The sequence below is a fragment of the Nelumbo nucifera genome, chromosome 2 (genome assembly GCF_055504915.1).
Source record: "Nelumbo nucifera cultivar China Antique chromosome 2, China Antique-T2T, whole genome shotgun sequence".
Classification (NCBI taxonomy): domain Eukaryota; kingdom Viridiplantae; phylum Streptophyta; class Magnoliopsida; order Proteales; family Nelumbonaceae; genus Nelumbo; species Nelumbo nucifera.
Genome location: NC_142650.1, coordinates 55,204,794 through 55,276,882, shown reverse-complemented (window position 1 = coordinate 55,276,882; position 72,089 = coordinate 55,204,794). Strand labels below are relative to the sequence as shown.

Below are 72,089 nucleotides of genomic sequence, written 5' to 3'. Positions count from 1 at the left end.
AACCAATAACTAACCATCCGTTGATTAATTGCATGATGTGCCATATCATTACCATCATCATTATCTTCTAAGACTTGTCTTACGGGGTCAGCTATATGAACCTTGTTTCACTATTATGCTTATTGTCATATCCATTATAAATTATGAGTATTTAAATCATTTTTTACTATTTGGATTCATGCTTTTTTTTGATCCATCCTAATCCTTTTAGCTTCTTCAACTTGCTACGTATCACATCTTACAAGTGTTGTCACTGGTCATATATGATGTGTCACATCCAAACAAAAAATGCTATTAAATGATTTCCTGATCTTTTTAATTAATAAAATATCCTGCAAAAAAGAAAAAAGAAAAACTCCTTATCTTGTGAATACTTACTTTTAAAGAAAATCTATGGCTAACATTTCATGGGATTAAAGAGGAATTTTTAAAAAAATAAATGCCTGTGAAGGGGTTGAAGTGGTCATTGTGGTGGTCCTAAAGCCTTTAATCAATACCATACACCAAACTGAAGTGACCTTGTTTGAGAAGTAAAGTTCAAAATTTTAATTGATCAAAACACCTTAAATCTCCAAGTAAGCTAAGAGAAGACTTCATAATGAGGCAATAAAGGTTTGGCATTGCAATGTATCAGTGCTTATGGTACAATATACATCGCGCCTGAACCCACCAATACACTATATATTAAGGGATTTGATTATGATGCCAGAAAGACATAATATTGGAAAAACTTACAACCAATCAATCAACATTATAAAAGTAGTAACCAATCAGATAGGCTTTCATCAAAATTCGTAGGAGGTTATAATTGATAAAAACCATTCCGATATCACATCTTTCCAGCATCATAGATTTTCCTCCATATTGCCTAAACCTAGCATGAGGAAGAAAAATGATGATTGTTGTATGGTACTTTAAACTAGAAGTTGGCCTAGTTTGGGATTCTAGGCAACCCATATCCCCACCAAAGTAATCTCACTTCACTTCCCATCCTTATTTCACAGACAAACTAGAAGTTAGCCTACTTCACTTCCCATCCTATCCATGTCCCCACCAAAGTAATCTACATTCCCTCACTGATCAACCCAGTACCTAGTAGGGATGGGGAAATTTGCAATCCCTAATTAACGGGACAAAGTAATTTACCTACAGGATTATATCCATAACATTTTTACCTTCATATTTAGAACTCATTTGGGAGGACTTCAGCTTTCATTGAGTTACTTTGAAGAAACTACTAAAATCAACTTCATGAAAGTGAATATCTTAGTTGAATGAATGCTTATTTGGGCTTCTCAAGTTTTTCATCAAACATAACTTCTAGTTTGTCTGTGGGGCCCACCTCACAAAGCCATAAAAGACACCATGTGAAAACCCTCCCAAACAAGCACTTATTATGAGGAGATAACTAGTTCAAGCTTTTTCTTACACCGTTGGTCCTAAGCCCCAAATAAAGAGGAGGGTTGCATTAAGTTGGTAGTTGAGACTAGAACTTTGCCAAGAACTCTCTGATCAGGTCTTGATTTTTCTTTCTATGTTTATGCTAAGGTGTTTTCTAGAAATAGCACACTGCATCTTAATTTTAGTTTAGTGTCAAATGGGCAAGGGTATGTTCCCTTATAATTTAATATTGGAAATGGCATTAAATAGAATAAAATGTGAACTAAGGTTCATGTCGCTGATCCCTTGTAATTGGGATAAGACTTGAAAGAAGAAGAAGAAGATGATGATGAGATAAAAGTTGAATTCTAGATATTAAAGGCCCAAAATAACATTTTACAATGAATTTGATTTCTATAAAATATTTTGGAAAGAGTAAAAATATAAATATGTACACTCAGATACATACAAAATACAAGGTTTTACACCCTAAATATTTGTATTTGCACTCCTTCCAAACTGAGCCTTGATGGTAATCAGTTAGTAAGTTAGTAGGAAAAAGCTTTAAGCATTCACTTCAAGAATTGAAGGTGATGAAGCAACTTATCACATATTAGTGTTGTCCTTGAAACTAAACTTTTGTTTTCTTTTTTAAGAACGTACTTTCTATATCCAATAAATTGTCAATAAGTTGGGAGAAAACAACATATTTTATGATAATCAAAATAGAAGCTAAACATGTCCAAAATCAGAGGTAAATATTTCAGTATGCAAAAACTACAACACATTTCTAATACGTTTCAATTTATACTATGTACAACATATGAAGACGGCAATGGGAATAAACATAATTGACTTTGTAATTTCTTTAGACTATGTTTGGATGTAGTGTAAAACCCGGTTTGATGTATTTTTATATTCCGGTCTAATTTTATGACTGTTTGGTGGAATGTAAAAATACATTGAAAATCGGTGTAAAACTCCATCGAAGTAAGTACCATGTAAAACTCCATCGGAATTTTTTATGCAGCTAACGGCTCTTCGTCTCCTCTGATCCTCTCTCTCTCACCGCACGTCAAACACTTCCGCGGTAATCTTTGGCTTGCATCCTCATTGCCGTTGAAATTCTGCTGGCCACTCCCTCCCTCTCTCTCGCTCTTTCTCTTCTTTTCTCACCATCTGCTCTCTTTTTCTCACAGATCGAAGTTGCAGATCTAGACGGCTGCTCGTTTCAGATCTAGACACAACCCAAAACAGATCGAAGTTGCAGGTGCTTAAGGCCAAGGGGGCACAGAAAAAGGCAATTCAAGCAGATGAGGAGGATTCATTTTTTGTGTTAGCTCATGGTGGTTAATACTAAGGGATCGAGTTCTCTGTCTTTTTTCTACTTTGCCAATTCTTGTATTTGAGTAGATAAAGAATCTCGAAGCTCTTCTGTTCTCTTTCTTCTTTTTTTTTTTAATTTGTTAAGCACATGTAGGAACTCGTTCTTCTCCACTTGGAGAAGATTTAAATGCTTATTTATTAATATGTGTTTCCCCTTATTTGAATTGAATTAGCTTACTACCCTGTAAAATATGTTTTCTTTTTCATATTCCTCAGATATATGAGATAATGCACTGTATGTGGTTATTGTTTTTGAATGTGAAGTATGGTTTGACCATATAAATGGATGGAAAATAAATGGCAAAAGTTTGAGATGTGGAAAGTGAGTTTTAGAAGGATACTGCATTAATGGACAACGCTCTCAGAAAGACAAAGTAGTACAAAACTAACTGGTTAGTATGATGGAAATATAGGATTCTCCACTACACTACGCATAACATCAGCTTTGGCATTACTCGGATTATCTCTATTTAACCTTGGTGGTACAACTTCATTAAGTTGCTTAATTCTTGGACACCCATCAAGTACATTGTACTATTTGATGCTTTATCATGTTTTTTCCTCCATGAAAATGATAGATGTTATAACATCATTTCTTCATTGATCCATAATCAGTTTGCAAATTGTAGCCAAGCAAGGTCACTAAGGGTTTGATATCCTGAGGTTTACACAAAGAGAATAAGGAGATAAGCCCAATTTTTATCCAAGGTGCATTAAGTTGCATTAGGTTCTGTTTTCTTCTTAACATCTTTGATTGCTCAGTACGATAGTATTTTGTTGCTATGGATCAAATAGTGTGTGTTTTTGTGTATGTGTGGTGGTGATGGGGGTACATAGCAAGTTTGATGCATATACAAAATCATGTGTACCTTTTCTGATTACTTTAATCCAATAAAAGCCCATTTTCGAGTTTTCTATTTGTAACTAGTAATACTTTAATCCAATAAAAGAAACATAGCAGGTGTTCACATGCCATGAATTTTGAAAAATTATAATCCCCTATTCTGGAAATTGGCTTCTATGCTTTCTACATACATTCCAGTGAAGAATAAGGCCTCAAAATAATCACATTCAAAAACTTGACCCAAGCACCCCTTTTCACTAGAGATGTCAATTAAGTTGGGTCTGCCTGATAGAACCCCAACTGGTTATATAATTAATGATATATAAGGATCTCATGTTTTGTTTTTTTTTGTAATTTTTGTTATATTTTATATCTAAAACGGTAAATTTAATAGACAGTATATATATATATATATATATTTCTTTTGTTTATCAACATATAAACAACTTTCTGTTTAATATCATTTTTCTTACAGTTATATTATCAAAAATGAAGTCCCAAGTTGTTATATAATAGATAATTATAGATATCAAGTATAATTATTAATTATCTCAATTAATAATTTGTTCAGTCCTAGGTCTTTTTGATAGAACTGATCAATAATCAGTTCAAGACTAGTCCAGCCTCTCTTGAACCACACCCAACCCATATAGGAACTACTTTTCACCCACTTTACCAAGTGTCACAAACAACCAATTGTTGTTTGACACCTTGTCTTTGAACCTATGTAGACATAAATTTTAGTGACTATTTCTGTGAAAATTCAGTGAATTTTTATGTGGAATTTTAGTGTATTTTTGTGGAACTTTAGTTCATTTTTCTATAGAATTTCAGTGATCATTTCTGTGAATTTTTATGTAGAATTTCAAAGGGTTTTTGTGGAACTTTAGTTCATTTTTCTGTAGAATTGGGCTTAGGGGTGACGGTGGTAGTATTCTGTGAAATTCAGATCTATGGACTGGGCAGCAACCTCAGAGGCAGGTACGTGAACCATCTCTAAAATGCACAATCCACAATCAAACTGTAACGGTCCAGAAATGTTATAGGCATATGTTAAGATGTTAAATGGCACAATCCATAATCAAACTGTCATTTTTTTTTTTACATCGGTGTAAGTTTGTAAGTTTCCAAATGGTAGAAAAAGTACATCGAATGTTTTACATCTTGGTGCCAAACGCGAAAAGCGTAAATTAGACATGCAAAAACAAATCGGTTTGTATTTTTCAAACCAGTGGTTCAATTTTGTATTAACCCCCTTTCCAAACGTAGCCTTAAGAGCAAAGGTTTTTATTTACCCATAAACAGAACGTACTAAAATCTGAGATAAATGTTGTGTTGGTACCATTACCACTTCTACTAACAACATTTAGGTTTGTCAATACAAATGTTATAAGAATATGTTATTTTTCTTAATTGCTTACTAAAATTTAAGATAAATGTTGTGTTGCTACCATTGCCACTTTTACTTACAACATTTAAGTTTGTCAATACAAATGTTATGAGAATATATTATTTTTCTTAGCACAAATGCTTTGAAATATCAATTCATTGGATACCATAGCTGTTTTTTCGGGAAACATCAGATTTGGTATTTTTACCATAAATGTCAACACCTAATTCATTGAGTGCAAGTGGTTACTTATCTGATGTAATATGACAAGATAATTTATCAAAAACTTGTATTAACAACACAAAAAGTTGCAAGTAGAAGTGACAATAATAGGAAACACAACCAAAATGTATATATTTCCTTAATGTGCTTAACTGAGGTTTTTTCTTTCACCATATAGGACCAAAAAATCTTGGGAGAATGACGGTTCAGCCCACGGTCAGAATTTGTACGTTCAAAGTACATTTTGGATGGGTGCCAGTTCAGAATTGATGCCAATTCATGGGCGGGTATAAATGTATAGAGTGTGAGTTTTTGACCTTTTGAATGTTTATAGTTTTGCGGTGGAGATCAAGGAACGGGATATGCTCCTCACACTTGGGTGCCTCACATGCACATCCACCATGCATTGGAAACATCTCCCGTGAAAAATAACATACAAGTACCAGAGATGTTCCCAATACATGGTAGGATGTGCATCTGAGGCACGTATGTATGTGAGGAGCAGATCCAGTCTCGAAAATCATAAATCTACAATGGATTTATCCGTACTTCTCTAAAAAATCTTCTCAATTGACAGTCTCAATTATATATTTTTAACCCCCTACGGTCAAAGCATTGTTTTTAACTCCTTTTACATGGAAACAAATGCAACTTTCACTAATTAGCTTTGAAAAATATGAGTAATGACTAATAAATTTTTGTCTCCGTGTAAATTAAAAGTTGTGAATCACTAATACTGTTACAATAAATCTATATGAACTAACGTGTCATATGGGGAGACGATCTACATTTGCTACGATAGTATCGTAGCCCAAATTAAAGCTTTTGATTTATTGCCATGGCCCCACCTTGAATTAAAATGAAGTGAATTATTGGTGGGGCCACTTCAGTATAGAAAAAATGAACTCATAGGGAGATCCCTACTCACAATCCACGCTATCAAACATGGGCAGACAAAGTATTCTCTCTCCTTCTTTTTTTAATCTTAATAGTATGGTTCGGGTTAGAGTTTACCTCAAGTGGGGACAATGAGAGTGTATATGAGGTCCATTGACCACACATCATAGAGAGAATTCAGCCCGAGGAGGTCATTTCCATGTCTCCATTTTTGGGCAGATGCCAAATCACCATCTCAACTTTTGGGTCATTATCTTCTAAAAATATTATACATAACAAATACATGTTTATATGCAATATTAACAATTGACAATCAAATTAATATACAACATTATCTCAAAAACAGATTGCGAGCACCAACATCTATCTCTATTATTATGTTACAATAAAAATATAACCAACAGAGACAAGCATCCATTAGAGAAGAAGGAAATAGAACATAAGTTGTCACTGAAAAAAATCAAATTTCAAATAATTTATCTAATTGACAACCCGCCAAACAACAAATCACCGAAACCAATCCTTTGAAAGCTAAAGCACAAAAACCCAATCTGTTCTTCACAACATTGGTCCTCATACGAACATCTCTCATGAATAAAAACATACGAGTGTCCCGATGTGCGGCTGCAAAAGCTGTTAGGTGGGTGTGAGGATTGATTTAGAGTGAGGAGAAAATTTGAACTCTAAGGCAAAAGATTGTGTTTGATACCATTGCTATTCTTTCTACTTAAAAATGTTTTAGGTTTATCAATGTAAGGGATTTGTCATATCTTATTACGTTACTTGGGTAAACTTTTAAGATATTCCTAGGGTGAGGAATAATATGCCCCATGAAATAGTTAAGGGGGCACTAACTCTAAATAGGGAGGTTAATTTATTTTACGAGAAGTACGGACAGGCCTAATGTAGATTTTTTATTTTCACTACAGAGCTATAAACATACAAAATGGCAACAACTCACACTCTATGTACTAGCATCAATTTTGAGCTGACACCTACCCCAACAATACTCTATGCCTATAAATTCTGACCCTGGGTGGAACCGTCTTTCTCCCTTTATTTTTTTTGATTTCCCTCTGTCATTTTTGTATAAAATTTATTTGATCTTTTGGTTGAATGGTAATTTTTGATTTTATAAAAAAATAAATAAATTTCAATCTGGTCCCAACACACAGTCCTAATAATGTCCTAACAAGGGAATTCTGCTTCAATCTGTGTAACACCCATTCCAATAGCCTTTATAGATTTGTATTGGGAATATCTTCATACTTATGTGCTTTATTTCATGGGGAGATATTCTCAATGAAAGGTTGCAAGAGGCTGTTGGAACAATGTGACTATGGGTTTTCACTGACATTCCAACATGATCTTTACCTACACATCAAAAACACGATGGGTGCTAGTCTCTTGGTGAGATGTGAAGACATAGATCAAGTTGGAACCAAGTTGGGACAGTTTTTGTTGTGAGCATATACCATCTAAAATAACAGTTATTTGCCAATTTGTATTGATTTTTTTTTTTTGTAGTAATAAACTAACAACTAGCAGAGGGGTCCCTACTTCGCAGGGGTTGTGATGAAGGGGAATTTGGCCCGACCTCGCAGTTACCCGACACGTGGCAGAAACAAGCAACTCGGGACAGTAGAGCGCCCGAAGCAAGCACCGAGAGCAAAGTCCAAGCTCGCTACTGAGCCCGAACTCCAGACCGCTGTATTGAGTCCGAGCTCCCTGTTAAGAGCGAGCTCCCTGTTAAGGGTCCGAGATCCCTAAGTAAGAACCCGAGCTCCCTAAGTCCGAGCTCCCTACTAGGAGCCCGAGCTCCCTGTTAAGAGCGAGCTCCCTGTTAAGGGTCCGAGCTCCCTAAGTAAGAACCCGAGCTCCCTAAGTCCGAGCTCCCTACTAGGAGCCCGAGCTCCCTGTTGAGAGCGAGCTCCCTGTTAAGGGTCCGAGCTCCCTAAGTAAGAACCCGAGCTCCCTAAGTCCGAGCTCCCTACTAGGAGCCCGAGCTCCCTACTGAGAACCCGAGCTCCCTGCAAGGAGCACGAACTATACTGGGCCCCAAGCCTCACAAAGTTGACCCGAGCTGGCCCATGGCAGCTCGGAACACTCCAAACCGAACTCAAGACACCTCGCTCGCCACTCCAACACTTCGCTTCCGAAACACCAGGCTGACCAAACGTACCCGACACCAAGGACGTCCGTATCCAAGGGCGACGCACCTGACTGATTTGGGATCTGACGCCTGACAGCCGCATTTCAAACGGCTTCCTGCTACCGCCACCTGCAACCGTCGTCACTAGCCGCAGAGACGGCTCCGACAAAAGGAACAGTGGCGGTTCTGTCCGGCCAGAGGAACCGCAGGAGTTCAGAAGTAATCATGCCCGACCTGACGGAAGCCTGGAAGTGAGTGCGCGAGGTGGTTATAAAAGGCTTCTACTCCCCAGGAACGAGATATGCTAACTTTCGCGCTATCTGGTTTATCTTGCCTTTGAAGGATTCTAACTTGAGCTTCGGAGCCCTTACGCCGGGTTCTCCCCGGAGCTTCTCTTCTCCTTCCGTTTCAGGTCCCTGTTACTCAGTTCAGAGGCAAGATCATTGACAGCTAAGACCGGCCAGATTGTGCATCATCAATTGGCACCGTGGGAACGCTTCAAAAGGCCTCCCTCCAAAACTTTCATACCATTTTCTTCTTCTCTGAAAAACTCAATACTCATGGCCTCATCCAGCAACGCCGGACGCGGCACAGAGACAAACACCACCAGGGAACAGCCCCAAGTTCCCGTGGTGTGTGTTGGGCAGTTCACCATCCCCCTCTCGGTGGATGGAATCCCCAATCTGACTACGCCACAAGCAGTGGCGCCTGTAAGCCTACCTGCCGCAAACATCCCCTTCCCTCTTCCCATCGAGACTACCTTCACTGAACCAACCGCCGTCCCCCTGGCAGCCAGCCAAAATCGGTTGGATGACCTAATGTAGTGCATGCGGGCAATGCAAGCCCAGATGCAACAGTTCCAGCAACACCAGCTTCACCAGCACCAAGTGTTGCACAACCTCTCCCAATACCACTATCAACAGCAGTTCCCCCAACTGACACCGAACCAACCACTACTGCAACCACTACTTCCACCTCGCCACCCTGCCCCGAAGCCAATCAAGGCCTCTCCGCAGGATGGAAGCCTCCACCAGGGAAAGGCCTCTAGGCCCCAGAATCCCCCAAACAGCCAGGCCTCGTCCCCAGGCCGGAGAGAGAGAAAAGTCATCCCCGCTTCGCGGCTTGCAGGCAGATCGGGAACCTCGCCCGCGAGATCGACACCTTGGGGCTCCAAACCGGAGTCCCCACTGGTGGAAAACCGATTCGGCGCACTGGCAACAGCGGACTACCAGCACTCCGGGCCCATCGAGCTCGGCAACACGGAGGCCAGCAGCGCCAGCACAAGGCCCACTCAGCAGCGAAGGCACCGTCGAAGTCGACGAACCGCCACCCGCGTCCTATCCGAGCTCAGAGGCAAAGGCGAGACGAGCTCGGACGAGGTAGGAGTCACCCCGATTCTCTCAGTTCCTTCCCCCTTCGCATCAGAACTCCTAGTAGTCCCCTTGCCCAGAGATTTCAAGCTCCCGCCCCTAGACAAGTATGACGGGTCCTTCGACCCCAACGACCACGTGGACGCTTTCCAGTCCCAAATGCACCTCGCCAGAGCCAGCGAATCATGCATGTGCGTGGCTTTCACCACCACCCTCAAGGGGGTAGCCTGCACTTGGTACAGGAACCTGGCCCCCGGATCAATAAAGTGTTGGGCTCAGTTCGTGTAGGTCTTCACTGCACACTTTGTCACCAGCAAACGGTGCCCCAGAGCAGAGGAAAGCATCTTCGGGGTAGTCCAGAGGGAAGGAGAACCCATACGGGGCTACATCAAGTGATTCAATGAGGCATGCTTACAGATACCGCGGTGCAGCTCGCCGCAGCAAAAAGAGGGGTGACGCACAAGGAGTTCAAATGGCACATGGTAGCCAACCAGCCCGCGACCGTGGCCGAGTTCCTCAAGCTCGCGGACAAGTTCATGAGAACGGAGGAGGAAATCAACCAAAGAACCGAGGGCAGAGACAAGAAAAGAAAGAGGGACGGTGAGCCCTCTAGCTCGGCCGACCGAAAAAACCTGGCCCGGGACCCAAAACCGAACCAGTCGTTCCGAGCTCCCTTGCCAGTTCGGACGGATTACACGCCCCTGAACACGAGGCGGACCGAGATCCTAATGACGATCAAGGACGCCCCATACGTGAAATGGCCACCTCACCTAAAGGGAAATCCGAACGAAAGAAACAAGAATTTGTATTGTAGTTTCCATAGGGACCACGGTCACAGTACCGAGCAGTGCAATAACCTCGGAGACGAGATAGAGGGGCTCATCCGTCGCGGATACTTAAGAAACTTTGTACAACACAACAATAATAGCAATAAAGCGGATCGGCCAGGCGAGCACGAAAAGGACGCCCCAGAAACTAGCAGCAGGCCTGCCGAACCGATGCACCGACAACCTCCGGCAGAAAGGCCAATTCGGGGAACCATCCATGTAATCGTGGGAGGTTCGGTGGTAGCGGGGTGCACATCAGCGGCAGCCCGGACTTCAGTTCGCGAAGCGGTCCTCGAGGAGCGGAACCCTCCGAAAAGGCCAAAGACCGAGGAGCCGATCCTCTTCACAGAAGACGACGCGCGAGGAGTTCGCTACCCTCACGACGACGCACTTGTCATTAAACTCAGGATCAGCGACTTCGAGGTTAGGCGCGTGCTCGTAGATTCAGGCAGCTCGGCGGACATCCTCTTCAAATCGGCGTTTGATCGGCTACAGCTGCCAAGGAGCGAACTAAAACCTGCAAGCACTCCCCTGGTGGGCTTCAGCGGGGAGGAAGTCAGGCCCCTTGGAAAAATAACGGTGCCCGTGGAAGTCGGCACGTGGCCTTGTGCGGTCAGACTCAACCACGACTTCCCGGTGGTCGTGACCCCCTCCCCATACAATGCCATAATAGGGCGGCCAATCACGCATATCCTGCGGGCGGTGGTCTCCACCTACTATTTGGCCATGAAGTTCCCTACGGACTTCGGTGTGGGGGTAGTGCGGGGCGACCAGCTCGAGTCCCGCAAGTGCTACGTTGCTGCCCTAAAGGGCAAGTCCAAGCCGGCCGGCGACCTCGATCTGGAGCGGCCTACGGAGCAAGGCGAAGAACGAGCCTCGCCAACAGAAGAAACAGTCGCGATCCCGACCTCACCTACGGACCCAGCTCGCGCACTCCAGATTGGTGCTTCTGTCAAAGAACCCCTACGGATCGAACTGGTAAGTTTTTTACTCCAAAATTTAGATATTTTTGCATGGTCTGCGGCCGATATGCCCGGTATTGACCCGTCTTATAACTCACAAACTTAACACTGACCCTTTAGTCAAACCCGTTAGACAGAAGAAACGGAACTTAGCCCCGGAGCGCTGGAAAGCGGTCGACGAGGAAGTCGAAAAGCTCCTCGCGGCAGACTTCATAAGGGAAGTCCATTACCCAAGCTGGGTGGCCAACCCTGTGCTGGTGAAAAAGGCGAACGGCAAGTGGCGCATGTGCGTCGACTACACCGACCTGAACCGAGCTTGCCCGAAAGACTGCTTCCCCCTCCCTAGGATCGACCGCCTAGTGGACGCGACCTCGGGACATGAATTGCTAAGCTTCCTGGATGCTTACTCAGGCTACAACCAAATCTGGATGGACCAATCTGACGAGGAAAAAACCAGCTTCATAACCGAGTTCGATCTATACTGTTACAAGGTCATGCCCTTCGGGTTAAAAAATGCCGGGGCGACCTTCCAAAGACTTGTAAATAGGTTGTTTCGGCCCCTGATCGGCACGAAGATAGAGTGCTATGTAGACGACATGGTCGTCAAAACACAACTTTCACAAGAATTAATACAAGACTTAGATTCTGTCTTCCAAATCCTGCGTCAGTATAACATGAAATTGAACCCCAACAAATGTGTCTTTGGCGTCACCTCGGGCAAGTTCCTGGGCTACGTTGTCAATCGACGCGGCATCGAGGCCAACCCAGACAAAATAAAAGCCATCCTAGATATGAGACCACCTCGGAAAATAAAAGAAGTCCAAAGGCTAAACGGCCGCATAGCCGCTCTAAGCCGCTTCATGTCCAAGTCGGCAGATCGCTGCCTACCCTTCTTCAAAGCAATCAAAGGCAAAGGGTTCGAATGGACCCAAGACTATCAGCTCACGTTTGACGAGCTAAAAGGCTACCTAGCCAGTGTGCCAACCTTAGCTCGGCCCGAGGAAGGCGAAGTCTTAGAACTGTACCTCTCGGCTAGTGACGAGGTGGTCAGTTCGGTACTAGTAAAGGAAGCAGACCGGGTCCAACGACCCATATATTATGTCAGTAAAATCTTGCAGGGAGCAGAGACAAGGTACCCGCAGATAGAAAAGCTAGCGTATGCCCTGGTGGTAGCAGCACGGAAACTCCGCCCGTACTTCCAGGCTCACACCGTCATCGTCCTGACCGACAAACCTCTGAGACAAGTTTTACTCAAACCCGAGGTTTCCGGCCGGCTGACGAAGTGGGCCATCGAACTCAGCGAGTACAATCTCCAGTACAAGCCAAGAACTGCCATCAAGGCCCAAGCCTTGGCAGATTTTATCGCAGAATGCACGTTTAGCCTCGAAGCCCCTGAGCCGGTCGAGCCCGAGATTCCCAGTTCGGGCGAACTCAGAGCTCCCAAGCCAAACGAGTCCGAACCCCGTGAAGTAGCAGCCAGTGTGGCATCCCTCCTGGTTAGACCAAGCGCAAACTGGGATGAGGAGCCCTGGATCCTTCACGTAGATGGCTCCTCGAACCAACAAGGCAGTAGGGCTGGAATAGTGCTACGCGGCCTGAGCGGAACAAAACTGGAATACGCACTACGCTTTGAGTTCGCGGCATCCAACAACGAGGCAGAGTACGAGGCACTGATTGCCGGGCTAAACCTAGCGCACGAGGTCGGAGCAAAGCACATGATTATCTGCAGTGATTCCCAGCTCGTGGTCAACCAAGTTACAGGCGAGTACGAAGCACACGAGTTCACTATGATTGCGTACTTGGCAAAAGTAAAGGAAGCTCTGCTCAACTTCCAGTCACACTTCATCAAGCAAATCCCGAGGTCAGAGAACGCTGAGGCCGACGCCCTGTCCCGACTGGCTAGCACGAGCCACAACGCTAGGAGAACCGTGTACGTAGAGGACTTACCTCGGCCCAGCATTCTCGGTGGGGCAGAAGAGGTCGCTCCCGTCACCGAAGCAGAGCCGAGCTGGATCGACCCACTCGCGAGCTTCCTGTTAGACGGAACCCTCCCCGCGGACCGCAACGCAGCCAAGAGGGTGCAGCGCCAGGCAGCCAAATACGTCATGATAGACGAACGGTTGTACCGACGATCCTACACGCTCCCCTATCTGTGATGCTTGCGCCCAGCCGAAGCCGAGTTGGTACTCCGCGACATCCATGAAGGCTTGTGCGGCGGACACCTGGGGGGCAGAGCCCTCGCCCAAAAGGCACTTCGACAAGGATACTACTGGCCAACGATAAAGACAGAGGCAATCGAGCTCGTCAGAAAATGCGACAAGTGTTAGAAGCACGCCAGCATCCACCATCAGCCCGCCACCGACCTCAAATACCTCACCAGCCCATGGCCCTTCGCTCAATGAGGGATCGACCTCCTGGGGCCATTCCCACCAGCGACAGGCGGGAGAAAATTCCTAGTGGTGGTAGTAGATTATTTCACAAAGTGGATAGAAGCTGAACCCCTGGCAATAGTTACAGCCCGAAACATACAAAACTTCTTTTGGAAGAACATTGTATGTCGCTTCGGGCTACCTCGGGTACTGATCTCCGACAACGGCAAACAGTTCGAAGATATCAAGTTCCAAGAATGGTGCCGAAGTATGGGAATTAGTCAGAACTTCACATCAGTCGCACACCCACAGGCAAATGGCCAAACAGAAGTAATGAATAGAGCCATCCTCTACGGATTGAAAGCGCGATTGGACCGAGCCAAAGGTTTGTGGGCAGACGAACTACCAAGTGTTCTATGGGCACACTGAACCACGGAAAAAACCGCCACAGGTGAGACCCCCTTTAACCTCACATACGGCACCGGGGCAGTAATCCCAGCGGAAATCGAAGTACCTACGTTGCGACTAGAAGCGTACGATGAACAAACAAACGAGGGCGAGTTACGCACCAACCTCGACCTACTGGACGAAGTGAGAGACATTGCGCACATCCGAACTACGGCCTATCAACAAAAGGTAGCTCGGTATTATAACGCGCGAGTAAAAAAGAGGAACTTCGGCGTCGGCGACCTGGTTCTCCGTAAGGTCATGGTGCCTGAACCCGGCGTAGGGAAACTTGGACCGAACTGGGAAGGTCCCTACAGAGTAAAGAAAGCACTCAGTGGGGGAGCATACGAGCTCGGAACCCTATAAGGAAAACAAGTACCCCGAGCATGGAACGTTGTCAACACCCGAAGGACCTGCCTCCCCCTCGGAGTCCGGTTCGGCATCCGTAGCATTAGCCATTTCTTGTGTAATGCGCGAAGTGGATATGGTGCTAGTGTCGAGCTCAGGGTACGTATTCCGGATCATCCACCGACTTAGCTTGAAACCCCTCCTGTAGGAGTCTACCATCAGATCATCGAAATCCGGCGAAGCAATGTAATCGCTGACAGCCTTCTTCTTCGCGTCTTCGATGCCTTGAGAGAAGATCTGAGTCCTCTCCCTAATATCCTCCTAAAGATACTCGACCTGGTGCTCCAGGTCCAGCTTTATTTCCGCCATACGCTTCACCACCACTCCCATGGCCTCGGCATCCCTCTGAGACCTTGCCTGCCTGGACCGCGCAAGGCGAGCAGCAGCCTCAGCAGTACGAGCATTCTCCTCGGCAGTCCGAGCAGCCTCCTCGGCAGCTCGCGCCTGCCTCGAGCATCTCTCCACCTGGTTCGCCAAGGCGTGAATGGAAGAGTTCACCTATCAAAGGAAAACGGGATCAAAGAAACGAATAAAAGAATAAAAGCCAAACTCTAAAGAAGGGAGCACTTACAACCATGGCATGAGTAACAGCATGGCAGGCCACTTGGTGCAGAGGGAGCTCGGTCCACGCCGCAACTTCCTCGGGAAACATCGCCTCCTTACTCCGTTGAAGAGCATGAACAGGCGACAGCACGCTCCTGAAGTCCCCCGGGGCCTCCGAACCCGACGGCCCAGCTCGCATATGGGCAGACTCGGAATAGGCGGGAGCCCCCGTGTGTGAGGTTTCGGCATAAGGAGCCCCCGCCGGCTCCTGCATAGGAGGAACAATCTCGGGCTCCTCTGCCAAATAATCCGGCACCTCAGGCTCCGCACCCTGGGATGGCTCGGCGCGAGCTCGCTTAGCCACCCGCTTTCTCCTCTTCATGCCCCGGAACAAGTGCCCACCTCGGGTCCCTCGAGAGTCCATCGTACCTGCGAAAAGGAGTTCGGCATCAGTAAGACACGTAAAAGAAGAGCAAGACAGGATCACTAGGGAAAGAACCTACCCGAACTCAGGCCCGCAGCAATAAGCTTGGCCTCCGTCAGATACCATTGACAATCCAGCCCAAGCCGCGCCCATTGCCGGAGGCCCTTCGCCGTCTCCTTATCAAGTGTGATGCCGGAATCGGGAGCGGCCATCCCCCAGCCGGTCTGAAACGGCCACCCCAGCGCACTTCGCACCCCGAAATAGTCCCGCTTCCACGCCAGGACCTTATTGGGGAGTTCGTGTAAGAGCTTGAAGCCCGGGTGAGGAGACAGGTAGTATGCCCGCCTACGCCCAGGAAGGGGACCCGCTTGTTTTTTCAGCATTAAAATAGAGGAGAAAATCTCCAGATCCAAAGGAAAGTTCTCATCACAAAATAAGGAGATCGTCCCCACTAAGTTCCTAATAGAGTTCGGGTGAAGCTGGCCGACCGTCACACCGAAGTGGTTTAGGACCTCGACAAGAAGAGGGTGAAAGGGCAGTCGCAGCCCCGCGGCGAGCTGTTCCCGGAAAATCACGATCTCATCAGGACCGTGTTCCCAAGGGAAGCTGCCCGTAGGGATGAAGTAACCGTGCTCCCCAGGCAAGCCGTAGTAGTCTACGAGGGTTTGAAGTTCCTCAGGCGTCATAGTCGAAGGGCCGAACTGATCTACAACCCGGCCGCGACGGGAGGTGGATGCCGACCTACCCGAAGCACCTCGGGCCGTAGGCCCGACCCCTTCCTCAGGACCTACATCAGGCTCACTTGAACTACCAGGGGACGCAAACTAGTTCGTAGAACCTACATCGGACCCGCTTGAACAGTCTGAACCCTCCAAACTAGACATCGGGAAACGGAACAGGATTCCAAAAAGCGCTCACCCGGGAAGAAGACTGGAGCAGACCACGAAAGCTCGAACAAGCAAGGAACCTGGGACGCGAGCTGAATCTTAGGCGCGAGCTCAAGATGTACAACAGTAGCAAGGACGCCCCCCCCCCCCCGCGCGCACGCTATTTATATCCACAGCGGCCGGAAAGCGACTGCCCAGATCGAAGCCAATCCAACGGCCCACAGCCGCGCTAAACCGCACATCTTCCAAGACCAATCAGCGCACGTCTTTCCGAAACTGACGGAGCATCGCGCACGTCCTGTCAGAGGACGGGTGTCAGCACGCCCCTTCTCGAAACTGACGGGGTGTCAGCGCACGTCTCCTCGCAATAAAAGCGTCTGCAGCGCAACTCCCGAACAACTGCCGTCACGACCCCCAAACGCGCGCCCTTTTTTGAAAATCAAACTAGAGCAAGGGCGCTCAACACGGACCAAAACCCTCCTGCTACCTTGCAAACTCCCCGCGCCAAGACGGGACCCTTGTCGCAGGGAGTGGGGGCAATTGATGAAGGGGAATTTGGCCCGACCTCGCAGTTACCCGACACATGGCAGAAACAAGCAACTCAGGACAGTAGAGCGCCCGAAGCAAGCACCGAGAGCAAAGTCCAAGCTCGCTACTGAGCCCGAACTCCAGACCGCTGTACTGAGTCCAAGCTCCCTGTTAAGAGCGAGCTCCCTGTTAAGGGTCCGAGCTCCCTAAGTAAGAACCCAAGCTCCCTAAGTCCGAGCTCCCTACTAGGAGCCCGAGCTCCCTGTTAAGAGCGAACGGACCAAAACCCTCCTGCTACCTTGCAAACTCCCCGCGCCAAGACGGGACCCTTGTCGCAGGGAGTGGGGGCAATTGATGAAGGGGAATTTGGCCCGACCTCGCAGTTACCCGACACGTGGCAAAAACAAGCAACTCAGGACAGTAGAGCGCCCGAAGCAAGCACCGAGAGCAAAGTCCAAGCTCGCTACTGAGCCCGAACTCCAGACCGCTGTACTAAGTCCAAGCTCCCTGTTAAGGGTCCGAGCTCCCTAAGTAAGAACCCCAGCTCCCTGTTAAGAGTGAGCTCCCTGTTAAGAGCGAGCTCCCTACTAGGAGCCCGAGCTCCCTGTTAAGAGCGAGCTCCCTGTTAAGGGTCCGAGCTCCCTAAGTCCGAGCTCCCTACTAGGAGCCCGAGCTCCCTAAGTAAGAACCCGAGCTCCCTAAGTCCGAGCTCCCTACTAGGAGCCCGAGCTCCCTACTGAGAACCCGAGCTCCTTGCAAGGAGCACGAACTATACTGGGCCCCAAGCCTCACAAAGCTGACCCGAGCTGGCCCATGGCAGCTCGGATTACTCCAAACCGAACTCAAGACACCTCGCTCGCCACTCCAACACTTAGCTTCCGAAACACCAGGCTGACCAAACGTACCCGACACCAAGGACGTCCGTATCCAAGGGCGACGCACCTGATTGATTTGGGATCTGACGCCTGACAATCGCATTTCAAACGGCTTCCTGCTACCGCCACCTGCAACCGTCGTCACTAGCCGCAGAGACGGCTCCGACAAAAGGAACAGTGGCGATTCTGTCCGGCCAGAGGAAATGACATCCGAACTGGCAGGAGTTCAGAAATAATCATGCCCGACCTGACGGAAGCCTGGAAGTGAGTGCGCGAGGTGGTTATAAAAGGCTTCTACCCCCCAGGAACGAGATATGCTAACTTTCGCGCTATCTGGTTTATCTTGCCTTTGAAGGATTCTAACTTGAGCTTCGGAGCCCTTACGCCGGGTTCTCCCCGGAGCTTCTCTTCTCCTTCCGTTTCAGGTCCCTGTTACTCAGTTCAGAGGCAAGATCATTGACAGCTAAGACCGGCCAGATTGTGCATCATCAGGTTGGAATGGAATTGCAACATTGCTATTTGCTACATTAAAAAATACAATGGTTTCTTAATAAGAAACTTGCAATTGTAAGTACTCAAGTCTTGAAACTCATATAAAGACTTAAAAAGAGATCATCATGTGTTTGTTTTTTAAATATTGCTTCAGCAAAGCATCTCATATAAAAGAATACAATCATACATTGATAATTCTGAGTTCTACTTCATAGTTGTCCTTTGTTTCACATCGAAAACTCCTATTTAACCATGACAGTAGGACCGTTCGGCCCGAGAACCATCAAAGAAACCGGTTCCATTTTACTCCAAACCCGGTCCATGGCCAAAAATCATTGAATCAATCAACAACCCGTTGACCCGATCGGTCAAACCATCGACCCGTTGACCCATTCAACGGTTTTTTCCATTTTTATTTTTTAATTTTTGTTGTCAAAATGGGCCATTCGTCGAACTGGACAGTCAAACTGTCGACTCAGAAACTGGTGACCAGAATGGTTATGTTTCTGGGTCGTTTTTTCTAGATGTCAATAATTAGACAAAATAACTTTGTAGTCATAGTCATGGGAAGGGTGGACATTGCAAGGGATTCCAAAACCTTGAAAGATAAATCCAAAGTGACCATAAACACAGAAAAAAAAATAGTGATAAATCCACCAAACTAGAACCAAGGAAAAAATCAGAAAATTGAGTCCAAAGTTCCACTTTGAGACGGAGCTAAACATACATGCAAACAAAGAGACAAAGCATATCGTCTTGTAAGAAAATCAAAAACATTGCACAAGAAAACCCAAAGAAAAAACAAAAGGGAAGAAATAAAATAGTGGTAAACCCTATACCGTACACGCTTGAAGAAAGCCAACAGTAGAAGAAACCTTTGAGTAGTGAAAAACCAAAAGCATAAAAAACCATGGTTTTCGAACCGTCGTTGACCCAAATGGACGAACATTTCGGCCCAGGAACCGTCTAGGCAATCAGTTCCGTTTTACCCCAATCCCAATCTCTGGCCAAAAACCTTTGAATCAATCAATGACCCATTGATCTGGGCAGTTGAATTGTCAACCCGTTGACTTGTCCAATGGTTTTCTACCATTTTTTTATTTTTTTAATTGGGAACTTTCCAAGCAACTGGTTCCGTTTTATCCCAATCCCGGTCCCTGGCCAAAAACCATTGAAGTGGTCAATGACCCATTGACCCAGGCAGTCGACCCATCAACCTGTTCAATGGTTTTTTGCTGTTTTTTTTTTTTAATTTTATTGTTAGAGTTGGTTGTCCGTTCAAACTGGACGGTTGAACCGTTGACCCAAAAACCAATGGCCAGAACGATTCCATCTTCGAGTTGTATGAGTAACTCACTCAAATGATATAGCACGTATGATACTGCTTAATGGACCTCACACACTCAATTTTTTGCCTGTAATTTTTGTTGAAGAAGAAGACCAAACACACCAAAAAAAAACAAAAGCAGAAAATGAAAAAAAGGAACATACCGAACACACTCGAATAAAACCAACAGTAGAAGAAACTTTTGAATAGTGAAAATCCAAAAGCATAAAAAAACGATGGTTTTCGAACTGTCGTTGATTCGGATAGATGAACATTTCAGCCCAAGAACCATCCAGGCAACCAGTTCCATTTTACCCCAACCCTGGTCCCTGGCAAAAAATTGTTGAATCGATCAACGACCCATTGACCTTGGCGTTCGAACAGTCAACCCGTTGACCCATTCAATGGTTTTGACCATTTTTTTTAATTGGGAACTGTCCAGGCAATCGGTTCTATTTTATACCAATCCCGATCCCTGGCCAAAAACCGTTGAATCAATCAATGACCCATTGAACCGGGTGGTCGACCGATTAACCCGTTCAATGGTTTTGGCCATTTTTTTATTATTTTTTTAATTTTTGTTGTCAGAACGGGCAGTCTGTTCAAACCAGATGGTCGAACCGTCAACCCAAAAACCGGTGGCCAGAACAGTTTCATTTTTGAGTCGTATGAGTCACATGCTCGAATGACATAACACGTATGGTACTACTTAATGGACCTCACACACTCAAATTTTTTCCTGTAATTTTTGTTGTCATAATGAGTCATCCATTCAAATCGGATGGTCAAACCACCATTTTTTTATTTTTTTAATTGGGAACCATCCATGCAACCGGTTCCGTTTTACCCCAATCCCGGTCCCTGGCCAAAAGCCGTTGAATTTGTTAATGACCCATTGACCCTAGTGGTTGAATTGTTGACCCATCCAATGGTTTTTGGTCACTTTTTATTTTTATTTTTTATTTTTACTGTCAAAGCAAGTCGTCCGTTCAAACTGGATGGTCGAATAGTCAACCCAAAAACCGATGGCCAGAACAATTCCGTTTTTGGGTCGTATGCGTCATGCACTCGAATGACATAACACGTATGATATTGCTTAATGGACCTCATACACTCAATTTTTTCCCTATAATTTTTGTTGTTAGAACGGGCTGTCCGTTCTAACTGGACGGTCGAACCGTCGACTTGAAAACCAATGGCCAGAACGATTCCGTAGTTTTTTCTTATAGTTTTTGTTGTTAGAATGGGCCATTCGTTCGAACCATCAACCCAAAACCGATGGCATGTATATATAACCGGTTCCATTTTACCCAAAACCCAGAATCTGGTAAAAAACCATTGAAAAAGTCAACAAATCGTTAACCCAGGCAGTTAAACCGTCGACCCGTTTAACGGTTTTTTCGCATTTTTTTATTTTTTTTAATTATTTTTTAATTTTGCTGTCAGAACGGGCCGTCCATTCGAACCGGACAGTCGGACCATTGACCCAAACGGTGGCCAGAACGGTTCCATTTCTAGGTCATTTTTTAAAGCATTGATATATATATATATATATATATTAAAGGGCTGCCATTTGGTGAAGGGAGACCACCCCTATCCCTTTAATAGATATACTAGCGGAGGGTCCCTGCTTCGTAGGGCAGGATTGGAATTTTAATATTGTTATTTGCTACATCAAAAAAGATAATGGTATCTTAATAAGAAACTAGCAGTTATAAGTACTCAAGTCTTGAAACTCATATAAAGACTTAAAAGAGATTATTATGTGCCTTTTTTTTTTAAATATTGCTTCAACAAAGTATGTCATATAAAAGAGTGCGATCATATAGTGATAGTTTTGAGTTCTACTTCATAGTTGTCCTTTGTTTCATATCGAGAACTCCTAATTGACCTGGACGGTAGGGCCGCTCGGCCCAGGAACCATCTAGGCAACCTGTTCAACGGCTTTTGGCAATTTTTTATTTTTAATTATTTTTTATTTTAATTATTTTTGTTGTTAGAATGAGCCATCCGTTTGAATTGGACGGTCGAACCGTCGACCTAGAAACCGATGGCCAGAACGGTTCTATTTTTGGGTCGTTTTTTCTAGATGTCAATAATTAGACGAAATAACTTTGTAGTCATAGTCATGAGAAAGGTGGACATTGCAAGGAATTCCAAAAGCTTGAAAGATAAATCCAAAGTGAGCTTAAACACAAAAAAAAATGGTTGTAGATCCACCAAATTGGAAAAACCAAGGAAAAAAAATCAGAAAATTGAGTCTAAAGTTTCACTTTGAGATAGAGCTAAACATACATGCAATCAAAGAAAGAGACAAAGTAGACCATGTTATAAGAAAATAAATAAAAAACATTGCACAAGAAAACCCAAAGAAAAAACAAAAGGGAAAAAATAAAATGGTGGTAAACCCTAAACCGTTTTGGAGAATCTTGAAGAAGAAGACCAAATGCAAAAAAATAAATAAATAAATAAGCAAAAAATGAAAAAAAAGGAACATACCACACATGCTCGAATAAAGCCCCCAGTAGAAGAAACCATTGAATAGTGAAAATCCAAAAGCATCAAAAACATGGTTATCGAACCACCGTTGACCCGGATGGATGAACATTTCAGACTGGGAACCGTCTAGGTAATCAGTTTCATTTTACCCCAATCCTGGTCCCTAGCCAAAAACCGTTGAATCGGTCAATGACCCATTGACCCGAGTGGTCGAACTGTCAAGCCATTTGACTTGTTCAATGGTTTTTTGCCAATTTTTTATTTTTAATTGGGAATCATCCAGGTAGTCGGTTATGTTTTATCCCAATCCCGGTCCTTGGCCGAAAACCGTTGAATTGGTCAATGACCCATTGATCCGGGTGGTCAAACCATTGACCCGTTCAATGGTTTTTGGACATTTTTATTTTTTATTTTTTATTTTTGTTGTCAAAACAGGCCGTCCATTCAAACTGGATGTTCGAAGCATCGACCCGAAAACCGGTGGCCAAAATGGTTCCGTTTTCGGGTCATATGGGTCACACGCTCGAATTACATAACACGTATGATATTGCTTAATGGACCTCACACACTCATTTTTTTGCTTGTAATTTTTGTTGCCATAATGGGTCGTTCATTCGAATTAGACGACCGAACCGCCATTTTTTTATTTTTTTAATTGGGAACAGTTTAGGCAATCGATTCCATTTTACCCCAATCTCGGCCCCTAGAAAAAATCGTTGAATCGGTCAACGACCCATTGACCCGAGCGATCGAATCGTTAACCCATTGACTCGTTCAATGGTTTTGGCCATTTTTTTATTCTTTTAATTTTTGTTGTCAGAACGGGCCGTCCGTTCTAACCGGACAGTCAAACCGCCGACCCGAAAACCAATGGTTAGAACGGTTCCATTTTTGGGTCGTATGAGTCACGTGCTCAAATGATATAACACGTATGATACTGCTTAATGAACCTCACACACTCAATTTTTTGCCTGTAATTTTTATTGCCAAAACGGGCCACCCATTTGAACTGGACAGTCGAACCATCGACCCGAAAATCAGTGACAAGAATGGTTCCATAATTTTTTGCCTGTAATTTTTGTTGTCAGAACGGGCCGTCCATTCGAACCGGACGATCAAACCATCGACCCAAAAAACGGTGGAAAATAAGATATATAAAATTTCTTATGTTTGTTTCTTGTAATGTGAGAATTTTGAAGAATCTTTAGTAATTATAATGGATTTCAATTACTACCATTATAATTGTTAGTAATTTTGCCTGTAATTTTTATTGTCAAAACGGGTCGTCCATTTGAACTGGATGGTTGAACCGTCAACCCGAAAAACCAATGACCAGAGTGGTTCCATAATTTTTTACTTATAATTTTTGTTATCAAAACGGGCTATCTGTTCAAAACAGACAATCGAACCATCGACCCAAAAACCAATAACAGATAAAATATATAAAATTTCTTATATTTGTTTCTTGTAATTTGAGAATTTTAAAGAATTTTTGGTAATTATAATGAATTTGAATTACAGCCATTATAATGATTAATAATTATAATAGTTAGTAATTATAATGGTTAGTAATTATAATCGATAAATTTAATTAGTAATTAAATTAATACCATATAATCGTTAATAATTATAATTATAAATTTAATAAATAATTAAATTAATGCCATGTGGCGAAAGGGGAGACAACCCCTTATTAATATATATATATATATATATATATATATATATATATATATATATATAAAAGATATAAGATTTGTATTGATTAATCCAAACGACCAAAACATTCAGAGCGAGTTTGAATCTGGTCCCAGAGTCCTGATCCCAAGTCCCAACATCCATTCCGTCCCTGCATTAGAAACATTTTATGGCGAAATATTATTGGTGTACAACTAGACCTGTTCACAGGTCTGGCCCTGTTGGGCTTTTATCAATAGAAAATATCTAGGCCCGAGTCCGACCTTTAGGCCTAAATCTTGAGCCCAAGCCCCGTCCGAAGCCTGATCTTTATATTATTTTTTTGTGTAAATTAATAAATTAGTAAATTAATTCATATTTCCTAAATAGTAAATTAATATTCGATAATAACTTTATAAATAAAAATATATATTATATAAAGAAATTTTCAAAAATTCACATCACTTTTTATAAATTCTATTAAAGTCACCATAACTTTTTAAAACATCCAAAACTCACCATGTCAGTGATTTTATTTTTTAAAACTCACCATGTGTTAGAACATTGTTAAAATTCATTGACCCAAGTTGTCCATGTCAACCTAAATGCAAATTTCATGACAAAATTGCCCCTGAATGTTGAGCTTTAGACCTTTTGAATAGTTATGGTGAGTTTTGCAATCAATCGAACAACCCTTGTGAAATTACAAAAATAGAGACGAGGAAAGAACATAAGAGAGACGAAATTGCAGAGAAGCTACAGCTGGGTTTTATACATCTCTCGCGACCCTACTCTCTCTCTCTCTCTCTCTTAGGACGATGTCGAAGTGATGAAAAGTGGGTTTGGTTTTTCTAAACCGCTAATGGGATTCTCCAGTTTATTATTTTCTTGTTACTGGTTTTCTTTCTTCTTGGAAAATCAGATCTTGCAACGGAGCGACGGAACTAAATCAGTGATATAAGGGTATCCCTTCCATCTGGGGTAAGCATTGTCCTCTCCATTGTTCCTGAAAGCAACAGCCAACAGAGTAGACAATAATGAGGAAGATAATGTTCACGGCAGCCACCTTCTTCCAGTCCTTCTTGAGGTTGTCAAGTACTCCAGCCTTGCAAGAATCGCAGTTGAAACAGAGCGAGCCTGTGGGGCTGTCCCAGTTATTGCAATCAGAAAGCTCGCTGGTTGTATTGGTTTTCGTCCAGACTGTTGGGCTCACGTATAGGAAATTACATGCTGTTGGAGGCTTACAGCAGCCTGACTGAATTGAAGACAAATGCCGGGCGTAAAATTCTTCCACCGATTCGGCAGCAAAGTCATTGAGACTCTTGCAGACATGGCTATCCATCAAACAACTCTTGATCTTCCTCCAGTTGTTGTTGTTAACCCTCTTCTGCAACCAGTTGGAATAATCCCCCAACTTATAATCCTTATACCCTTTACCTGACAACACCTCTCCACCGATTCGCCGCTTTCTCCGTCCTAACAAAGCGGTGCCGACGACAAGCGGAGGTAGCAGCTCCAACAACAGTAACAGTGGTGGAAAGAAGTTGTCTGGAGGAGCTATTGGAATCGCAATCGGGTCGGTGGTGGCTTTCCTCTTGATTCTTCTGATTTTGTTCCTTCTCTACGGAAGTCAATATCAAATCTTCACATTCTCAGACGATGGGAGAAGCAACGCGGCTATGGATGCAGCCAAATACTTTCTGACTGTTAAAGGTTTTGGGTTGAAGAATGATAGAGTAATTTTGGGATGTGGTAAAATGGGTCAACATAATAAAGGGTAAAATAGTAAATTAGCGATTTGAAAAGTTATGGCGAGTTTAAGAGAATTCATAAAAATGGTTTTAGACAATTTCCCTATTATATATTTATTATATATAAATAATGTATATTTCTATTATATGTAATAGTATCAGCGGGCCCGGGCTGGCCTTACTTGAAAAAGTCCAAGCCCAATATGAAAAATAGTCAAGTCTAGTATCTAAAGCCTGAGCTTAACTTTATAGGTCTAAAATTTTGTCCAAGCCCAAAAAATATTAGGCCGGGCCAAGTTGGTCTGTCGGGCTACCCGACCCATGAACAAATTTATGTACAACTGTAATAGTTGTGTAAATCAGTAAAAATGTAATGGCTGTTGGCCCCTGTGTTGGGAACCAGATCCGAACTCGAGTAGAGCATATATGTAGATGTATGTCATTCATACGCTATGGTTGTATTGACACTGTTTTCAAAACCAAATCAGATTGGATGGTCAAGCCAGAAAAACCGGGTTCCATTTCACCAAAAACCAGTTTTGGTCAAAAACCATTGATTTGGTTAGCAAACTGTTGACCTGAACCATCAACTGTCAAACTAGACAATGATTTTTTGTTGTTTTTTGTTTTTTGTTTTTAATTTTATTGTCAGAACAGGCCATCCATTCAAACCAGACAATCTGACTGTTCAACCCAGGAACTGATCCCCATAACAATTCCCTATCCGTCCGATTTTAAAAACCTTATGTATTGATGTTATACGCCTAGGCTGAGATCAGATCGGCGCCCCACATGCACATCTCATCATGCATTCGAAATATCTCGTGGGGCGCACCAATCTGATCTCGTCTAGGCTACCTACTTTCTATTATAAATTCACCAAAAAAATCTTGAAAAATGATTTTTTGCCACGTGAAAGAAGATTTTACATCTCACCGTGAAACTGGGACATGTGTGGATATGTGGTGTGAGATATGTTAGTAGAAGGATGAACGTGTTTTATTGGCAGGTGATCCGGACTCGGACTCATTACACTCATAGATGGAAGTTGGGGGCCACTTGGGTTGCCACGTGTCCTTCTTCGATTCCGATTTCCGAAAGCAAGCTTACCTCTTTCCAATACGAGTCTAAAAAGCAAGTATAAAGGGATGCTAATATAGAATTTCACCACATTTTCCATGTGCTTAACGCCTTCAAGGATTTTGAGCCGTCCATCCACGATTGGACGTCTCAGGATGCATTTTTTCGTGCTTATCGTCGACGCGTCGCAGTAGTAGTTGGTTCCCTCTAACGCCACCGTTTCAGAAAAATCTCGCGTATTCGTCGCCATCTCTTCCTCCTTGTTCGCTCTCTGTTTTAATTCCAGTGAAATCTCGACCTAACTGTTCCGAATCACCACTTGGTTTCTCGATTGAGCTGCTCTGTTCGGTAATTCACAGGCGTTTATTGTCTTCGGCGTTCAATTTTCTTTTCTATTTTTCATCGTAGTGAAGCATAAATTATGATTTTCGCATTTAAATGGCAATCGTGAATCGACTGTCGCAGTAACTGTTTAATTGCTGTTATAAAGTCGATAATTTCCCGCCATTTATGCCATTTTTATCTGAAATCGAAGAACTAAGGGGATTTCGAATCAGTTTCGTGTTGGATTCGTCTGTTGTACTGATTTCTTGTTTGTTCTTGGTTTTAGAAGGATTTTCCAAGTAATTCGGATGTTGCGGTTCGAAGTGATGCGGAAATTAGTTTAAAGGTGTAGAATTTAGCCCGTTAGGTTGGATTTCGTTTCTGATATTAGGGTTTTTTCTTTTTCTCCTTTTCTCCTGCTTAACTTTTACATTTTTGCGTCATGCTAATTTGTTGTTGTGCACATGTTCACTCGTATTTGGTGGATAAGGGCTTTGGAGATGGTTACTGAGAGTCCATTAAAGATGTTCTCGAATCTAGACGGGAGGCCAACGTTAGGAGAAGATCTTAGAGGATCCAGTGTTAATCTAGAAGATACTTTCGGGAAGGAGCTCGAGTTCCTGCTGCGAGAGCAGCGCAATAGAGATGTTATTGATCGGGAGAGGGACCTAAATATATACAGGAGCGGTAGCGCACCTCCGACGGTTGAGGGATCCCTGACTGCTATCGGCGGTCTTTTTAGGGATTCTGGTGCTGACTTTTCGGGGATTAATAGGAACTCCAATACCAACGGAATTCTGTCAGATGAAGAGCTTCGCTCACATCCCGCGTATCTGTCTTACTACTATTCCCATGATAATATCAATCCTAGACTTCCTCCTCCTCTGTTGTCGAAGGAGGATTGGCGTGTCGCGCAGAAGTTTCAGACTGGTACGTCGCCATTTGGAGGAATTGGGGATCGGAGGAAGAAGGATATAATTGATGAAGGAGAAAGCAAATCATTGTTCTCTTTGCAGCCTGGTCTTCCAGCACAGAAGGGTGAAGGCGATTTCGTTGAGCCAAAGAAAGTCACACCAAGGAACCTCACTAGACAACCTTCTGCAGAATGGCTTGAGAGAAACAATGATGGCCTCATTGGATTGGCAGGCGTGGGGTTGAGCGCGAGGAGGAAGAGTATTGCTGACTTCCTGCAGGTGCTTGGTTTATCCTGTAATAAATTTTTGTTGCTTTCATTATACTTGTGTCTCTGTATTCCGTGTGCTGGGGAATTGTCCTTTTATACTTTACGAAGATTTTTTCTGTCACCCTTTATATCATGAAATTTTTGAATTTTTTTTGCATATGCTGCTTTTTCTCTTGTAACAAGAAATTAACTGTCGTCATATCCTGAGTGCATGAAGGGCTGACAATCAGTTTCTTAATGTACTTTTCTAATACCTGATGGAGTTGCTGGCAGTTCATTTTTAACATCACTCACTATTAGTGATGTCATGTACAGAAATGTCATGGGCACTGCACAGTACCTTGTTGTGCAGATTGTGGTATTTTTTTTAGTTATTAATAATGCAATACTTTAACCTTTCTCTCTCTCAAAGCAAAATAAAAACTATTAGTGGTATGAAGTGTAATATATATATATATATATATATATATATAGTGCAGCTTTGATTATGAAATGTTGTGTACTTTTTATGCTTTTGAGTTATGCTTTCTACTTATTGCTTAAGATATTTTTGTTTAGGCCATATATTGTATTATTTTGTCAGTCATGTTACCCCTTTTTGTGCTTTAGCCTGATACATGAAAGCAAATGGTTAGAATAACTCAACTTATCATAATAATCTTAATAGAGATTAGTGGCTTTTCAAACCACTATATTATCTTTCATCTTATTTTGTAGTTTTATGTCATACTATTTCCTTAATTTATGAACAAACCAGGAAGCAGTTGCAACGTATAATAGGATGGGACTCAACATATAGGAGAGTAGAACTGGCATGCAACTCAATAAAAGATTTCATTTGTAATAAACATCTTCAATCTTCATACCAACATGGTCAAGAAAAAATTGGGGTTGTTTGTGTTGCCTCTCTGTTTTGGAGGGTTTGGGGATTGTACTTTCTTTTCTCTCTTCATATTATTAATAATTCTTTTATGCAAATTAAAATACACTGATGTTCAAAGTTCCAAAAATTTTGGTTTTCACTTGCAGTCGGTTCCATTTTTTATGTGCATTCCTTTTTTCTGGCAGTGGTATGCATGAGGCAGGTAGTTTTTTTACCAGTTTCTGGAATACCCCGTAGAAAACTTTCTGCACTATTTGTGATTCATTTTCTAGTTAAATGTTTAATGCCTTTAAACAGACAGATATCTCCCTTCCTATGGTTATGTATGCTTTTACTCTGCTGAGAAATTATAGCTTGTGCCAGAGGCACACTGAATGCTATTTTCCAAAGTAACTCTACCAGCAACTTTCAATGTCCGGTATTCCTGAAGCACAGGCATCCTGGAAACTCTATTTGCTGCTGAGATGCATGGCAGTTTTAAATCTTTATTAACTATACATTTTGCTAATGAAATGGTTGGACCACTTACTTTTACTCCATAATCCCTTTCACTTGGTGACTTGGTGTCGCTGGTATTTGTTTTGTCACTTTATGCATTTAGTAACTAGCCTTTTTTTTCTAGCTTTTGTCATCCACTAGCTGAGATGGATCTCTTTTTGCTAGCATGTTTATACACTGAACACATTGTTCGAATGACTGTGCAAGCCATTTGATTAAATTGTCATTGCCAAGTGCCAAGTTCCAAGTTCTGACAGCAGTTCATGTAATGCACATTGAATGTGGTCATGCAAAATACTTGGTTTTCTAAGTCAGTTCAGTTCAAACAGTATGATGTGTGGGATCTGCAATGCTTCCCAAAATTAACTTTTGCTTATGTTCTCTTGTTCCATATTTTATGGCTTTGTTTGTACTGATGTTAAGTCAATTTCATTACAGGAAGGACTAGGTAAACCTACCTCTGTATCTGGTAATATTTCTCGACCAGTTAGCTGTAATGCTATTGATGATGCTGTGGAACCGAGGGGAATTTCTGATCCCCAACTGGCACAGCTATGTAATGGAGTGGATTCTGTAGATAGCTTACATTCTGGAGCAACTTCCCCTGGCCTGGCTAGAGTTCAAAGTTTTGGTTCATCTCTTTCTCAATCTTTTGCTTCAGCTCTGGGTTCTTCTCTGCCCAGGAGTACAACCCCTGAATCTAAGTTGGTTATGAGGTCACCTGGCCCTCGTCTTCCCCCTGTGGGTGGTAAGAAAAATGCTGTTAGTTCAAATGCCTCCAATAGCCTTTCTTCTGGAACAGGTGATCACACTGATATTGCAGCTACTTTTTCTGGCTTAAGCCTATCAAAAAGTAGACTTCTAGATGAAGATAGTAATGTACAGTCACAGCTCCAACAAGAATTTGATAATAAGACTAGCTTCCAGTATGATATGCCAAATGGTCATAAACAAAGCCTGCAGCAACAACTCATTGACAAATCTGAGACTGAAATACTAACCCTACCTAACATGTACAAAGATCTAGCAAAAACCGACCATAATATTTCCAAGGTAAGTTTTGATGGGCATGCAAACTTGCCAAAAAGAACATCCTCTTCTGCCAATCTCTTCACAAAAGTGCCTTCTTCAGCATCTGCAAGCCTAGAGGGATCTAGTGTTCATTATCAGAATAAGGATTTACCAAATGTCGATTTTGGCGGGTATATCCAACGTGGCTATTCTGTCAATCAGAGGTTGAATTTAGTAATGAACAATCACCTTGATACAGGTAATTTGCTTCTTTCTTGCTAAGATTTCTTTAGTTTACTTGTATCAGAAAACCTCAATTGGACAAATTTTTTTGACATGTCTTTTGCCTCTAGGTATACCATTAGCAGGCAATATAGAGGGACCAAGTCTAAGTAGAAGAGGAAATCAACTAGGGTCTGGCATTCAGTTGCCAGTCATGGACCCTCTCTACTTGCAGTACTTGCAAAGAACTTCTGATTATGCAGAACAGGGTGCAAGTGGCTTGACTGATGCTTCTTTAGGAAGGAATTACCTAGGTACTTCAGAGGCAGACTTATTTGGGTTTCAGAAAGCGTACCTTGAGGTATTGCTTGCCCAACAGAAACAACAGTATGGCCTGGCATTTTTAGGTAAACCCAGTGGTCTAAATCATGGATACTATGGGAATCCTGCATTTGGCCTTGGCTTGCCATATCCTGGAAACCCCCTGGCAAATCCTGGACTTCCTTCTATTGGGCCTGGAAGTCCTATCCGACAGAGTGAGCGAATCTCACGTTTCCCTTCCATGATAAGAAGTTCAGCAGGAGGATCTGCAGGATCTTGGCACTCAGATAATAGTGGAAACATGGATGAAAGTTTTGCATCATCACTACTGGAAGAGTTTAAGAACAACAAGACCAGGTCTTTTGAACTTTCAGAAATTGTTGCTCATGTTGTCGAATTCAGGTATAATCATATGCCTTTGGTCGGTATCTTATTTTTCTCCTGCAGCTGCAGGCATAACACTGAGTCTCTCCCTCTCTCTCTCTCTCTCAATGCAGTGCTGATCAGTATGGTAGTCGCTTTATTCAACAGAAATTAGAAACTGCTTCAGTGGAAGAAAAGAACAAGATATTTCCAGAGATCATTCCCCAAGCTCATACCTTGATGACAGATGTCTTTGGAAACTATGTCATACAGAAAGTATGCACTTCACCGTCTATGAAACTATGTATATTTGCGTCAAAGTATTCCAGACCTGTCTCTTACATTGTTTTGCTTGAAATGGCAGTTTTTTGAACATGGTACAGAGAGTCAAAGAAAAGAGTTAGCTAGCCAGCTTACTGGTCATGTTTTGCCTCTTAGTCTCCAAATGTATGGCTGCAGAGTGATTCAGAAGGTGCCTCTTTAAGCTTTGGTTGTTTATATGCTTTTACATCTCACCTAAAGTTTCTGCCTTGCTGCATCTGCTTCACATCTGTGGTTTTCATTGTCTTCATATTAAATCATTATCTTGCAGTTAGGAAACTCTATGCTACAGTTTCTATATGGAGTTACATATATTGCCATTTTTTTCATCGGAATGCTTCCTTACAGGTAATTGTCTATGAATTTGAAAATTGGTTTTGATCACCAAAATCAAACTTTTGCTTCTCATGATAGAGAACTAACGCATACCATCTATGCGTCAATGGGTAGAATGAAGTTGTAGACCACGAATGTCTGTGTCTAACAAAATTTTGAACAGTGAATGGTTCACTGTGGGGTGTGGAGACTTCAAATGCTGTGTCTGCTATCTAAGTGACTAAGAGGAATGAACTATATAATATGGATTAGGTAAACAAAAAGGACGTTTCCATTATTGGTTTAACATCTCAAACTGCAATTTCTGAGAATGATGGAAAAATGAATTAGAATAGATAATGATAGAGTCCCTTTCACTTATAAGGTGTGGAGCTACTTGTAACTTATTTGGTGTTGCTTGGTTCACCACTTCTGAAGTGGTACAGTTGTTCACCTTCCAACTCACTAAGCACACAAAAAGAGGGAATATTCTTTGGTACCGCATAAGGGCTGCAATTCTGTCCAAGTACAATTGGACAATGGTCTGAAATGTAGATGATGCACCTGGGCTTTGTTTAGTCACTTCATAAGTATGGGCCAGCCAGGAGTACACACATTATGTAATATAAATAGAATTCTAAGGGAGCAGCAGCATACTTTTGTTCCCCTTTCTTTTTTTGTCGTTCTTCAATTCTCTCTTCTCTCTTCTCTCTTCTTTTCTTCCCTTCTCCAGACATCCTTCAAATCTGTTTTTGGGTTACACTTTTTTCCCATAGTGTAATGGGCCTATTGGTTTATATCTTTATTTGTTTAGTTCACTTTTATAAGTATGGGCCAGCCAGGAGTATGATGGTCATTGTACACACTTATTATGTTGACATAAATAGAAGTCTAAGGGAGCGGCAGCATGGTTTTGTTCCCCTTTCTTTTTATCATTCTTCCATTCTCTCTTCTCTCCTGTTTTTTTCCCTCCTCCAGACATCCTTCAAATCTGTTTTGAGTTGCACTTTTTCCCCTATTTGGTTGACTATCTGTCATGCCATTACAGTTATTAGACACATACCTCTTTTCTATGATTTAAAGTATTATTGTGGAATTGACTTTGATATATATACCTTATGCAAGTTCTATATTGCTTTTGTCTTTTCAGTTTGCATAGATGTACTTGTCATGTTCAGGTTTTATTTCTCTTTTTGGTATCGATACCCCATGGTTGAAACTTATGCTTTTAATTTTTTATACAGGCTCTAGAGGTGGTTGATGTGGATCAGCAGACTCAAATGGTGCAAGAGCTTGATGGTTCAGTCATGAAATGTGTTCGTGATCAGAATGGTAATCATGTTATCCAGAAGTGTATTGAGTGTGTTTCTCAAGATCGGATTCAGTTTATTATCTCTGCCTTCTATGGGCAAGTTGTGGCACTTTCCACCCACCCATATGGTTGTCGTGTCATTCAGGTATTATGTCTACTTCATTTCCCATTCTTTCATATTCCTTTATGCTATCCTCTGAAGAAGTTCCTTTTCTTCTAACAGAGGGTGCTTGAGCATTGCGATGATGCCAATACCCAACAGATCATCATGGAAGAAATCTTGCAATCTGTTTCTACTTTGGCGCAAGATCAATATGGGAATTATGTTGTTCAGGTTGGTAGTTTCCCTTGTGATATTTCTTAGAAACCTGTTAGAAAGAGGTGAAAAGTAGAGAAAGTGATAGAAAACTCTGTTCAGTCAGAAAAGAAAGTAACAAGGTTAGAAGGAAGAAGAAGAAAAGGTAAAGAAGGGTTTTCAGTAGGGAGGAATTGAATCCCCCTCCCTGACTATCAACCCATGTTTTATTTAGCATCTAATATATAACAAATTTACAAGTATACCCCTGAAAAGTAATTCATAATAGAGAGACTAAAACATGAATGTAAAAGACAATATTGCCCCTGCTAATTAGACTTTGACATCTCTTAAAAAACCTTTTTTTAATGGTTTTAACTTTTAATGTCAGTTGATGAAACTATCAATCAAATGGCATTTCTTTTCGAGTTATGATAAGGTCTGGTTGCCTGGGATTTTTTTTTTTTCGTTTATGGAGTATCTATTATTTTTCTATGTTAATTAGTGATGGAGGCTTTTTTGGTTTCATTTGATGCTGTTGTTACATGTTTCCAGATTGTACATCTCTTCATTGTTGGCATGTCTGCTTATTTTCTTTTTTTTTTTTTTTAAATTATCTATAAGAAAGTGGGTTGAATTTGGGGGATGGAATATATTTTGGGCTAGAAAATATTGTTATAAAGGGTTTTTTTATCTGTTAATGTACTCTTAGTATGCTAGGAAGATGATGTATTAGTAAAGTAAAAAGGCCTATATACCTAGTTAAAGATGTATTGGCAGAAGAGTTTATGTTCCCTCCACTAAAGTGGATGTTGCTCCATATTGTTTCTTCTGACCTTCTATAATATAAGTAGCTGAGGCATTCTTCACATTCTGCTCTGTTATACTGTTGTTCGTTTATTATATCCTTCTATGAAATACGTTGCTTTGTTTTTCTTTGGTGCATATAAAATGATATCCGTTCTACTTTGAGATATTTATAATCTTATTGTCTTGTTTACTTTTAATTTAAGATCTTATTCTAGAACTTCCTTATTGATTCTAAAACTGGTATCCTTTTCTTTCTGAGGATTCTCCCCACCACTTATTTTTGTTCTCTTGATGTGGTATGTCTTTTTTTGCTTTTCTCAGCATGTGCTGCAACATGGGAAACCACATGAACGATCTGCTATAATTAGCAAGCTTGCTGGACAGATAGTAAAGATGAGTCAACAGAAGTTTGCTTCCAATGTTGTTGAAAAGTGTTTAACCTTTGGTGGTCCTGAAGAACGTCAGCTTCTCGTAAATGAGATGCTTGGTTCCACAGATGAGAATGAACCTTTGCAGGTTTGTGTGGCAAATTTCCCTTTTAAATTCCAAAATGATTTTCCTCTTTTAATTTGGTTGAAGATCAATTGTCTCAATAGTTGCTACCCTTTATAGGTCATTACTAAAAGTTGGTCCTGGGCTATCTGGGGATCCAACTTTCGTCATTATTTACACCAAGTCTCCATTCTCAGACATGAACCCACATTCTTATGCTTGTCAGTCCTAGATTTTATTATTGCACCAAGCAATGGCCCCTTATTGGTAACACGTTTGAGAATAAAGTACTAAACTTTTGAGGATCAAGTAATTTATGCTTTTTTAATTTTTGTGAAGCACTGTTGATTCTTCCTTGGTTTTGTTGCATGCACAAGTACATACTTATATACATATAAATATTACAGTTATACAATGCTCTGATTTAACTTTTATGTCCAGCACTAAAACCAAGGCAAATATTGGCATTATATAAAACATGCTGCCACTGTATTCATTGTATATATTCTTTTCTGGGTTTTCTTAATTTTGGGGAGTATACTTTCTTACTCAAGTCTCAGCTCAAAATCTTCTGGGGCTTGATCTATTATTGTTGCTTACCATTCTTTTCATGGTATACGAGATCCAATCACTAAAACTTATGCTTCATTTTGTTTTTTGTACCTTTGATCCTCTTCATCACAATTTTTTGATTGGTAACTGTCCACTTTGCGAGACCTCACAAGCATGACATCATGATCCACTTGGAGTCTGCTAATTGCTTTCAATCAGATAGCGGTTGATCTGGAATTTATCCACTTTTTTTTTTTTTTTTTTTTGGGGGGGGGGGGGGAGGGGGGCGGCGGAGAAGGTAAAGTATTTTATTATAAGAAACTAAGCTCTGATTACATGTTAGGTCAGATATGAGTTCCTATATCTCCTGCCTTCTCTCATCTCATATATGTAGAAAACAGTTTTACCTGTCTTGTTTGTGCATTTGTTTGTCACAATTTTTTTTTGAAAAGGCAGAATTATGAGGGTAAGGTGCTAGGATCTTTTGAATTGTGATGTGTAAACCTCATGAGATCTCATTCTTTTAAGAGAAAAATATTAACTAAAATGAAAAAAAAAAAGTGTGGAACAATGCATAAAAAAATCACATTTTTAAATATGAATGGTATATAAATGGATTAATCATCATATAAACAAGGAGATACACTAATACAAATCCCTCTACACTGTATGCTAATAATGCAAACATGACCAAGAAAACTGAAAAGTGGTCTTTAACTTTGTTTTCGATGGGAATTTTATTGCAATTAATGTATGGAACATGTGTTCTGGACACACTATATCTGAAGATGAGACATATACCATGTACTTTTGGACATGAGCCTCAAGGTTGAGCCTTAACCCTTAGGGTGGACAAGTTTCCCATCTGATGCACTAACTTCTGCCTCCTCTCATCTCATATAATATACAAGTCTGACACCTTTTTCTATCACGTGCAATGCTCTGATTCATGCATCCTCGTCTCATGCAATGAGCGATGTCTGCTATCTGCATGTCTGTTGAAAGGAGCAGGATTGTTTCCGTTTTCTTTTTAAAGGACAAAAAAGGCCGGATTACATTTTATGTGCCAGTACTTGTCCCATCGGACTTTTCAGTTAATGATGAGAAAAGTGGGTTTGAATATGATGTGGGAAAGACCTGATACCGGAAAAAACTTGTAGTCTTTCCAGTATATAGATTTTTTCTAGCAAAATATATGCATTTGTCTGTTAGTTCTGGGTAATGGAGAATTGATAACCAATCAGGTGGTTTTTCATCAAAATTCACAGGGGTTTTGATTGGTCAAAGTCTTTCCAGTATATAGATTTTTTCTAGCAAAATATATGCATGTCTGTTAGTTCTGGGTAATGGAGAATTGATAATGCAATTTGGCAGGCCATGATGAAAGATCCATTTGCAAACTACGTTGTGCAGAAGGTCCTTGAGACCTGTGATGATCAAAGCCGTGAGTTGATTCTCTCGCGCATTAAGGTCCATTTGAATGCCCTAAAGCGATACACATATGGTAAACATATTGTTGCCCGTGTTGAGAAGCTCATTACAGCAGGAGGTAAGAACTGATTCGTAGCACCATCCATAAATTGTTACAAATTGCTGAGATTGATTCAATGTGTCACTATCATGTTTGCAGAAAGACGCATGGGAATCTCAACCTCGTATTCTTCTTGATTCCCAAGTGGGGAATGGTGAGAGAACACCTTTACCTTTTGTACAGCTAACAAGGCTGATGATCACAGCGGGGGTTCATCAGCCAGAGGATTTATCTTCTTCGGAGAATAGAGAAGTAGCCACATTTAAATCGCTAGACTACAAATGAGTTAATAATAGTTGTAAATAAAAAAACTAGGGCTGCTGAAATAAGATTTTTTGCTTCTTGTCCCCCTTTTCTTCCCTTGCATGTATATCCGGCAGTGTATTTGACAGTTGACGAAGAAAGGGTGTTTAGGTATTTTTTAGGAAATGCAGGTGGTACATAAGGGCGACAATGCTCTGCCTTCTGAAGAAATGAGTGTACAAGGTTCAGTCTGTAAAGAAAACAGTGTATTGGTGAATCGAACTGTAAAGAAGGGGAACAGAGTGGATGCAGTCGGTTATCAGGTTGTTTGAGACTGCGACTCTGAAGTTTTTCTTTTATAAATATAAATAAATGTCTTAAATGTTTCTTTATTAAGCATTATTATTTGGGGTTGATGCTGTTGTCATAATGCTATATATGTCTTTAAGATTATTTTATTTATGCTGCATAATGGTTTAAGTGGGTCTCGGTTCACATGTGGGACCCTAAACAAAGAATATGTCGAGATCACTAACAGTCTCCTATTACCTATGGCTTATATAAAAGGAGAGTATTTCGTCGTTTAACTCAAACCTTTCCCCCCCATCTACGGCGTTGGGAAATCAACCTGGGAAGAGGTGAACTTATCAAGGTTTCTATTGGAACAAGGGCAAATGTCCCATAGATGAGCGGACTCTGATTGTCAAGAAAAGATATTGGACCTTCACAATATTTTGAGATGTAATCTCATTTCTATTTCTGCCCTGAATATCTCATGTGATGTCCTTTGTGAATTTAATTCTCTCCAAAAAATTAGATAAGACTCATAAGAGCAAGGGTAAAATGAACAAGGCGAAATATAGTGCATAGCTTTATCGTATGGTCCTAGAAGTTAAACGGATAATTCAATTTACTAAAATGAGTTGGTCGAACTTATCGTTGCACCATCTGAATACCGAACATAAATTATAGTTGACTTGGTGGCAGTCAATAGATTACATGTTTTAAGAGTTACTAGAAAGGCCTGTAGCAAGGCTGCAACTTGAGTCGGGTTAGCCTGAACCTAATCCGAAGAAGTCGGATTGGGTTGAATTGGGTTGATGCTCAGGTTAGGGTTAGAGTTTTAACTTTATGAATCCGACTTTATTTTGGGTTGGGTTAAGGTTGACCCTCTGGATTACTCGACCCAATCCGAATCTGATTCTATAATATATATCATATATAAATATATACTATATATATGATCATACATTGATTTGTTTAGATGCATGATAGTTGTATAGCCACCACCACATACTATCATTTATTTCATTTAAGATAATCACTTATCCTAATTGGAAATACTAAAGCTTTGATAACATATTTTATGTTTTCTCAATATTTTATTCTTTATCTCCTTTCAGCTGTTTGCCACCCATAAAAGATCTATCAAAAGTTATAATTAACTATAGTCATTTCAAATACTTTTTTCTGAATTTTGTACTTAAAAACCAATAAAAACATCAACAAATACTAATAAAGCATAGGATTAATATATGTAATGAAAGTTGAGTTAAGATCTAAGATTAAGAAATTCTACAAGATTTTAAGGGATGGGAGAAGGTTAGGTTGGACCCAACCTGAAGTTGACTTTGGATTGGATTGGGTTGAAAGGAATTTAGTTAGGGTTGCCCAAGCCCAGCCCAAAAAAGGATCAAGCCTGGTTTTTGGTCTAAACCCGACAAAGAACAGGCTGGGCCAGGCCAGCCCATCGTGTTACCTGACCCCGGCCCATGAACAAGTCTATGCTTAAGGTAGAGGAGCGTGGAGGTCCTAGTGTAACCACGCTTCCTCTCAAGTCTCAACTCTTAAGACTCAACGTTCTTTATAATACCACCGCAGGAGCAAAGCAAACTCTAATTAGAAAGAAAGAGAGGCATGATAAAATAGACACAGAAATAATGTCCAGGGCTACTTGAACTATATTTACAAGGGGAATATTTAGGAAGAAAAGAACAACCATAAGTGAAAAAAAACAAAAACAAAATAACAAGAAAACAAAACCGAGCGGCCTCGATATCCCAACTAGAAGCTTATAAATTCCTCAAGAGTCAAGAGGCAAAGCATTGGGCTACCTCTGTGGTGCACCAGAGAGGATGGGCCCGGTGAGCACAGATCCGTGCTTCCCCAAGGCTGATATGCTGTGTGAGCGTCTTCTCATTTTGGCATTGCCAGCTGCTGACACACTCTGGTTCTTCTCCATAAGCAAACAGTAGGAACATGGCGACTCTGGCAAAGCCTCATCACTGGTTTTCATGAAGATACCCAAATTCTCTCTGTACTCGTCTGTCAGATTTTCGTCTTTGGAGTCCTCATCATCATCAGACGAGTACCCATTCTCTATCCCATCCTGCATGGCAAGATCCTCATATTCCTCATCAGATTTTGTCGACTCTTCATCAACCGACCCTTCCATCTTCAAATACAGTTAGTAGTTAATGAATAATAGTCAGACTTGAAATTCATTGGGCATCTGAGAGCAATTTCAAACTTGTTCCAAACCTCAACTTAGGAAACGGAAATTATGTTATCTAAGAGTCTTGACAATAATAAACTTAGAAGAATAAAGGTTTTATAGTTGTATAAGCCCAAGGCTGCCGATCTAATAGGGCATTTGCAACAAGCATGTCATTTATTTTGGTACATTGTGTGAAAAGCAGATACAAAAATATATGCTCTCATATGATTTTAGTTTGTCAACTGGAAAATGCAAGGTTGAGAATTGGTTCTCTGGAACACCACAGGATGGGATCCAGAATATAGTTTTTGAGTTGCTCTTAAGCTTTTGTTTCCTAAATTTGTATAAAACTGTGCTCAATCATACCTCTTCATGGATTTGCTTGTCACCTATGTCACTGAGATCTTCATCACTGTCTGCTTCAGGTGGATCATCAGCTTCTTCATCGCTACCAGAGACTGAAAGCTCCTCTTTGAGCTAATTTATGGGAAAAAGGTAGAAGACCACCAGAAAAGCAGAACAAATAAATACAAGTAAATCCACAAGCACTACCCAATACTAAGGAAGACCTAACAAGAAAAAGCATAGAAATTTAACAAAATTGGGAATGAGGTAATTGATGAAAGTGACCAATATCATTGGCTCCAGCACCAGCACTCTTGATACATGATCAACTTGCATTGTTTGCATGGCCATATCACATTGATCAAGATCCATTCCTAATTATGGGGATTCAATACAACCTATCATAAACCAGGCAGTGAATCAGTAAGAAACAGACTGGATAACTACCTCCTTGGCAGGTCCATCAGACATCCGTGGTGAGCTGCAGCATGAAGAATAATATCTGCTTCCAGTCTCGGTCCCATCAGCCCTTGATTCATCAACACTTCCAGCATGGCTCGTGCCAACAGTATCACTGGGCCAGGCACTTATCCCAAAGTTGCCAAATTGAAGGTTAACCGGCTCTGCCTTATCAATCTGCAAAGGTCCATACATTGGACTCCCTATTCCCCTCTCATTCCCAGGGCATGTGACACATTTGCCACTATTATCAATTGAATCTACAGGCCATGCCTTAGCCACAGACCCATCAGTATTGAGAAGAGCCATCAGATGCCTAGAAGATCCTTTTCTCTGGATTAGTTGAAACATCCCCTTGGAGCTCAGTGAGTTGGCAGCACACTGGTTCCTATACTCCTCATCTATAATAGCAACTGTGTTTGTAGCAGGGTCATACAACTGCTCCCCTGCCTCACGCCTGCGCAAACAGCTGAAGACTGTGGCATGGATGGCTGCAACACTCCTGTCAACATTGGTATTGTTTATTTTGGGAACTAGATGCTTATCAGCACGGTTACAGAGGTAGTCTTGAATCGTTCTTATGTTTCGAATATACTTCACATATTTATTTCTTGCTGGGTCCAGTGTCATGTACTTTGCGCGAACTGCAAATCGTTCCAAGTGTTTATCCTCATTTGTGATGTAAATCATGAATGGTATTATCGAAGGATGTTTCTTCATAAGTCCCATCTGGCATGCCGAAATAAAGAAAACATGTTGAATAATAGCACTCAACAAAAGAAAGAACTATTTCCACCCACAAGATACAAAATTTGCACTTTGTGACAACTGTGCAAATCTGAAATGCTATATTTTGGTGTTGTTCTCTTCTCCCTTTCCTTCCTTCCCTTGGTTCAGTTTAGCTTAAGTTAAATTTACTGTGCCAATAATTGGTTGGGCTGTTTGTCCTCTGCAATTCCCTTCCGGGAAGTTAACAACTTAAGATACATTATTCTTCTCTGATTTGACAACCCGGAAGATTTTCTAGATGGTATCTATTGAAAGGAAAATCCTGGCATATTAAATAGGTACCAATCCACCCAATATCTTATTGTGCAAAGTCATGATGTCCAGTTACATAAGGAAATTTTAATCAATACTTGATTCTCTCCCCTTTCACCAGTTACTAGAAACTTAGAAGAAATTCACTAGCTAATTCCAGCAAGATGTTTAATTAAAACCCAAGACCAGCCATCACACTTGCCCATTGTTAGCAACTTTAATCAATTTAAATGGTAAATTAAAATAACATATAGAAAATATAGTAAGATTAAAAAATGATTGAACCAATTCCCTTCATCTCCCAAGTACTATTGGTTAAGGAAATAAGATGGTAAATAGTGAGAGATGAGTGAAGGGTTATTTATTTTCAATGGTATCTACTCACCACAAAGTTGAGGCTTAAGTGAACACCCTCAACAACTACTGATTCTTTCCGTTCTTCCCATGCAGTAATCAGCCGATCAAGACTGTCAATGACCATCTCACTTTGTGCTTTGAATCCCTCAATGGCCATTTGTTTTGCACCAATCAGTTCATTGGTACAAGAACCCACATCAGATGGTCTAGTATCAGGTCTTCCATTTCCAGGTCCTTCAGAAACTTCATCCTTGGACAACGAGTGAGAAACATGTGCTAATTTCTTGGCTTTTCGCTTGGCTTTTGCTTCTGCAACTGCCTCTGGATCCAGAAACTCCCCAGCATGGTAGGTTGATGCCCAGAGTAGTGGATTTTGCTTTTCATTGACAAAACTCCGCATCATGTGCCTAATAGAATCTGTAGAGATCACTGTTGTGATGCCCAACCTGCTACCCTGTGAAAGAACATGCCTACAAGCTCAAATCCCAAAACAAAACAAGAACAGTACAGAAATAATTTCTACATGTTGAATTTAAATGAATTAGATGCCACTATTTGTTTTGGATAAATTTAGATGCCATAATCAATATCAAATAGATGTATGTATCTACAAATTTTAGAGGACAACCATCTTGTTGTCTGGTGGACTGTAGGAATGGACATGTAATGCAAAAGAAACTATTAGGTTTAGCAAAATGCCATATACATAATATTCATGTAAACTATTAACATTTCCATGGTTCAAATAACTACGAAAACCATAATACTCCTTTTCCACCTTCACTATAGTGTACTCTAGTTCAAATTAATATTTGGTGACTTGAGCAAAAAATGAAAAGCAAGGGAAATAATCAATCTTCTAACTGAAGCAGTGGAAAAAGAGTATCCATGTACGAATGAGTGGAAATACCAGCAAAGCAGATAAGGTAGACTTGCCACACCCACTAGTGCCACACAACAACACAGTCACAGATTCCTTCCTCTCTCGGATTCTACAAACAGGAAACCCATGTTACAAATACTTTGTTAAGAATGCTTCTATTGTAATAAGGTTCAAGCAATTACATAGACTGGATTCTAAAACAATGAAACTTCAATGTGCTTTGCCATATAAGAATGTAACCTCAATAACCAGCTTAATCAACTTAATCTCTACAATCTTGAGAAAACAAGCACAAAGAATGCATATGCACCAAAAATTCATTTGTACTCCTCCATTTGGTAAAATAGAAAAACTTAAAAACATCCATTAAAATAACTGCAGGTTATATCCAAGCCCTGCTTGTATTTTTTGCAACCCAAATACCCAATAAAGCACAGTTACCTAAATCACTACATATATTTCTGGTAGTGGTCCATGATGTTTCAAAATTCTAATGAGGAAAATTAGGATACCAATTAAATTATTTTAAAGAAAGATACACATATCAGAATGTTAGGTCCATTTTGTCAAAGAAAAAAAAATAAATGTAAAGCCTAAAATATAGGAAAAACCAAATGATAAGAAAATTCCTTGACTTAAAAGCATGTACCCTTGCAATGTCTCTACCATGCAGTGCCTCCGAAGTACTATTTCACAAAACATATGATTAATCACACTTTACAAAACCTTTTTTGAAGGCAATATAAATTTTATTTACGACAAAATAAACTGAAACTACAAAGATGGTTAGAGGATCCAGCCATACAATGAGGTACTGTAAAACATGTATATACGCACTAGTGATCTAGCAAATGAATTATACTAAACATAGAAGCCCACCACTAGCAATTAGCAAATCAGGTTCATTCACCAATTGTGAATTACACTACAAACCTGAATTTGAACAAAACAAACCCATGATTAAATATTACCTTTGGTTGAATAAAATTTCGAAATGTCCTAATAATTCAATTCTAAAACCTAAAATGCACCTTTCAATGTCCTAATGAACAACAACATTGCCCAAAAAGGTCTCTCTAGATGATAAAAGGCATCCCAAAACTATATATAAAATCACATATTGTCATCGTGTAATTGATAGGTTTTCAATTATAATTTTAATTGAATTATTTATTTTTGGATAGGAGAGAACACTATTTTGCCCCAAGTTACGATTGTTTTTATTGAATAAATGAAAGAAAAAAATGTAACCAGTTGAAGAGCATTCACCTTTGATTTGATACAATAAGTTGACTTTTCAGCAAAATTAGTTTATTAACCCCTGGCATACTCAAAGAAATGAAGTAAAAATCAGGAAATTGGACAGATGCAACTCAATCCTTCAAAAGGAGGAGTCCCTATCAAAACCTAATGAAACCGAAGTTGTAAATAACTTAGTTATGCTGTTTATTTTAGAAGCTCGAAATAAGTAATTTAAAAAAGAAGATACAACAATGTATAGCAAATGCAAGAGAAATAACAAGAAAGCATCATAACATTTGATGTAGCATGAATAACCATAGAAAATACTTAACATTAATTGCTAGTCTGATTCCTTTAACCAATAAAAGAAAGGATGTACAATAAAAACTATAATAAGACATTAACTGCTAGAGAGCATGACATCCAAAAAAATTGTAACCTTGTCAGGTACTCTACAAATCAAATATTTTAAAGACATTACAGTCTCAAATGAACATGACTAAGCATAGTTATGCCCATTTTCCCTCAAGGATAAAGCATTTCAAACATGCTTAACTTAAACTAGGAAAAATGCAAATTTAAAATTAACAAGAAAAAAAATAACAATAGCAGGCTGCTTTTAAATTATATATTGCCATTAATAGATATGTCTTTAGAAGAACCAGGCAGCTCGTTCCAAATGTAAACATAAAGATACCCTAGGTTAGGCAACAGGATGCTGATTCAAATACTTTCACAAGGGAAAAAGTTGTGGTACCTGCAGGCTAAAACCAAGTCACTCCTCTTATTGGGACCTACATACTTGTATAAGGCTAGAGCATCACAGACAACATCCAAGAATGCCTCTCTCTTAACAAAAACAGTTGTCTGTCTTTTGTACAGTTCAAAAGGTTTACTATAACTTCCCTCATTTTTCTCTGAAACCAAATCGTCGCCAACCTCTCCTTGTTTCAGACAACCATCTGAATGTTGGTCACTTTCCTTCTCAGAATACCCTTCCGAAACATCTAAACCAGCAATTTCCATCCCCATAAAAGGCAAAGCATCGCCTGAACATTCATTTCTCATCACTTCAAAAACCCTTCGGCTAATCTGGCGACATTAAAATGAGGATAATTAGAAAATATTTCATGCTTCTCATCTGACAATAGAAACATACAACAAAAGTACAAAACATATATTCAGATAGGGAACATATTATGCTCATAGGAAATTGTTCACTCGCCAAGTAAAAGAGAGATAGTGTTTACTAAAAATTTCCTCGTCCTAATGAAATATATAGAGGACATGCTAGATGACGAAAGCCTTAGAAAACCAATGCCAAATGGAGACATCAACCGCTGGCTTAACGACTGACTTGTTTTTCTAATGCTTCAGTAAATTAACAGACATGAATTACATAAACGTCCTTTCGAAAAGACAAGAATAAACAAGAATTAAAGAAATCATATACAGAAGAACAAGTTCCTGTTTGTTACCTTAAAGGCATGTCGAGCTTTGCATCCCATTAGCTGGAGAGTGCTCTGCAGCACGGGTCGTGTATATCGAAAGGATTCGTTTCCCTTTCCTTCACTCTTCTCTCCGTCGTCCACGACAACTATATACAACAATTTAGGCGCTTCCGCCATTATTGCGGACCAAAAGTGGAATCCCTACCAAACGAATCGAAGAAAAAACATTAATCGCACTGGAATTCCTTGCCACAGGCAATCATAGATGAAAAAACTAGTCAATAACTAAAACTAAAGATAGTAACAAAAATCGAACATCGGCAAAATACAGAACTTTCGTGCAGAACCATAACTAAAAATGAGAAAAAAAACTGCACTTTCTTCCATTAAAAGTTCTGAGAAGATCCACCTTTCTCAGATGTCCACAATTCAAATTAATAGAAGGCCCGGAGCATTAATCCGCCGAGTTTCACAAATAACTTAAAGAAATACCAAAAAATGAAAAGATGAGGAGATAAGGACGAACAAAAACCGAAAAATCTCGTAGAAACAAACAATGTAGGTTTGAGACTCCATGCCAATCTGATGAAGAAGAAGATTCAAAAAGCGAGAAACTAGCAGTACCTGAAAATCTAAATGGATCGGATTCACGAAGGACGAAGGGCGCAAACCGTACGGTATCTGATGTAGTTATTAGGGTTTTTCAGAGACTGGATCCGCCATCTAGAGAGCTTCAAACACGGGTTCGCCATTGTCCGTCACTGGTTCCACGCATTACAGGAACTGAGGCTCCACGGCACACTTTCTCTCTCTTGGTCTCGGTGCCTTCTCTCTCCCTCTCTCTCTCTCTCTCTCTCTAAACTCTAAAGAGACGACTTCCGCTTGGTCTTAGATTTGTTAATTCAACTTACTAAGCTGCATCCTAAGCAAGATTTTAATTAAAAATTTCTGAATGACAAATCCCCTGTATTTATTAAAGGTGAATAGACCCGCGAACTCCAGCCACAGCCACGGTGCTGCACTGCTGCCAATTTCGGGGAATGGCACCTTGTGTAATTTCTTAGAAAAGAAAGGTCCATTATGTAGGGTGTTCAAAACTGTTGGATCTCGTTGATGGACCAAAATTTGTCGTTCGTTCATCAATTTCCGAGATGGGACGTCTTGTATCGTAAATTCGTAATAGATCCCGTGGGACCGGCTAATTGTATAGGTAGAGGCGTAGAGCCGATGCAAAAGGCCAAAAATCCATTTGATTAGAATATTTTGACCTAGATTAGGCCCTGCAACCATGATAGAAAGGATTCCAATCGAACGGGTGTTAATTATAAGATAGAATCCTAAGAAGTGGAGCCGACCAAACGACTATTCTAGAAAAAATAAATATGTGGAAGGTATGGAAGCTCATCAAAAACCAAAAAATAAATAAAAAAAAAATCGAACCGATCAATAAAATCAAACCGATATTTTGAAAAAAAACTGAAGGTATCGATTTAGTTTCGATTTAACCAATACGAAAAATTGGCAGTGTTGCCAGTATATACATTTATAGATTTTATATTATTTATAATATATTATATATTCTATATTCTATATTTATAATATATATTATAAATTTAAAAAAAAATTAAAGAACTGAACCAATCAATTAGTTTCAGTTCGATTTGGTTTATAATTTTTCAAAAAATCAAAGAATCGGTTCGATTTGAAAAAAAAAAACACCACGGTTCGGTTAAGAGGTACAAAAATAGCTGAAAGGACTAAACTAAAAAGAAGACAATTCTACTGGATCGTGATTGCCGGTTTGTCTTCCTTCCACGCTGAGGCCTGAGAGGAGAAAGTAGATCTAACGTTATCAACATTCAGTACATGTACTAAACAGAAGAAAAAAGAAAAGATGATTATCAAGTGTTGCACAGAGGCAGCATATTATCGTGGTTCTAATTGAATCTTTGATTCTAAATTTGCGTTAAATTGTATTGTTTTAGCGGATGGGTCTCACTGCATATTCTGGTGGTTGCGGTGAAATCGACAGCCCTTTTTTCGTATTCACAGACTAGAACATGATCTTTGTCCTTTTATTCCCCTTTTGAGGCTCGTGGCAACACCAAACCAAAGAAGTACATCTTGGCTTGTTGAGAATCTTTCTGTTTTTCCATTTTGTTTTGACAAGAGGTTTTTGGAATTTGTTTGGTGTATTGGTTTATTAGGCTCAGTTTGGAAGGAGTACAAATGTAAATTTATAGAGCGTAAAACCTTGTATTCTGTATTATTTTGTGTTTGTATTATATATATATATATATATATATATATATATATTTGTACTTTTCTGTATGTAAAACCTTTATTTTGTATTATATATATTTGTACTTTTTTTTCAAATTGAGCTTAAATAAAAAATTTCAGGCATAGAAAGACAGTTTCATTTGAACCTTTCCTATTTTAAACAGTTTTAACTTTTATGAACTTTCTAGGGTGTGAATTCTTTCCGGCTTCATGTTATTTATTATTAAAAGGAAAAAACCAAATTTTAGTATTTTGAGCTCTGAAAAGCCCAAAAGATCGTATGAAAAGATTTATAGACGCTTCCAAACCGAGTTCGGCTTCAGTCAGGCAACATTCGTGCATTCGAAGGACGTGCCACGTGTCCTTCGAAACGTGTGAGGTGCTGAAACGTGTGAAAAGGCTTCAACCCTGTTAGTGATGTCTGCCGTTAGTCTGGGTTAACCTCGACGCGAGTTCGGTTCCTCTCCTCTCCTCTCCTCTTGCAGATTCACGCTCTCTCCTCTCCACCCGACGACGACTACAAAACCATCACCGCCGGCGACAAACAATCATCACCTGCGGCGGATCAACCTCAGGTACAAATCAATCTACTGGTTTATAAAATTACCAATAAATGATCATATCAGATTAGATACAACAATACATTACCAAAAAGGGAACCCCCTACATGCGACCTACTTTGAGGACTCTGCCAATCTCTTACCTTTTGTATCTTCATAAAACTCCATCAGAGGCTTTGCTACATCCTTGGTGTGACCTGTAACAAATTTCTAAAGGAATTGGGCCTCAGGCATTTCCATTGCTCTCAACATAGCCCTTTAATCTGCTGAGGCAAACCCATTGCCCTTATCTTCTCTGAAATTAGAAATCGTGGTCTCAAGACAGTAAAAGAAATGGGTAGTCAAGGAAGACACTTGCAGGTAGCTCCATAGTCCCAACGATGGAAGTCATATTCCTCTGGACTTTGTCAATGGAGAGGTTGAGCACCAAAGGAGAGCGACAGATTAGACTCGTTATTTCATCTCTTGATGAAAAACCATAGTTCTCAAGGTTACCCATCTTTTCTCAGGTGGTCTCCATGCGAGACAAAAACAATGAGGGTGAACACCTACTTGTACATCTTGGATTCCTTGGAGAGTCCAGTTCTGCGAATGTATTCCAATTTCTCATCGTCGAGCAAGGTTCCAGAAATTAAGGTAGGACGAGACATGAGCAAATAAATCCAAGTCCTACCTAGTAATACCCATGGATTCATACAGGGAAATGCAGTTTTTCAACTTATCGTGCAAATTGTAGTTGAGAAGGGATGCAAAGAAGATAATACTTGAGGTTCTTCTTTCGCCGCCGGTGATGCTTGTTTTTCGCTGGCAGTGATGGTTGTGCAGTCGCCACCGCCGGGTGGATGGCTGCCATCCAAAACCATTAGGGTTAGTTTTCATGGAAGAAGAAGAGATGCAGTGAAGATGAGATGGAAAAAAGCACAATACCTGAGGTTGATCCGTCGTTGATGATGATTGTTTATCGCCGGCGGTGATAATTTTGCAGTCGCCGCCAGGCGGAGAGGAGAGAGCGTGAGTCTGCGACAGGAGAGGAGAGGAGCCGAACTCGCGTTCAGGTTAAGCCAGACTAACGGCAGACACCACTAACAGGGTTGAAGCCTTTTCGCACGTTTCAGCATCTCACACGATTCGGAGGACACGTGGCGCATCCTCCGATTGCGCGAACGTTGCCTGGACAAATCGTGCTTGGACTGAAGCCGGAAGAGTATTTGGGGTAAACTACAATTCTAGAAAAAGAAAAATAAAAAAAATAAATAAATAGTTCTGGGCTTATCGCAATGCCAAACGAGTGGCACACCGCTATTATGTTGAGAAAGAGGGGCAAATCCTTTTCCCCATAGAAAATATATATATTACGTTTTCCATATTGCTACGAGGAAAAAATCTATGCTGCCGTTGCGCTCTTCGTCTTCGTGTCTTCGTGTCTTCCTATGTCTCCCCTCTCGTCTCGTCATTGAGACGTGAGGCCCACGTGTAATAGGGATTGTTGTCTTCTAATGCGACGTGCACGGATGAATCCCATCAGATCAGTGCGGCGTTAAGAATCAGTCGATTGATTCTGATGTCGATGGGTTTTGAGCGTGCCAATAGAGATGTTAATGGTATTTGAAATTTAATTTTTGTATGTAAATTTGAAATAATCCTATTGAATTTGGATAAGATATAATTTGATAAATATTTCAATTAGACTGATTATTTAACTATTATATATAATATATAATTTTTATATATTTTATATGAATAAAATATTTGTTTGTATATCTATTAATTATCTAAAATAATTAATAAGTCAAATTTAAATACTATTTTTTTAATCAAATTCAAATATTAATTGATTCGATTCTAATTTGATCCATTTACACCCGTATATATTGATAATTAGTGGGCCGTAGAAGATGAATCTTTATAATAAGATTTAGCAGTCTAATATCCATTTCACATGATAGTCCTACTTTTCTATTGGGCCATGGCCCACTAAACGAAATGTGGAATAAATCAAATAATGCAATGGCCAATGGACCGTGTTTGCAGACTTTGTAATGTGTTTATACTTTATACGTCTGGTTATTAAAGAATCAGTAGTGGTTTCGATCTAGACACGTAGAACCATGGGTGATTCACGTGAAGGGTACTGTTCTTACTGATATTTGACAAGGACCTCAGTTCTCATCTCCATCCCCGATCCCATCGGGTTGGGGAAATTGGGTCTTTATTGGGGATGGGAAAATTGTCATCCCTAATTTAGATTCAGTCCTCATAAAGTCATTTTTACACCGTTTTCACATCTCCTTCCATTGTGCATTGGGAATATTTCCTCATGAATAAAAACATACAAGTATGGAGATGTTTTCAATGTATGATTATGAAAGGTTGTGAGGACGGTTGTGTGAGGACTGAATCGAAATTCAATCCTGGTGTTGCCTCGGTGTCTATTGTGTAAGGGTGATCATGGGCTGAGCCGGGCTACGCACTTATGATAAGGGCTATAGCTTAGGCTCGGGCCTGAAACATAAGCCCTAGCCCAGGTCTACACGGGCCTGGGCCGGGCCAAGCCTAATTCTGGGCCAATGTCTTTCATATATATAAAACGTTACATATCTATAACATTTTATCTTAAATGACATAGTATGCATATAAACTTATTTTATACATTATATAATATAAATTATACATGTCATGTTGTAATATTTATGTTTAAAATATATAATATAATATAATATAAAATAATTTGTATACATTATACACAAAATGTGTAAGTTTAAATATATGCGGGCCGGGCTAGGCCTAGGCCAGGCTTGAAATATTAAGACCAAGCCCGGCCCTAAAATTTACGGGCCTGGGTCGGGCCTAAACACAAAACTCAAGCCCAGGCCCAGAATTTTCCGGGGTGGGCTGAAATGATCACCTTCACTACCGTGACAATTCTTTGACTTAACTAGACTAATATGTTTAAACATGTGACTTATTGATCAAGTCAAATGAATCAAGACTTTTCATTTACAAATTACAAATATTTGTCGTACATTAAGTCATTAAATTAAGATTTCAACCAATCGTGTTAAAGATGTGACAACCTATTTAATTTTTAGGGCAAATCTCTTAAAATATCCCTAAGTTTTAGGAAACTGACTAATTCTACCCATATTATCTTAAAGTACCCCTAAGTTTTATGACAATTGACTAAGTCCTCTCTTGTTGTTAACATCTATTAGTGTTTCATCACAATCTATTCACATGTGACACCAAGTCGTGTATAAAAGTTTTTAAAAAACCCAATATTACCCTTTTGTGGTTGATTTTACCCTCCTATATTCTTTAAATTTTTAAAATAAGAGGGTGTTTAGGAAGTCTTTTTAAGGGGTCATTCAGGCTTTTCAAAGCTCGGAAGACCTTGTACTGAGCTTTTTCGTTTGGCAACCACAAGATAGAAAGCCAAAAAGATAGGCCCCCTAAAAAGCTCGAGAAAGCTGAAAATTGTACAAAATCCAAAAGCTTCATTTGAGGCTTCTGGTCTTTTTGAGCATATGAGATCTTTCTTCGTTCGGAAAAAAAAAAACCCTTGTTTCACTCTCACATTCCACCACGAGGAATCTAAACACATAAGCCTCCTAAACGAACGAACCTCTGCACATTTGCATAAGCCAATGTAGGTAGGGTCCATAAGTGCTAAATACACATTTGAATGCATTAGTGGGTCCCACACATGACATTTCCAAGGTGTATTTCCATTTAAATGCTCAACACTTATTTGTTGTGCTATATGTGTTTCCAAACAGTCTTTGGGTCTTTTTGCTTTTAAGAATATCTATGAGAAAAAATTGCAATCAAACGGTCTTTGATCTTTGAAGATCTACCCATAAAAGTTCATCAGTCTTTTAAGGTCTTGAGCTTTTGAAAAATCTTCTTAAAAAGACTTGCCAAACACCTCCTCAATCTTTGGTCAATGATTTCATGCTTGAACAGTTTCTTCACCAAATAAATTTGCAAATATTCTAAACTGGATACAACACTAGAAAATTCTCATGGTTGAAAAAGGTTGGTGAGTCACAATAAAATAGGATAGTCTTGAAAACCAAATCTGCATTGTTGAAATTTCATCTAGATTACACATCCCATATAATCTGTCCTCAAACGCTTTATAAAAGAAAAAAAAAAGAAACAAAAAATAATTCATTAGGCTCAGTTTGAAAGGAGTACAAATACAAATATTATGTAGGCTGTAAAAACTTGTGTTTTATACTATTTTGTATGTATTTGCACTGTATATATCTGTATTTGTACTTCTTCCAAACTGAGTCAAGAACATCATAAATCGAAGAATGGAGTGACCACTACTAACAAAGAAACGCCTATTTAGTTGTACTATCTGTCCATTCTTATAAAATCCATAGTTTTCAAAATCGGACCAGATTGGACTGGACGGTCGGACCGAAAAAATTGGGAACCGGTCAGGTGATCGTTTCTGTTTTCTCCAAAACTGGATATTTGCAAAAAAAACGTTGATTTGATCAACAAACTACTGGCCTGGACGTTTGAACCGTTCGAACTGTTCAATGGTTTTGACCTTTTTAATTTTTTTTGTTAGAACAGACTGACCGTTTGACCTAGAAACCGGACCCCTAACCAGTTCATTCTCCAAATCGATTTTAAAAAGCTTGATGAAATCTTTCCTAAAAGGAAATTCAGTGCCTAGTGGTTTTATAATGAGTAAACTAGAAAAGACAAAAAAAAATAAAAATAAAAATAAAACATCTTAAATGGTAAGAATTTGATGTTGCATGCAAAAAGTTGGAGGTTCCAGCAAACAACTTATGATCCAATGGGAGCATTAAGTGGTGTGCAATATGTCAATATTGAAGAGGAAGCTTCTCCAAGGTTAGAGAAGTTTAAGAAGGATTCATATGGAGTATCCGTGAAGCCCTGATAACAGAAGAAATGGGTACCATGTTTCTAGAGAATGGGCAGTTGGGCACTACGTGGTTTGGTTTCATCGGCAATGGGGCCCTTCTAGGATTTTCAGCAGGGTTGGATGAAGTGGCTAAGTGGAGTTATTGACCATGCTTTTTGGACTACCTTAAATCAGCTATGCCTGTGTTAGGTGGAGGCTGGCCTATTCATCGCTTACATGTATTGATTGATTATTAGAAATGAGACCAAAAAGAAATTTTACTTCCTCGTTGTTCGTTGCCGGGTTGTTCTGGTTTTTGGAGTTTTCTTCTTTAAAAATATAAGAAGAGCAACAAGGTATTATTCAAATCTTTTATTTTAAAAATTTAAAGAAGAATGATGGATAAAATAGTCTTTTTCATATTTTCATTAATGAATATTAAAAATAAAAATAAGGGAGAATTTAGTCAATTATCAAAAAATTTAAGAATTTTTACAGTAATAGAATCAATCAATTTCTTAAAACTTTTCGAATACTTTAAGAAAATATACTTATCATTAGGACTTCGAGATGTTGAAATGCGGGATGTGATGTGTGATTTTACTGGGTCTGATTTGATAAGATATAATTGACAGGCCTTGGGCGTGGTAATTTGATAACAAATCTAAATTTCTAAAATATCATCATATTTATGTGTCAAATATTCAAAACATTTATATCCCACATAAAATTATATTACAAAGCTTACACATATTTATGTGATGTTAAAATTAAGGTTCAAAGTATGGATACATATAGGCAGCCTGTATCGGTTGATACGTATCATATCGGAAGTTTTTTGATACACCCCTACATAGGGTATATTGAGGTTTTGACCGGTTTAGGGGTACATGAACCTTAAACTGGCCCCTCTAAACAAGATTTGAAAAAAAAAAAAAAAGAACTACCAATACAGTCTAATACACCTCTACCGATGCATCCACATATCAATATTTTGAACCTTGATTAAAACATATAAATAATAAGAAACATAGGTGTATGCATGCATACATATATACTGAATATGTTAATCCAGCCCTGTTATAATTGGCAATGGAATTCTATTCCGTTACTATCCCCTTCCAAAGCATGATGGCCCAATATAATCTGAATCAATTAAATTCAATGCATCCCGAATCGATTTAGTACACTGACGTGAGCAAGCTAGATAATTATTAAAGTAGAGTGAATGATATTGGTACTGTATTTTGGAATGATGTTGAATGAAAAATTTTACTTAGTAAAAAGAAAAAGAAAATGCTAACTTATGGGAGAATTTTTCAGATATTGAACTACAAGCCTACAACCCCTTGTATTGACATGTATGCCACTTTATGACCCCGGGTCCTATTTTATGACCTCAGTTAGGAATGGCAATGGGGTGGAAATTATATTTTTCATTCCTAACCCTGATTTTGGAATAAATTCTTGTTTTCAATCCTAATTTCCGTCTTAGATAAAATTGTCCTCCATCCCCAATCTCCAAGGGGGATGGGTTAATCATGGGTATTCAAATCCTCGAAATTTTTTAGTTAATATTTTTTGAAAAAAAGCATTTACTTAAAATAAATAAAAATTTTAAAATATAAATAATATTTTAAATGTATTTTGATACACATACATATATATAAGAATATAATATAATATAATATGAATAATATCACATATATATTATATATTTAACATATATAATCAGGGTCGGGTGGGGTAGAGACCTCATTCCCCATCCCGAATCTCAACCCCAGTCAGGGATCTCTATTAATCTCCATCCTCGTCCCTGCCCTGCCAAAGCAATCCATATTCCCAACTTGATGGGGTCGGAGAAGTTGGGTACCCATTAGGGATGGGGAAAATTACTATCCCCTAATTTGAACAATCATGAAATAAGAGGCTGAGGTGTTTAGTGCTCCACCACACTAATACACCCCTAAAAGAAAATTCTAGAATAAAATAATTGGAGCAAGTTTTAATAAGTACAAGTATTGTGCATTTCAAAAATTTTACAGCATTTGTATTAAAGGAGTCACATGGCTTACATAATTTTTATTGGTAAAAATATCACTGTGACACGTCACTTTCACTGGTTCATTCAGTTTGAGTTATATTGCAATAATTTAGATAGAATGCACCATAGATTTTGCTCATTTTATATGTTTATAGTTGTATTTGTTATATTTTATTTTAATAAGAAGAAAACACCACCTACCAAAACTCTCTGTGTTGTTGTAGTTGATCTATTGGATGGTTATTCGATTATCTAATTCAATCTAATGATACTTTTCTTAAATCCAATCCAATTTGATGAATTTAATGGATGCCCGAATCCAACATAATTAGATAGGATCAATTCAAATTTATCAAGTGGATCTGAACCAAAGATGTAATTTGGATGGTTCAAGTTGAACATTTGCTAAAATTTGAATGCATCCAATACTTTTTTCAAGTTCTATAAAATGCCTAACCGGACCGACTGATAGCGATACATTGAGCAATGAATACACCAAAGTGCTCATGACGTAGTGCCCATTTGGGAGGGCATTGACAGCCAAGAAACCTGGAAAGTATTCAATCCATTGTTTGGTAAAAATTTAGAAGGTTGACAAAAAAAAAAAAACTTGCATGAGCCAAGAAATTGACTTGGTAGTGAAGCTATCATTGTTGACTCCGATCTCTTGCCCATGAAAATTCTATCCATGCCCACCCACAAAACATCTTCCCGTGCATAATAATATGTAAAAGAATGAAATGTTGTTCATGTGTGACTATAATGTTATATGAATAGTTGCGAATAAAATTGCCGTGGATAGGAAATCTGGACTCATCATAGCTAACTTGTTCAAAGCAGCACAGTAGGGTTCTCTGAAATGGGCTTTCAAACGAGAACCACTTATGGAACATGACTCTTTGTATTTGTAAGAAAAAGAGCAATAGATATAGTAGGGTTCTCGTGGACCATTCAAAAAGAGTCTTACCATATTATCTTCCCTTCTGTAAAGAAAAAAGACCTTTATCATTGTACCTTGCCTTGTTAGTTATAATGGCGTTCTATCACAAAATTAGCCTTTTTTTTTTTATCCTAAGGTCAGAACTGATGCACATACTCGACGAAGACGAGAAGGAAAAGGATAAATGATGGTTACAACCTTCTTGATAAAGATGAATAAATTTGGCTAGCAAGTCAGCAAATGATATTTTAATTTATTTATTTTAAAAGAAAACATTTATGCACATTTTTGTTTCTATGAATGTGTTGTGTGGTTACGTAAATTTCGATAGTAAAAAGATGGGAAAAACTGAGGCAATTAGAGAAATTTGGTAAATAGCCTCACTTATTTATGCGAAACGAAGAAATATTGGCGACTGTCATAAAATATTATCAACACAAATTTCGTGTATAAATCCAAACGCACAAAAATGTGGAGGCAAATTCAAATAAATTAATTTTTTATATTTGAAACAATTGGGACACAAATTCTTTGCTTTTGAAACTTTCCTACAAAAGAGATAGCCTATAATTCTCTCTTGATGATTTGCTTCAACTTAAAGATTTGTATGAGTTGAAGTCAAGGGTCGTATGATGTGTTCCTGTACTACAGAGATTGGTGGAGATTGATTCCTTTAATTAGGCATTGAAAGCTTGATCAAAAGAGGATTATAGAAAAAACTCTAGGAGTATTGTGCCTTTGCTCTTGAGAAGATGGTGGCGTATCTACTCCCCTCTTATCTAAGAGTCTCCTTTCTTTACTAAATTTTAACCAAAATATCCTCTCCCTCGTTTCTTTATAGGGGAGCCTCTATTTAGGGAGAATGACGGTTCAGCTCAGAGTCAGAATTTTTAAGCCCAAAGTACAGTTGGAGTGGGTATCAAATCGGAATTGATGCCAATTCACGGGCGGGCATTAGTGTACAGAATGAGGGTTTTTGACATTATAATCCTTACCATTCATAGAGAGAATGATGTTTCATCCATTATTCTTTCTTTAATCATTGATTAATTTCAATCTATGGGAAGGTATAAGCATTGACTAGAGATGTGATTGGCTCTAATTACCTCTTATGGATGAGAATATTGGCAAATTGTCATTTATGGACAGAATGGTCTTCCATTAAGTATTCTCTTTTAATTTGTTAATCAAATTTCCACACATGGGATGTGAGATGTGTCGAGAATATTGGCAAATTGCCATTTATGGAGAGAATGGTCTTCCATTAAGTATTCTCTTTTCATTTGTTAATTAAATTTCCACACATGGGATGTGAGATGTGCCTTAATTGATTAAAAGATTGATTATCTCGAGTTATTTTCTGTGCATAAGATTAGCACATTGCCCTTTATGGAGAGAGTAAAATTCTATCAATCATTCTCTCTTTCATCTCTAATTATATTTCCATTGGTAGAAAATGAGAGGGGCTGGATTTATTTCCATAAATCACTACAAGTCCATTTCGTTTGTAGTTGGAATTGGATTTGAAATCCACTGGGATCAGAATGGAATGGCCTATTTCCCTTGCCTATTTGGTTCTTACTAGACCTGTTCATGAGCCGGATCAGGCTTTTACATGTTATCAATGCAATATATTAAGGTCCGAGCCCGAGTCTGGCTTGACCATTGAGCCTACATCTTAAGCCCGAGCCCGGCCCTCATAAAAACCTGAGGCTCGAGGATAAAGCCCAACATTGTAGTTTAAGATCTGAATTCACTGCAAGGTTGGAAAAGATTTGAGTTCACTGCAAGGTTGGCGAACGAGAGAGAGAGAGAGACCTGATGTCGCTGCACTGTAGATGCCGTTGACCTGATGTTGGAACTTGGAAGTGTTTGGAGCAGGGTAGAGCTCAAAGAAATGGGGACTGGTTGCTGGCTTGCCGCTATGAGGACAGAGCTCACAGAGATGTCGTCGCCACCACTATAAAGGGGATTAGTTCGTACGAAGTTCAAACAAAAAAGAATGAGTTTGAATGAAAATTTGGGCTAGGGTTAGAAATATTATATTTTTAATAATATATATTATTAATATTTTTATTATATAAAATATTGTCAGGTCGGGCTGGGCTTTTTTGTGAAATCCCGAGACCGGCCCAAAATCAGGTCGTTCTTAGATAAGAGGGCCCGAGCCCAATCCCACGGGCCTAATAATATGCTCAAGCCCACCGCGGCGCCTAGGCCGGGCTGTCAAGCTACCTGGCCCATGAATAGGCTTAGTTCTGACGAGAATTGGAATCAAAATCAGCTGTAATTATTCTCATTTCCAAGGGAGGGGGAGGTAATGTTCATTGCCTCAAATGGGGGAATGCCATTCCACCTTCTAAAACTTTATTCATTTTAACAAAATGGACCCTAAGGCCTCGTTTGATAACTTTTTTTAGAGGTCCGAACTCTGAATTATCTACTTTTCAGATGGCCAGTCTCGTTTGTGTTGCATCTGAATGGGCGATCTGAAATGCTTTTTCAGATCTAAAAGCCATAGTCATTGGCCTGCTCAAACACATTTAAGAGGTGGCCAAAAGACATAAATACCCCAACATTTTTTTAGAAAAGACATGGTATGCCCCATTTTAAATCAAACCCTAAACATCCGTGTTCTTCTTTGCTCTAGGTATGTCTCAAATGCAAGCTCTCATCATTTTCTCCATTTTTTTAGGGTTTTATGACAATCACGAAGAGTTGCATTTGGCACCATTGATACGAGTTCCTCTCACCGTTCTTCCTACTCTTTGGTGCTTCTGTCTCTCTTTCTGTTAGTGCCGCTAGGGAGATGAAAGTACCAATTATCCCTCTTTTACTTTGCCAAGATTCAATTTTCCTATTTCGAGTTCACGAGGAAGAAAGAATGTGGCCTCTTCGATTACATTCAGCAGAACCCAGTTTCCTCAGACCATGATTTCTCCTAGAATTTGTAAATTTTCTCCACTTGAATCAAATGGGTATTGATTATTTTCTTCTTTGAATGCTTCTCTGGTCAACCCAATTGAAGATACGAGTCTTTCAAATCCAAGGTCAATGATGGAAATTCCCAAACTTGAAGTACGGAGAAGGTGCTTTATTATTGTACTCGTTTACAGCGATTTCATCATTAGAATATTCAATTTTCTTTGCACTCTTGGTTTTTCTTGTTCTTGAATTTGGTTCAAAATTACTACTTGATTGTGCATACAGTTATACCAATTTGTATTATATTCTGATAGAATTATTTTAAAGAGAATGGGAGAAGAATAATAGACCTGACACATTGAAAATCATATTTGTAATCGTCAATTTCAATTGTTAATTTACTAGTTTGTTCGAGTAGAACTGTGAAATGGAGAATAGAAATAGCTTTATGTTAATAAGATGATTGTATTGCAACTTGTAAAGAGAAATTACGATATCAATTGTGGAAATTACAATATGTTAATTATTAATTACTAATTATTTTTTGTAATTATTATTTATTTTATTAATTTTTTGTATGATTTCAATATTATTTTGAATTTGATAAATTATTTTATATGAAATAGTATAAATTGAGCTCAAATTTACCAAATAGTCTATTTTTGGGGTAAAATAATAAAATCAATACATTTCAGATGTTAAAGGTTTGGTCCAATACAAACAAGTTTAAGTATTCAAAGCGTAATTAATATATATATATATATATATATATATATATATATATATATATATATAAACAAGCTTAATTAAAAAAAAAAAACAAACAAGCCTAAGTATTTAGAGCCTTTAAAAAGTAGAAAAGTAGCAATGCATCTTTTTAGATTTCAAACACTTTTAATATCTTTTTAACTTTTCAGATTTCAGATTTAAGATTTATCAAACGCCACCTACGACTTGAAATTTGAAATCGAATTTAAATTTGACTTTAAGGTGTATTCCAGATGGACTCTCCTCTTCTATTAATGGATTTGTAAAGGCAAGGCTCAAATAGAAAGAACCCACAATAAGGTCCATGTACAAATTTGATTTATCTCTGGCTGAAATTTACCCTATCATCATCATCATCATCATCATCTTCTAAGCCTTATCCCAATTATATGGGGTTATATACATAAATCCGGTTGTGACATTCCAATCTCTTTAGTATTGAAATAGTGCCATATCCATCATTAAAATTTACACCATATTATGTACAGAAAAAACAAGTTTATAAATAAAAGATTACTGGTTTCTCTATTATCTCGTTAAACTAATAAATTAATGTAGTAGATTCACCCTTGAAAAGATATGCCATGCATACATTCCTTATTTAGTTATTTTCACTCTACTTTTCTTTATTTTTTGTAGACCTGTTCATGGGTCGGGTCGCCTGATGGGCTGGCCCGGCCTGGCCCAACCCCCAGACGGGCTTGAACAGCCCGGCCCGACCTATAGTTAAACCTAAGTAAAAACTCTATGTGATGTTCATTTGAATAAATTTTTTGATTTGAGAAGGTTGTTGATTCACTTGTAGGCCCATTGTTCATTTAAATAGGGGAAAAAATATCTGAATTAAAATAGATAATATCTATTTGAATAGGGAAAATTTTGAATTTCTTTTATTAGGTCGGGCTTCGGGCTCGGGCTCGGGCTTCGGGCTTTTTATCAGGGTCAGGCTCGGGCCCAAGTTGTAGGCCCATTGGTCGGGCCGGGCTCGGGCACGGGCTTAACATTTTTTTGTTAATAAAGAGTCAAAGCTCGGCCCGAGCCCGGCCCGGCCCAACCCATGAACAGGTCTAATTTTTTGTTATTACGTTGTTAACCTGTATTTATTTCAATAATAATTGATATGGATACTAAACCCCCCCCCCCCAAAAAAAAAAAAAAAAGAAAACTAAGATAATAAGATTAAATATTAAATTCTTAGTTTGCAGTGCAATTTCATTTAAACTAGTGCAAAAGTATGGGGTGCAATTTCTGCTTTATTTTTTACTCTGTTTTATTTCTTTGTGGTGAAGATGAAGTAATATAAAAGGTAAACCAATGTAAAGTAAAGCCTGAAGCAAAATTTTGTTCATTTTGTCCCCCGTGAATTTACCCTAATACAAATGAAATTTTACTGCAGACCAATAAAAAAAAAAGAATATCCATCATGAACTGGACAACAATCTACCCATTGTAGTCACGGCCCATGCCTAGCTTGAATTGAATCTCATATGTCACGTTACCAATTGTGATAGACAATGATCATACAATACCTAATTGCATCGAATCACAATATATCACGTTGCAGAGAAATTTAGTTCACAAAAATAATTCCATACCTCCAGAGTCCCTACTGTCAGATAAGAATAGATGATATATATATATATATATATATATTCTATCATGTCAGTGTTGGTGACTAAAGGAAGTAATTCACGTGCGTACTAAAGTAGATATTTGCTTTGGATTAGGCATCTGTCATAAAAATTAAGTTCAAGTACCTAATATTATATGTGGTTAATATTTAATTAATTGCACGTGTATAGCATGTATTCTTATATAGTAAGTTTTTAAAGTAAACAATTGTTTCGATTGGACAATTTATTATATTATTTAATTTTCATATTTTATTTCTCTTTCCTATTTCATGTTTACTTGTCACAACTCACCAACCGTTCAATTCAAGTGAATGGATGAAACTTATTTTCTGAAATATGGTTTAAAGATAGACAAGTGACGGGGGCATTTATGAGGTATTGAAAATCCAACTAATGTTTTAAGATACGATTATTTATGGGTTGAGTTGGGTTGGTTTAATAGATTTTTTTTCAAATAATTCGACCTAGTCGGGTTACTTAAAGAGAAAATTGAAAGCAATCTGTCATTAAGCAAAATCGATCTAAATATGAAGGGTCGGTTTGGGTTGGTTTGGTATTGTTTGTGAAAAGCCCTATGTTGGTGTGAAATTTTCTACTCAAAAAATAAAAACAATCTTAAAGATAAAAGTAATTTCCATTTAACTAATGCTTTATTGTTCTTTAATGTAAAAAATAAGTAACTAATTAGAAAGAAGAAACTAAGATAGGGATTACCTAGTTAGAGAAAGACAAGGAAATCAGAAACTAACTAACTCCCAATTCAGTTTGGTTCGGTTGGGTTTCGGTTTCAGTTTTCATCCGAACCGGATTATCGGTTTATCCCTCTTCACATCCTAAAACTAACCGGTGGTGAAAAAAATGACCAAATCAGGTTGGATCGGGCTGGTTTGATCGGTTTGACATTATTTGTGAACTGCCCTAGTTTAAGAGGAAGTTAGAAAAGTGAAGGGAGTTTCATACATATTGTTTATCAATCATCAACATAAAAGCCACTGATTTTATTTGATTCCCCAATTGTTCAGATGCACGGAAGTGCAAATAGGGTGAGTGTAAATTTTGGTTTTTTGTTTTGTATTTGACTTTGTCTTATTTATTTGTAAAAAATAAAATAAAGTAGTCCCCACTTTATATGAAAGAGGATGGAGTTAAGAATTAAGTTATTTGTTTGGGAATGAGGTAAGAAGCAAGGTAATGTGATCCTTACATTATATAAGAGAGGATTGAAGGAGGTGGTGCAAATTCTGTATCAATTTTTGAGATATAAAATTTGCACTGCCAATAAATGCAAATAATTCAAACTGAGCCTTATAATTATCCAAAGTATCTATAAGTCCATTTACCCAAAAAAATCAGAGGAATTTTTTGTCAGGTTTAAGTTCAGTAGATGGCTAAGTTATTGTCAGTAAACCCAGTGAAAGTTTAAGGCATTTGACCCAAAAAAAGGAGAATTTGGGATTTGATTTTAATGACCAATGACCCAGTAATTCAATTGACCAATGGCCTAGTACTCTGCCAGTCTGCCAGAGCTAATCCACTAACCCCCTAACTGGGTCTGGCATATAGATATAGCACTCTGCCTTTGTGGGGGACAAAGCCATCTGGTGTGCCAAAAAAATAATGTTCATCATACTGTGACCCAACAAGCTTTTCAGTTTTTCTGTCCACTTCGAGTCTCATAGCATTTGATGAAAAGAGAAAGAAAGAGGAAAGGTTAGAATTTAGGCAATTTATTCTTCAACCAATAATCTATTCAAGTACACCTGTTACACCAGTTGCAGCCTTCTGATTTGAACTGATAATAACTTAGATGTTGTTGATTTTTTTTTATTCAGTAAATTGTATGTGATAATGAAAATCACATCTATATATCTTATATATATATATATATATATATATCTATTGAAAGGGATAGATGTGATCTCTCCCTTCGCCAATATATATATATGGTCCGTTCTAATAATAAAAATTATAGGGAAAAAATTGAGTGTGTGAGGTCTATTAAGCAGTATCATACATGTTATGTCATTTGAGTATATGACTCATACGACCCCAAAAGGGAACCATTGTGGCCATCATTTTTTTGGGTCGACGGTTCGACCATTTGGTTCGAACAGGTCGACAGCTCGACCGCTTGGGTCAATGGGTCATTAACCAATTCAATGGTTTTTTGCCAGGGATCCAGATTGGGTTAAAACGGGACCAGTTGCCCGGATGGTTCCCAATTTAAAAAAAAAAAATGTAGTTCTACTGTCTGGTTCGAACGGACGGCCCATTCTGACAACAAAAATTACAAACAAAAAATTGAGTGTGTGAGGTCCATTAAGCAGTATCATACGTGTTATGTCATTCAAGCTATGATCCATACGACTCGAAAACGGAACTGTTTTGGCCACCGGTTTTCGGGTTGACGGTTCGACCGCCCGGTTCGAAAGGATGGCCCGTTCTAACAACAAAAATTAAAAAAATAAAAAATGGCCAAAAACGATTGAACAGGTCAACGGATCAATAGTTCGACTGCCTAGGTCAATGGGTCGTTGACCAATTTAATAGTTTTTGGCTAGAGACTGGGATTGGGATAAAATGAAACCAGTTGCCTGGACAGTTCCCAATTAAAAAATAAAAAACGGTCAAAAATCATTGAACGGGTTGACAGTTCAACCGCATGGGTCAAGGGGTCGTTAACCGATTCAACGGTTTTTGTCCAAGGACTGTGATTGGGGTAAAATGAACCAGTTGCCTAGACGGTTCCTAGGTCGAAATGCCCATTCATCTAGGTCAATGATAGTTTGAAAACAATGGTTTTTTATAATTTTGGATTTTCACTATTCAAAGGTTTCTTCTACTGTTGGCTTTATTCAAGCATGTGCGATATGTTCCTTTTTTTCATTTTCTGCTTTTTTTTAATATTTGGTATTCTTCTTCAAGATCCTCCAAAACAGGGGTTTACCACTATTTTATTTCTTCCCTTTTGTTTTTTCTTTGGGTTTCTTGTGCAATGTTTTTTTTTTTCTTACAAGATGATCTGCTTTGTTTCTTTCTTTGATTGCATGTATGTTTAGCTCCGTCTCAAAGCAGAACTTTGGACTCAATTTTCTATTTTTTTTCCTTAGTTTTTCCAGTTTTGTGGATTTACCGCCATTTTTTTTTCTATGTTTAAGGTCACTTTGGATTTATCTTTCAAGGTTTTGAAATTCCTTGCAATGTCCACCATTCCCATGACTATGACTACAAAGTTATTTCGTCTAATTATTGACATCTAGAAAAAATGACCTAGAAACGGAACCGTTTTGGCCATCAGTTTTCAGAACGGATGGCCCGTTCTGACAACAAAAATTAAAAAATAAAAAAAAAATAATTAAAAATAAAAAATGGCCAAAAACTGTTGAAAGGGTCGACGGGTCAACAGATCGTTAACTGATTCAACGATTTTTGGCATGGGACCGGATTTGGGGTAAAACGGAATTGGTTGCCTATATGGTTCCCGGGCCAAACGGTCCTACTGTCTAGGTCAACTGGGAGTTCTTAGTGTGAAACAAAGGTGAGCTATGAATTAAAACTTAGAACTATCATTGTATGATCATATTCTTTTATATGAGATGCTTTGCTGAAGCAATATTTAAAAAATGAACACATGATGATCTCTTTTAAGTCTTTATATAAACTTCAAGACTTAAAGTACTTATAATTCCAAGTTTCTTATTCAGAAATCATTCTCTTTCATTCCAGCCCCTGCGAAGCAAGGCCCTCCGCTAGTTTAACTTTATTGTCATTGGATATTGACTCCAGTTCTCAGGTCCTCCATCGATCACGTATTTGCAGCAGGGAGAGTCTATAACCAATTGGCACGGTTGCACTGCTTGTTGGACTTGGACCCTGTAGTCTGTCACATGCCTAAACTTGGGCTTTGTTGCGACAAAAGCCCATCAGTGTTGGGACCGCTTCATATTTATTTGGCATGTCTTAACTAAACTTATCCCCTAATCTCCAACAGGTGATAAAATGAGGTTAAGACATCCAAAAAAGAATATCCACAGAACTAGTAAGAAGAATCAGAGGCAGACCAAAACGGACACTGATTGAAGTATGGGTGTCAATGGATCCATTGAACGGATTAGACAGATTTATAAGACATATTGAATTGGACCAGTTGAGACTTAATAGTCCATCTGCATTGGATTTATATTGGATTTAGTCAGATTGGATCAATATCTAAACCAATATCTGATCCATTCATAGAAAATAAGAATACAAGTGTCAATGAACCTGGTTTATAATGGAATAAATGTAAATTAAAATCAATTTGAACAGATTGGACGGTCCAGACATTGAATAGGATCAATCTAAAATGGTCCAAAGTATTCATTGGACTGGATTGAACCTGATCCATTTGTAATGAAATCATACTGGACTGGATCAGATTAAACCAAATCCGGTCCAATTGATGCCCCTAAGTTGAAGTAGTGATAATGGATATGGCACTGAATAGATTGGAATGACAGAACAGGATTCATCTAGGGGATCTCATGTAATTAGGACAAGGTTAGATGACGTTAATGATGGTCTTGACCACGAAAGATTCATATCAAGTCCCATTTGGACACCACAACTATGCCCCAAATCTCCAACACCATGGTAGTTGTTCCCTTTCCTTGAAATTAGACCTGTTCACGGGCCACCCTTCAGGCTTGGCCCATGAACACTTTTCCACTGCTTCAGGCTCAGCTTTGGACTGAATCCATTCAAATTTTGGTTAAAGCTAAGTCCAAGCCCAGTCTAAGAAACTGATTTGCACTGAATCTATTGATCACAACACATTGTTGACTACATTAGTTCAGTCACACAACGAGAACATCCTCGGCTTTATAAAATACAACAAATGTTTCCACGTGTACGGCTGGACGAATGTAACCAGCAAATGGCCTTTTTTTTGCTCAGGCCGGATGTATTTCAAAGGTTGAAGTAGTGTTGCTGCTGCTGCATGAATCAGAAGCAGTTTCTAACTACCAAGGATCCATTGTAGTATGGATGACGACATCAGTATATCCAGCCAGCCCACTGATGCATTTGGCCCTACGGCATCGTTTGGCTGCCAACAAGTGGCCTTGACTGAAGGGCTGATTAATAGCTTGGTCATGTGATTAGAGAGAAAGAGAGAAACTGTTGGTTTGATATGAAGCGGTTGTCAAACTAACACTTTAAAACCAAAAGAAAGGAACTTGATCAACCTAAAAATTTTTGTTAGTCTGAAGAAAACAAGACCAAGGTTTTAAAAATCGCACTAGACATGGAGCCGCTCTGGGGACCGGTTCTTGGGTTGAATGGTCCAACTGTTCGGTTCAAACGGATGGCCCATTCTGATTTAAAAAAATAAATAAATAAAATAAAAATGGCCAAAAATTTTTGTCTGGGCTGATGGGTCGACAGTTCGACCACCCAGTTCAGCGGGTCACAGACCAAATCAATATATGGTTTTTTGCCAAAAAGCAATTTTAGGATGAAACGGAATCAGTTAACCGTTTTTCAAAACCATGAATAAGACAATAAAGATCATTTAATATGCCTGCCAATCAAGTTCTCTTTAGTATTTATCTGCCTTCTAAGGGCAAGTTGGAATCTTGGAAAAAAATTGAGATTTTAGACCAATCCAGACTCAAAATCCATCTGGACTATCAATCCAATCATCCAAGTTTTTTTTCCCTGTAATAGGCTACAGAAAAGGGGTAGCCCTTCTCCAAATCCCTATACCCCCACCCCCCAACCTGGGTGAAGGCGGGACTCTATCCTAGGTGTCCCACTACAACCAGTTAGGGACTTTGGTGGTGTTTGGCATCAATGCTGTTTTTGGAGAAAACGGCACCCCATTGGTGTCACGTCAGAAAAGGCGGTGGTTCAAAAAACAGCCTCTTATTTGACATCATTTTTTCAGGAAAAAATAACATTGCTCTAGACCACACCTTGGAAATCAAAAAAGTGTGGACTGAAGAAACACCAAATTCAATGGCAGTGTTTGGCATCGATGTCGTTTTCTGAGAAAATGGCACCACATCGGTGCCATGTCAGAAAAAACTGTGCTTCAGAAAACAGCCTCTTATTTGGCATCGTTTTTCCAAAAAAACGTTGCTCCAGACCACGCCTTAGAAATCGGGAAAATGTGGTCTGAAGAAACGCCAAATTCAATGTCTTCTCAGAAAACAGCCTGTTGTTGCCAGTCGGTGTTGGATAATGTAAACCAATGCTGAAAATGGCTATACAGCACTGGTACCAAACAAAACCAGTGTTGTTTTTCCAGAAAACAGCCTATGTGGCAGCATCAATGCCAAACAAAAAAAAAAAGCCGTTTTCTGAGAAAATGGTGCAATAGACCCTCATGCATACAGCACCGTTTTGTCAGAAAACATCTCTGAAGCAACGGCATCGATGTCAAACACCTACAATGTTTTCCATTGCTGCCAATGATGCAATGGTGTGGCATCATCTTGACATTGGATAAAGTAGACCAATACTAAAATCAATTATACAACACTGGTACCAAACAAAACCAGTGCTGTTTTCCCAGGAAACAGCCTATATGGCAGCATCATGCCAAATAAAAAAATAGCTATTTTCTGAAAAAACGGTGCAACAGACCCTCATGCGTACAGCACCGTATTCTCAGAAAATATCTCTGAAGCAAGGGCATCGATGCCAAATACCCCAGCAGGGTAGCTGGCACCTTCTCCAACCATCCAAGTTGATAATCACTTTTTATCTGCAATTCAACATTTATAAATCCAGCATATATATATAAATCCAATCATCCAAGTTGATAAATATAAAGAGAGAGAGAGACTGAAGGTCATGTAGATGAGCAGTGGGCCCATTTCCCAGACACCGTGTTGAACTACTGCTCAATGTAACTAGTCTTTTTATCTAAGCCCTAAGCAAGGTTCAAAACTGGTTCAGGGGGGCCGGTTTAAGGCTCTTCCACCCTCTGAACAGGTCAGACCCCCAATACACCCACTATAAGAGCGTATCAGAGGGGTCCCGGAATAGTATGTATGAGCCGATGTGTCGATACTTTTAAGTTTGAACATTGATTCAAAGTATTGACACAGGCCGATACCTTTTTTTAGGCTTTATTTATTTATTTTTGTAAGGTGTATTGGCCTGTATTGATACTTTTTTTTAGGTTATATTTGTTTTTGAAACCGATTTAAAGGGATCAATTTAAGGTTACTCTCTGAACCAGTGGCTGACCCAATACAACCCCCGGAAGGGCGTATCAGGAAATCATCTATCTATCGATACTTTGAACCTTGGCCCTAAGCTCCAAAAGATCATGTAGATGGTATCAAATTATCGAATTCACATCTGCACCCCCACAAACGCCTCCCACCGTATATAGGAAATATCTCCCACCGAGAACTTCGGGAGATGTTCCAACTTCCAAATGCACGTTAAGATGTGCTTTTGAGGCGCAGATGTGCTTGGAGGATGAAAGGGGAGAGTGGGTTTGTTAGGCGGGGCTAGACTCTTGGTAGGGAGGGAATAGGGGGCAGCGGAAAATGATCGATTGATTTTTCTGGCATTAGAGTCAAGCTGCACTTCAGTGACAGTGTGATCAAACAAATAACAGTGGAGTACCGCCCGGATGCAATGCATCTGAATCCTAAGATAACTGATTCCAACTTAAGACTGCGCTGGTGCAACAGCAAAGTCTTGATCCACCGCCACGACCAAAACAACCATTTGGAATCGAAAATGAATATTTCGATAAGACTATCACATAACACCATGAAAACTATAAAAGCAATGGTCCCAACTTGAATTTTCAACAATATATATTCGTACAAAAAAAAAAAAAAGAGAAGAAATTCCCGCTCAAATGCCACTTCTATTGGACGTGTTGCACCTTTCAAGGCATTCACGTAAACCAACTTCCTCTAATGCCACTTCAAGGCATTCACGTAAACCATTTAGCCTTGGCCTATATAAAATCACATCTACTGATTCTACCATCGATTTACTGTTAAGTTTTGACAAAAACAAAGGTAAAATAAAAGAATTACACAGCAAGGCCTTGCGGGGGTGCAGCTACTGGAGCCTTTGGCCTGGGCTTCTCCACCACGATGGCCTGAGTAGTCAAGACCATTCCCGCCACGGATGCAGCATTCTGCAACGCGCACCTTGTAACCTTAGCCGGGTCAATAACCCCGGCCTCCATCAAGTTCTCATACTTGTCCGTCATAGCATTGTATCCCATCTCCCATTCACTATCCTTTATCTTCTCTACCACTACTTCACCCTCCACCCCTGCATTGTGAGCAATCAACGATGCCGGTGCTACTAGTGCCTGAAAAAGGAAAACAAAAAAGATTAAAACAAAACAAACTGAGATTTAGAAATGCTTCCCTCAATGGCAGGAATTAGGCTAATGGTAGATTCTTCACCTCCCTGCATCTACAAAAAATCACATGACCCACCAGTATAGCTTTTAAAGCCCTAATTGAAAAGAACAAGTCATGTGCCTGATCATGTCAGGCGAAGTCATATTTTTAGGGCACGTTTGGAAAAAGCTAAAGCTTTGATTAAACTGCCTTTGCTGAGCCGTTATGAGGAAGCTAAGAGAAGCTTCATGAAAACTTTTTTTTGACTGAAGCAGTGTATTTGAACTTACAGGATTCTTTCACCAAACATTGTTTTTAGGCTGTCAGGGTGGCGCCCACCTTGAAAAGCCATAAGCTGTCTCCTCAAAGCCCTCCCAAACAGACACTTAGGGCCCACTTGGGAGTGAGAGGGCTGAAGTTTTATTTGAGCTGCTTTGGAAAAGTTTTATTTCAGCAGAAAGCCATGTTTTTTTGGTTTTAAGATTGCTATTTTAGGATGTCGGGGGTTTTCACCAAACATTATTTGTAGGCTGTCTGGTGGGATCCACTCCACAAAGCCAGATACGTGAAAACCATTCCAAACGGGCACCTATAGGAGGCACTCTGGCTCCCAAACATCCATCTTAACATGGCTGGTTATGGTGTCCATTTAACCCAATTAGTGAAAGAAAATTTTCTTTTTTGCATGATAAAGCGCACGATATAAAATAGATTACTATGATATGCTTACCTTCTGCACGATATCAGCACCTAGCCGTTCATCAGCATCTTCAAGTTTGTCCTTAATTGTAGGGATGTACGTGGAGAGGTGAACCAAGGCAGCACCTCCACCAGGCACAATCCCTTCCTCTATGGCTGCAAAAGTAGAATTCTTGGCATCCTCAATCCGAAGTTTGCGGTCCTCAAGCTCAGTCTCAGTTGCAGCTCCCACTTTTATAACAGCAACTCCACCAGACAGCTTGGCAATTCTCTCAGCCAACTTCTCGGAATCATAAATAGAATCTGTCTCGGCTAGTTCTTTTTTTATTTGTGCAATTCTAGCTTGAATCTCATCCTTGGTTGCAGCATCAGCAATAATGGTGGTGGAGTCCTTACTAATAGTCACCTTTCTTGCCAGACCAAGTTGCTCAACTGAGGTGTTCTCTATCAGCAACCCCAGATCACTAGCTTGGAACTCAGCCCCTGAAGAGGAAAAGAACAGAGTTTAGGGTGTCAACAGATATTGTAATAAATGCACTACATAACCACCACTGTATGTGAAGAAAGATCAGAAACCAAGGCTGCATTTATTTGCAATGCAAATCTGAATCGGATACAAATTTTGCATCCAGTTCACTTTTGCTTCCATTTGTTTGTGACTATGATTTGCACTCTTATCTGATGCAAAATTTGCACTTTTGGCTCAGTTTGGAAGGAATATAAATACAAATATGTACAGTACAAATACATACAAAATAATACGAAATGTAAGGTTTTGCACTCTACATATTTGTATTTGTACTCCTTCCAAACTGAGCCTTTGTCTCATTTGCATCCCTTAGCATATATGCAAAACCTAATGCAAATTTTGCATCACTTCCTCAGTTCCTCCTACCTATTCTCTCTCATATAAAGTGGGGACCACATTAATTTGCTTCCTACCTTACCCCCCCAAATAATCATGTGGAGCCAAAGGAAAAAATCACTTTATTTTACAAGAATAAGCAAATTTTACTTCCTGTATGATTTAAGGCCCCGTTTGGTTCGCAGGAATAGAAGTCTGGAATAGGGATCAGAATGGGCTATTCCGATTCCAACTGTTTGGGTGGGCGGAATCGAAATCCCATTCCCATTCCTGCTGGAATTTGAGGGAATGACCATTCCCTGCCCCTCCCTGGGGAATGAAATCCCATTCCTGCTGATTTTAATTCCCATTCTCATTCCTGTCTGAACCAAACAGATTATGGGAATGGACCATTCCGATTCCGACCCCGGAGGATTTTGATTCCGATTC

General features: G+C 39.6%; 3 protein-coding genes, 1 long non-coding RNA gene and 1 pseudogene across 5 annotated transcripts in view; 2 read left to right on the top strand and 3 right to left on the bottom strand.

The window, feature by feature from the left end:
- Positions 1-24,493: 24,493 nt before the first annotated feature.
- On the bottom strand, positions 24,494-26,987 carry LOC104586362 (uncharacterized; annotated as a pseudogene).
- LOC104586347 (pumilio homolog 4-like) lies at positions 26,857-37,809 on the top strand. 2 transcript variants are annotated; one of them, XM_010243545.3, is made up of 12 exons: positions 26,857-27,085; positions 27,348-27,407; positions 27,552-28,254; positions 30,064-30,895; positions 30,990-31,581; positions 31,677-31,818; positions 31,907-32,014; positions 33,423-33,635; positions 33,714-33,824; positions 34,917-35,111; positions 37,014-37,188; positions 37,270-37,809. In XM_010243545.3, the coding sequence occupies exons 3-12, from the start codon at positions 27,562-27,564 to the stop codon at positions 37,305-37,307; spliced, it is 3,099 nt and encodes a 1,032-aa protein (XP_010241847.1). In that variant the 5' UTR covers positions 26,857-27,085; positions 27,348-27,407; positions 27,552-27,561; the 3' UTR covers positions 37,308-37,809. The 2 variants fall into 2 exon arrangements, with proteins under 2 accessions (XP_010241847.1, XP_010241848.1); XM_010243546.3 differs by having other exon boundaries at positions 27,348-27,428.
- Positions 37,810-39,312: 1,503 nt separating this feature from the next.
- LOC104586348 (P-loop NTPase domain-containing protein LPA1 homolog 1) lies at positions 39,313-49,911 on the bottom strand. The gene is made up of 10 exons (XM_088898899.1): positions 49,459-49,911; positions 49,296-49,377; positions 46,313-47,512; positions 45,716-45,889; positions 44,995-45,329; positions 43,023-43,104; positions 42,141-42,566; positions 40,703-41,443; positions 40,277-40,387; positions 39,313-39,868 (listed from the first exon to the last, which is right to left on the bottom strand). Exons 4-10 carry the CDS (start codon positions 45,863-45,865, stop codon positions 39,524-39,526), a joined length of 2,190 nt encoding a protein of 729 aa, XP_088755025.1. The 5' UTR covers positions 45,866-45,889; positions 46,313-47,512; positions 49,296-49,377; positions 49,459-49,911; the 3' UTR covers positions 39,313-39,523.
- On the top strand, positions 48,414-49,924 carry LOC148802229 (uncharacterized). The gene is made up of 2 exons (XR_016082853.1): positions 48,414-48,546; positions 49,041-49,924. It is a non-coding gene; the product is annotated as an uncharacterized LOC148802229 (long non-coding RNA).
- A 19,587-nt stretch (positions 49,925-69,511) lies between these two features.
- LOC104586351 (ruBisCO large subunit-binding protein subunit alpha-like) overlaps positions 69,512-72,089 on the bottom strand; it is an 8,072-nt gene continuing 5,494 nt past the window's right edge. Inside the window, exons 7-8 of the mRNA XM_010243549.3 lie at positions 70,827-71,278; positions 69,512-70,062 (exon numbers count right to left, since the gene is read on the bottom strand). Of these exons, the coding sequence (XP_010241851.1) occupies positions 69,775-70,062; positions 70,827-71,278 (740 nt within the window). The 3' untranslated portion in view covers positions 69,512-69,774. The remainder of the gene's footprint in view (positions 70,063-70,826; positions 71,279-72,089) is intronic.

Excerpts from the sequence above, each read along its gene's own strand:
- LOC104586348 (XM_088898899.1), bottom strand. The coding sequence starts at position 45,865 with ATGGCGGAAGCGCCTAAATTGTTGTATATAGTTGTCGTGGACGACGGA. Across the intron at positions 43,105-44,994 it reads GACTTGGTTTTAGCCTGCAG|AATCCGAGAGAGGAAGGAAT; the intron begins GTACCACAACTT and ends TCCTGTTTGTAG. Across the intron at positions 42,567-43,022 it reads CTACCTTATCTGCTTTGCTG|GGTAGCAGGTTGGGCATCAC; the intron begins GTATTTCCACTC and ends GTTCTTTCACAG.
- LOC104586347 (XM_010243545.3), top strand. The coding sequence starts at position 27,562 with ATGGTTACTGAGAGTCCATTAAAGATGTTCTCGAATCTAGACGGGAGG. Across the intron at positions 33,636-33,713 it reads ATGGTTGTCGTGTCATTCAG|AGGGTGCTTGAGCATTGCGA; the intron begins GTATTATGTCTA and ends TTCTTCTAACAG. Across the intron at positions 37,189-37,269 it reads GAAGCTCATTACAGCAGGAG|AAAGACGCATGGGAATCTCA; the intron begins GTAAGAACTGAT and ends TCATGTTTGCAG.